The sequence below is a fragment of the Carcharhinus amblyrhynchos genome, unplaced genomic scaffold (assembly GCF_965287045.1).
Source record: "Carcharhinus amblyrhynchos unplaced genomic scaffold, sCarAmb.v2.hapA scaffold_40, whole genome shotgun sequence".
Lineage (NCBI taxonomy): Eukaryota > Metazoa > Chordata > Chondrichthyes > Carcharhiniformes > Carcharhinidae > Carcharhinus > Carcharhinus amblyrhynchos.
In genome coordinates this window covers 2,345,071-2,417,159 of record NW_027649781.1, presented here as the reverse complement: position 1 = coordinate 2,417,159, position 72,089 = coordinate 2,345,071, and positions in this window count along the sequence as shown.

Sequence of the window (72,089 nt, the reverse complement as noted above, 5' to 3'; positions counted from 1 at the left end):
CTCTGCCCCCTGATTCTCCTGAAGCTCTGGCATCCCACTGGTGTCTCCCACCGTGAAGACTGATGCAAAGGAACTATTCAGTTCTTCTGCCATTTCTTTGTTTCCTATTATTACGACTCCAGCCTCATTCCCACTGGTCCAATGTCTATTTATGCCTCTCTCTTACCTTTTATATGTTGAAAAAGAAAGCTTCCTATTTTCTTTTATATTCCTAGTTAGCTTACACTCATATTTCTTTGTCTCCCCTCTTATTGCTTTTTTTAGCTGTCCTCTGCTCACTTTAAAGTCTTCCCAAACATCTGGCTTCCCACTAACCCTCACCACTTTGTTTACTTTTCCTTTTGCTTTCATATTTCCCTTGAGTTCCCTCATCAGCCATGGATCCCTCATCCTCCCCGGACCATGTTTCCACTTCCTTGGGATGAATTTCTCTTGTGCCTCCCGAATAACTCCCAAAAACTCCTGCCATTGCTGTTCCACTGCCTTCCCTGCTGGGTTCACCTTTCCAATCAACTCTGGCCAGCTCCTCCCTCATGTCTTTGTAGTTGCCTTTATTTAATTGTAATTCCATTCCATCTGATTCCAGCTTCTCCCTCTCAAACTGCAGGGTGAATTCTATCATATTGTGATCACTGCTCCCTAAGGGTTCCTCCACCTTCCGTTCCCTAATCCAGTCTGCCTCATTACACATCACCAAATCCAGAATTGCCTGTTCCCTCACAGGCTCTGCCACAAGCTGCTCCGAAAAACCATCCCTGAGACATTCCACAAATTCCTTTTCTCAGGATCTAATACTGACCTGATTTTCCCAGTCCTCCTGTAGCTTGGAGTTCCCCCATGATAATTCATTTATTGCCTTTTTTATGTGCCTTTTCTGTCTCCTAATTTATTTGCTACTCCCATCCTGACGACTGCGAGGGGCCAACACATAATTCCCATCAGGATCTTTTTTTGATTCCTCAAATCCACCCACAGAGATGTTATGCCTTCTGATCCTCGATCGCTTCTTCCTATTACAGAGTCAGAGAGTCAGAGAGTCAGAGAGTCAGAGGGTCAGAGGGTCAGAGTGTCAGAGGGTCAGAGAGTCAGAGAGTCAGAGGGTCAGAGACTCAGAGAGGTTTGCAGCATGGAAACAAGCCCTTCAGCCCCTTTTTAAACTCCTAAGATAGACACAATTTCCCACTTTTGTCCCATATTCCTCTCTACCATCTTACCCAGAAAGTTTATTTATTAATCTCAAGTAGGCTTACATTCACACTGCAATGAAGTTACTGTGAAAATCCCCTAGTCGCTACACTCTGCACCTGTTTGGAGGCACTGAGGGAGAATTTAACATGGCCAATGCACCCTAACCAGCACGTCAGTCAGAAAGCGGAACATTCAAAGGAAACCCAGACTGACATGGGGAGAAAGTGCACACTCCGCACAGACAGTGACCCAAGCCAGGAACCGGACCTATATCCCTGGCGCTGTGAAGCATCAGTGCCACGCACTGTGCCACTGTGCCAATTGTTGAGTGTTTTCTTTAAACTCACAGGCAAAGAAAAATACAAAAACCTGTAGAGCCGGTTACCAAGGCAACCCTGCTGCTATTGGTACTTTTGAAACAAATGTTGTAACCTGGAGTCTGTGTGTAATCTGCATTTTAACATGAAAGTCAAAACAAGATTTAAAGGGACCACATACTGTTTTCTGTCACTCTAACTTTATTAAGTAATCTTTTTAGTTCTTATATTTTTACAAAGTTAACTTCACAACATGACTGCTCCTTTAAGGGCAGCACAGGAGATGAGGGTCAGCTGACTTGAGGGACCAATCGGGACAGAGAGTGTGGAATCAGCCCCAGGAGTGGAGTCCTCTCTCGGGCAGGAGATATCTAGAAGGCCCAGAGAAGACATGTAGGAACTGGAGCAGAGGGTGGGCTGCTGCCAGAGCTGCTGGAGGGGGAGGGGGAGAGGCTGCAAGCTTCTCCTTGTTAATAAATGCTGGTGTGGTACAGTCTGAGCTTGCATCATTACACATCTCTTATCCAGAGGAGGGACTAAACAATAATATAGGAGAAAGAGCAGCAAGATGGGGTCTAATGTGGGTGGGGCCTAGGGCTGATTGGTGTGGGTGGGGGGGGGTCCCTGTACCATTCTGTAGATAGGATTGGTCGGGGCTGGGGGTGGACAGTGATTGGGATGGGCTGGGATGTTGGTCTGCAGGGGGGACTCTGCCTCCCGGGGGGGTGTCTGCCTCTGGTGGGGTGGTCAGGGGCTGGGTCTGCCGGAGGGGGATGGAGGTGTATCGTCACTGCTGGGGGTGGGGGTGCTGGAGACCAGGGCACTGCAGGATGGGAGGGGGGGTTGGGACTGCCTCGGGAATGGACAGCGGGGCTGTGATTGGGCTGTGGGGAGGTCTGGAGGGGCAGCAGTGTGGGGGTCCCGGGGTGGTCAGCGATCGAGCGAGTGGGATGCTGACAGTTCGGGGCCACTGCACGTGTGCAGAGTTCTGGAACTGGTGACTCTGTCCTGAATAGGCCCCCCCGAGCTTTGAATGATATTCACAACTGTGACCTCTGCCTTGCACAGTGGGAGATTCCAGTCTGAACTCCCACGGCAAAAAACAACAGTGATTTACAGCATTTTTCAAACCAATTCAGCACTTAGAATTTTTTTGGGAGGATCGGGCCCCAAATTCTAACTTGACAACTGGGGGCAGACTGGAACGGCGAACCCACACCCTCACTTTTCTCAGTAACCAATCTGTACCTGCCCTCCCCGGCACCAATCAGCCTTACACAGCATCAGTTTCACACTTGCTGGCTTCGTGGTCACTTCTGGGCCCATTGGCTGCCCAACAGGTGAAAAAGCCACCCATTTGTTTCAATGGGTTTCTGTAGTGACAGATTCAACAGAGTGAGTCTCAATACATTATTGTAAATCTCCCAGTGTAGTGGTCACAGCCGGCAAAATAATATTGTTATTTCTTGAAAGTAATCGGAGAATACTACAGTATCCGATCATAAGAAATAGGAGCAGGAGTAGACTATATGTCCCCCACCAGCCTGCTGCCCCACCATTCAATACAATCAGCAGGATCTCCTTCCTCTACTCTACTTCTCATCTCATTCCCCAATATCCACTGACTCTCTAAAAATCCAGAGATCCGTCTCTCTCAGCTTTGGATTTATTCCAAGGTGGATAATTGACCAGGACACCATGGTACAGGAAGTAATTAAAGCAGTTCAGTGGAATGTAGTATTAGCAGAGAGCTGTAGATCGGAGGCTGGATGCAGTTTGATTTCATGTGATTTTGATTTGATTTATTAATGTCACACATATTGGGATACAGTGACCGGAATTTTCCCAGACACATGTCACAGGGATCAGTGTGGGTGAGGTGCAGGCTATGGAAAGGTCCGTTGACCTCGGGTGGGATTTTCTGTGTTTGGGACAAGCGAGGCCATGAAATCCCACCCAGCAAAAAACATTGTTTCCTGAGCATTATACAGACAAAACATACAGTACATAGAGTACATGGTGGTGGAGGAAAGGAGAGGGTACAGACTAAAGTGTTACAGTTACAGTGAGTGTGGAGAGAAAGATCAATTTAATATATGGAGATCCATTCAAAAGTCTGATGGCAGTGGGGAAGAAGCTGTCCTTGAGTCGGTTGGAACATGTCCTCAGACATTTCTATCTTTTTCCTGACGGAAGAGCGTACAAGAGTATATGTCCGGGGTACGTGGATTCCTTTTTTATGTTGGCTGCTTTTCTGAAGCAATAGTAAGTATCGACAGAGTCAATGGATGGGAAGCTGGTTTGCAGGATTGACTGGGCTATATTCATGACCTTTTGTAGTTTCTTGCAGTCTTGGGCAGAGTGGGAGCCCATACCCAAGCTGTGATACATCCGGAAAGGATGCTTTCATTGGTACATCTGTAAAAGTTGGTGAGATTCATAATGTTCAGGCCAAATTTGCTTCGCCTCCTGGGATATTCTTCCTGAATTTTCTCCAAATCCCTCATTCCGAAACTTGCCCCAACTAATTTACCAAATTGAAACCTCACACTGGCAGAGCAAATCCCCTCAGTCCCTGGTCAGAATGTGGTGGGTTCCAGTCCCAGGACAGGACGTGAAGTCAATAATGAAGGCTGTCACTCCATTCCAGCACTGAGAGGGTGCTACACTCCCACCGGTGCTGTCTTTCAGAGTAAACATTAAATTGAGATCTCTACTGTCCTCTCAGACACCGGTTAGTCCTCACCTGGAGCATTGTGCGCAGTTCTGGGCGGCAAAGTTTGAATTAATGTCGCCATAGTCCCAGGCGACCATGGGCTGTTCTGTACTTTGAGTGGGGAGCGGTGACTGGTGGTGATTTAACCTGAGGGTCACCACACCTCAGGCACGGGGCAAGGTGGGACCTTCATGGATAACCTCAGCCAGTGTGGGAATTGAACCCTCGCTGTTAGCATTGCTCTGCATCACTAACCATCCAGCCAGCCCCTGAGCTAAGTGGCTAACACCAGGAGTGGGACTGACAGGCTGTTCAAGTCAATGGAGAAGACTTCAGCATTGGGGACGTGGGTTCACTTCAACTCTGGGGAAAGCTGGACACCGGATATGGAATTGGCCCCCCACGGTGACTGATTTTCCTCTCTGTTGATGGGGAAGGTAATTGGATTTGGAGGCCAGCTCTCCGACACAGCCGAAAGTTAAAATTAACATCGGGTCCCCGCCCACAGCAGTTGTGAAACAGCTGAAGAGGCTGGATTGCTGCTTTCTCACACGGACACATTTCTCCTTCCAGGAAAACCCTGTGATTCCGTTCCATGAAAAAAAATCCACTTTAACTCTGATCCAATCTGCATATTTTATCAGTTAAACTATTTTTAAGTTTTTTCAGTCAGTGTCACAAGTAGGCTGACATTAACACTGCAATGAAGTTACTGTGAAAATCCCCTAGTGGCCACACTCTGGAGAAGTTTGCATGGTCAATGCATGCAATACCCATATCCCACAAATGATTTTTTAAAAAAATGTGCCTCGCTGGCTGGCCAGCATTTATTGACCATCCCTTGTTGTCCTTGAGAAGGTGGTGGTGAGCCCCCTTGTTTAATCGCTGCAGTCCCTGTGTTGTGTGTTCACCCACAATGCCGTTAGGGAGGGAATTCCAGGATTTTAAGGCAGTAACTGTGAAGGGATAGCGATATATTTCCAAGTCAGGACGGTGAGTGGCTTGGAGGGGAACTTGCAGGTATTGGTGTTCCCGTGTATCTGCTCCCCTTGTCCTTCGAGGTGGAAGTGGTCATGGGTTTGGAAGGTGCTGTCTAAGGATCCTTGGTGAAAAGCTGCAGTGTATCTTGTCGATGGTACACACTGCTGCTTCTGAGCATCGATGGTGGAGGGAGTGGTCGCTTGTGGATGTGGTGCCAAAAAAACAGGCTGCTTTATCCTGGATGGTGTTGAGCTTCTTGAGTGTTGTTGGACCTGTAACCATCCAGGCGAGTGGGGAGTATTCCATCACACTCCTGACTTGTACCTTGCAGATGGTGGACAGGATTTCGGGAGACAGGAGGTGAGTTACTCGCTGCGGTATTCAGTCTCTGACCTGCTTTGTCAGCCAATGTGTTTATGTGGTGAGTCCTGTTGAGTTTCTTGTCAGTGGTAACCCCATGTGTCTGGGACAACAAAATTAGTCCAATCACCTTCAGTGAAATAAAACCCCTGATTTTGTGAGAGATTGAGAAGCCGTGAACAGCGAGACTTGCCTCGAACTATTGGTCACTTGATGATGTCCAATTGAAATATCAAACACCAGTTAGTTCTGCCAACCTCCATTCCCACCTCCCAATATTAAAGACCAGATGATAAAGGAACAGGATTGGGTAATTCAGCCCATCTAGTCTACTCCACCATTGGATCATGGCTGATATATTTCTCACCCTCATTTTCCCACCTTCTCCCCGTAACCTTTGATGTCCTTACCAATCAAAAACCTCCATTGCCTTCTGTGGCAATGAATTCCACAGGTTCAGCACCCTCTGGCAGCAGGAATTCCTCCTCATTTTGTAAGGAAATTTGTACTCAGTATGTAAGCATGTTTGTACTCAGAGAATTTGTACTGAATAATTGTACCTAAACTGGGTATGAAGTATGGAATCATGGATAGTATTAGAGTGTCTTCCTTGAAGTAGAATTAGGATGGGTAATCAAGTATAGCTGATGAAATCAGTGCATGCGACCCAATGAAAGTAAACAGCAGTCACTTGGGGAGACAATGGGTACTATACAGCTGTCCAGCTTAATATATGATTGTAACAAGCAAGAAAGAATAAAGTGAGCATGTTTTTCTTCACATTTGGCCTAAGTCAGCTAAACCACTATTGTTGTACAAGCAGAGTCGTAAAGATAAGGGCAAAGGATGTAACTACCATGGTTTCGAGAGGAAAAGAGATGTAACAATGGGTGACCAATCTCAAGCAAGGTAAATAAGGGGTCAGTACAGAAACAATGGTGGCTAAACGAGGTCGCATTGTAAAAGCGAGATAAGAATCTTGAGATATGGAGCTGAAATGTGCATAAAAAGACTGTAAGCCGAGGGCTCTGTGGAGTGTTCCGGACCTCCCGGCTTTATTTCTCTTGTACTGGAAATAAAGCCTATTGCTTGGAAGATTACAACTCAGACTCTCTGTTTTAATCGGGTTAAATAAGTTGTCGTCTTGGGGAACCACGACAAAATTGGCGCTGCGAGCAGGGTGTTGTGGGAAATCGCCCAGAAAATAGCATCTGGAAGGAGTAGCAGAGACAGTGGTCCGACTGGGGCTGGACATCCCAAAGCCGGCATTCTGACGGCAAGGTGAGCAGACTTATATTGCATGTAAATCCTTGTTGTCGGAAAAAGGGATCTCGAGGCTCAGCGCACCCGGCTCTCTGCTGGTCCTGGATCTCCCCAACCCAAAGAATATCCTGCATAGGTAAAATTAAATTGGGGAAAAACATTTTGAGAGACTGAGTCTGATCTGAAGGGTAGAGTTTTGCATGCAAAGCGCGCTGCGAATACTGTATTGTCTGTGAATGGGTAAAAAGTGCGACGAAAAAAGAACCGAACGCTAATCGATGCAACTAGGTTAAGTCAAGCGGTTTGGAGCGGGATTCCAGGTTACGACTTGCCCAAGGAGAGTAAGTGTAGGAAGGCCTGCCAGTCCGAACCTACCCAGGACCTCGGGGAAAAGACGTCAACCGAGAGGGAGAGAGATCTGTGAGAGATTGCTCTCTTACCTAATACGGTAGTTAAAACTAAGGGGAGGTTATGTGATGAGGGAGCAGAAAGAGTAGAGAGAAGTATGTCAATGGAACTGGGAACCCTGACATCGGCTTTTACTGAGGTGCGGGGTGAACGCTAATAGCAGTTATGTATTTGGAATTGTGCATGACTATATGACTGTTTGAGAGAGAAGGGGATTTGTCATGACATGAGACACCCATCAAATTTATTAGAGGCCAGTGAGCTCCCACCAGTAAAGGGTTAAAAAAAGAGACAAGCAGGCTGACTCTGTATGGTACAGAGAGAGAGAGAGAGAGAGAGAGGGGGTGGAACTGTGTAATTGAGACCCTCAGGTGATGTAATAGGTATAGCCAATCAAAGTGAATTGCTTTAAGTTTACTAAATTATGCAGGGATCGGACAGAGATTTGAATTCTGCCAAGTGGGAAAGGTGGCATTACATTGCATCTTAAAGTTGTAAGGAGAGTTAACCATTTAGGCACACAGTAGATTTGATTTTGTACTTGCCTGTGTTGGTTACAAAGGCAGAGCTGTAGAAATAATTAAACATGTAAATTGCACATTAGAATGCTTTCAGTATTTCTTCGTGCATCTGTGTTCCAAGTGATGTTTTGTTTTATTGTACCAGAATTGTAAGAAGGTGCAAGGGTCTTGATTTAGTGAGGATATTTAATGGTGATAAAAATAAATCTTATTTTGGATTTTCTGAATCAGGCTTTAGTTAATTAAACTGCTGTACTTTGACTCACAATTAGTCTCAGAGGTATCTTTACCTACAAGAATTGGTGCTGAAACCTGGGATCTGTTTATGGGTCCGGTTGAATGGCCACAACCGGAGCTCCGGAATAGATTACCGAATTTAAGGGAGTGAATCAAAGTACAGTAGGTGCTCATCTGTGATGAAAGAGTGTGAGAGTGTGTGAGAGGTCTGAGCTGAGCACGTGCAAATAAGGAGGTGTCTGTCTTTACACCCAGCCTTAGACCAGTTGTTAAGAGGGGTAGCCCCCTATGCGAAGCTCAGAAGTTTGAAGTGAGTGTAAAGGCTAGAAAAGGATGCCTGGGATGTGATGTTCAGATGAGAGTAAGAAAGAATCTGTCTGAGAGATCGCCGGAGTAAAGAAAGATAGTGCCAGGACAGGGGGCTACGGGGAAGTGGATATCGGAACCCCGGTTAGAGTTACAAATACTGGCAGGGGAATCACAGGGGAAAAGTGAACAGGGGACTGACCATGGAAAGGCAATACATCGGGTAATAATCACTGTGATACCAAACTCTGACAAATTAAGTGATAAAAATTGCGATACCAATCTGAAAAGACGAATAATGGCAAACAAAGCTAAAACACCAGTGGAGATGTTAGAGGATAAGTTCCCAGCCCTCAGAGGGGATATAGCACATATCTCTAAAAAGTGGGCTAAAAGAACAAGTAAGACAAATACACCGTGGCCGGAGGAAGGCACATGGTGCATAGAGAGGTGTGAGGATCAGAAGGGAATGATAAAGAACTATAAAATCAAGGATAGATCGAGCAAAAGAAGGGAGAAGCGAGAAAAAGAGTTAGAGATATTAGCGTTGTTCGAAGAAGAAGGGAGAGAGAGAAGAAGGGCATGGGGGAGGGGTAGGATGCTAATGCCAGTCCAGACTCAGGAGAAGAAGGAACTGGAGGACCCAAACGTAGCCCCACCCCCATACCTGGAAGGGTCAAATCCTGTAGGACTGTACCCAGTTATATCAGGTACAATGAATTTTGAGGGAGAGTTTGACGTGAAGCAAATGACAAAGGAACAGTGGGCACAGGAGGAGGAAGAAAGGAGACAAGGTATTGAGGAAGAGACTAAGAGGATGGAAGAAAGCCTGGATGGGTTAATTCAAAGGAGGAGGCAGTTAGAGGCAGAAGTAAACGCGGTAGATCTTTTGGAATGGGCAAAAAAGATAACAGAAGGAGAAGGAGACAAGAGGTACGAAAGAGAAGGGACTGGGGCCAGAAAAGAATGCGAGCAGAAAATGAGAGAGGATCTCCACGAATGTGAAAGTGAGATATCACAAGAAAAGATAGAAGGAAAGAGAGTCGGAGTGAGGAAAGAGGAAAAAGAGACAGAAAGCAGCACAGAGGAAAAATGCTGGGAAGTACAAAGAGGGGGTGACAGACGAAAGTTTGGGAGAGCATGGACATGGAAGCACCCAGAGAGAGAAAGAATAGAAGAAAGAATGGAAGAAGGGACAGAAGAAAGTAGTGAAGAGGAGGAGAGACAGTCAGTGTTAGGGGGACGAAGAAAATCAATGCGGAAAAGATATCAAACTGTAAAATATCCAGCCGAGGAACGAAGGCAGAAAGGGATGTTCCCGGTGATTCTGAAGGGTGGCAGACTGCAATATATTCCTTGGTCAGGTCAGGACTTGCCTAACTTGATTAACGAATTACCCAATATTTTGGACGGAGCTGGGAGGTGGATTGGACAGCTGGAGGCTGGAATGATGGGAAAGAGGATGGCGCTGGGTGACATCAAAGCCCTCCTGACAAAAGTGCTGGGAATGGACCAAATGGCTGAAGTAATGAGACGTGCTGGCATCCCGACTGCAGCCTATGACCCGGATGTGGATGGAACACTAATGGACCCATACCGCCACGACATTTGGCAAGCACTACGGGATATGTACCCCAATCGGATGGATATAAAAACTCTGAGAGGGGAACCGTTGGGTGAGGAAGAGAATGCGGCCGTGTACATAGAAAACCAATTAAGAAGGTGGATAAGGGACACGGAGAGGGACATTCTAACAGATCCACTAACCAACTCCCTGTTCCGAGCCGCAATCCTAGAGGGCTTGCCAGCTTCAGCTAAGGCAAGACTGGAAGAAGTGGTGGGCCTGGATTCGAAAAACTACTGAGAGTTTGTGGATTATGTTGCCCATGCAGTGGAGAGACACCGCAGGGAGGAAAAAATGCAGACAAACAGTTGAAGGAGATACAACGCAAACTCCTGCAAGCCCAGCTGGAAGAAATTAAAAGTAAGGAAAAGCTGAAAGTGAAAGAAGACCCCACACTCAAGAAAATAGCACCGATGGTGGTGAACCAAAAGACAGAGGAAATACCTGCACCGATGCTAGGGAGAAACAGAGATGGAGGCCAGCCCATCATAACCTACAACATTTCTGCCTTCCTGCTGTCCATGAACCCAGGAGGCTATGGCTTAAATTATCAAAACCCTTATGCTCCACAAAATCAGACTGACTGGAATAGAAATGGGAAAGGACAAGGAGGTGGTAGACCACCCTATCAGAATCAGAGAGGACAGGGACAGGGAAATCAGCAGCTTCTAAGGCAGGGACCGCCGCCTGGCCCTCCAGGCGTATGCTGTGGGTGCGGGGAAGCAGGACATATAAAAAGAAATTGCCCACAGAACTCTTACAGGCAGGGAGAAAACCAGCAGCAGATAGGCCAGCAAATGGCGCAAATGCCGTTGAGTAACACCCCCGTGTTGCAGGGACCTGTGAATTTTCAGAGCTCCCTATAGGGGGGCCCTGAGAACCCTGAAATGGCAGGACAATACGTACAAATAACAGATACAGCAGATCAGGAACCCATAATTGGGGTTAGAGTAGGAGGGGTTGAGGTCCCCATGATGATAGACACCGGCGCCACGTGTACGTGCATACAAACAAAATATGCGAATCACCTATCATTGTCAAACCAGTTTGTGAAAACTGTGGGGTTCTCGGGGAAAGTAACGTTAACTCAGATGACAACGCCGGTACCTGTCACCATTGGAAGCAAAACTACTCATGTACCTATATTAGTGTGTGATAGAATGCCATTAAATTTATTAGGAAGAGATGCAATCCTAGGTTTAGGACTAAAATTAGAATGTACAGAACAAGGAATTGATTTGATGGGAGTGTATTTACTTGGAGTACCAGGAAAGGAAGGGGTTAATGTGTACTGGTTGGGAGACATAGAGGAACAAGTTAAAAAACAGGTATGGGAAGTTTGGGGGGAGCTGATAGACACTTGGGTTCCACAGGCCGAATGGCCAAGGACAGAGCTACACAGCACAATGATATTTGATGAAGAACAGAAACCCGAGATACAGGAGAAGTGGGAAAAGGAGGCAGGACGAGAACAGGAAATAAGGTCAAAAAGTATTTTAGTTGGCCCAGAGGGAGCGGCCCTCGCGGTTGTTAGAGATGAATGGGTTAACAAATGGTTCTCTGTACCTGGAGCAGAACCACATGTTACACTGAAAGTGAATCTGGGATATAGATCAAAGGACCTAGGACCAATGGTGCTGAGAGCACAAGAATTAGAATTTGTTCGGACAGAAAACGTAGATATTTGGATGTCCAGTAATGGACAAATGTTGAAGATAATCTTGGATGTTAAAATGATCGGGAAGCCAAAACAGGTAAAAATAGAGGCAGAGACAAGAGAGCAATGCAGGAAGGACAGTTTAAAACTATTGGAAAGATTAGCAGAAGGGGGTCACAAAGTATCCAGGAAAAAGCTGCAGTTGTGCCAGGAAAAAGTAGAATATTTGGGGAGAGAGATATCAGCAGGGCAAAAGGGGATAGCTTCACAGCAAATAGAAGCAGTACTGAAAGTTCCGAAACCACAGACGGTGGGGCAAATGATGACATTTTTGGGAATGACAGGATTCAGTTCAGAATGGGTGGAAAGCTATGCAGAAAAAACACAGGCACTACGGAAAATAATGAAAGAGGCGGGATGTGAAGAGTTAAAAGCTAAACTAAAATGGGATAAAGATGCTTCAGACGCATTTGAGAATATAAAGAAGGAAATGGCACAGGCACCAGCATTGGCTTTACCAACCTATGACAAACCTTTTGACTTATTTGTGAGTAACAGAGAAGCAGGGTTTGCTACAGCAGTGTTAATGCAGGAGAATTGCAAGGGCAGACGAAGGCAGGCTGTAGCATATTACAGCACCAAGCTAGACGACGTAGCAATGGGGTATCCTCCTTGCTATCAAGGTCTGGCAGCAGCTTGGTGGGCATACGAAAAGGCAGCCACAGTCACAATGGGATATGGAATTGGCTGGACAATATGTTAGGAAGATGGGGGGCCTGGTTTGCTAAAGCTGGAGTTGTGGCAGCCATGACAATAACCATCCTGGGATTAATATTTTGCTGTTTTTTACCTGTCTTGAGATCCCTCCTTGCTAGATTGGCAGTGCGACAAATGGTGACACAAGTGACAAGCAACCCACGTTTTGGAGGGACAACTAAGGAATGGGGAAACATTGAACTGCCCCCGCTGGATGAATTCACAATGACCCTGGTTGAAATTGAAACCTGTCAGTTTGCGAAATAGCTGCACTAGTGGAGGATTGTTCTACAACCTCACCGATGCCTACGGAGACCAAGAGACTTAGTCTGTACACAGGAATCAGTCTTTTTCCCTTCCCCAGACAAGGGTGGGAAGGTTTTTGGCTGATGACTGTTAGGAGCAGGCAATCTGGGGGAGCAACCTAAAAATCAGGACTTTTGCTAAACAAGCCATGATAAGACTAGAATGGGGACATTGATCCCTGACCAAAGTACTTGGCTCCCCCACGTTGCCTACAAGTGTGATTAAATATGTGCATGTGAACAGGGCCAAACAAGGGGGACTATCTGAGCTGGCCTTGGTAATTGGGATGAGACTAGGGGATAGTCTCAAAGGGGGGATATGTAAGGAAATTTGTACTCAGTATGTAAGCATGTTTGTACTCAGAGAATTTGTACTGAATAATTGTACCTAAACTGGGTATGAAGTATGGAATCATGGATAGTATTAGAGTGTCTTCCTTGAAGTAGAATTAGGATGGGTAATCAAGTATAGCTGATGAAATCAGTGCATGCGACCCAATGAAAGTAAACAGCAGTCACTTGGGGAGACAATGGGTACTATACAGCTGTCCAGCTTAATATATGATTGTAACAAGCAAGAAAGAATAAAGTGAGCATGTTTTTCTTCACATTTGGCCTAAGTCAGCTAAACCACTATTGTTGTACAAGCAGAGTCGTAAAGATAAGGGCAAAGGATGTAACTACCATGGTTTCGAGAGGAAAAGAGATGTAACAATGGGTGACCAATCTCAAGCAAGGTAACTAAGGGGTCAGTACAGAAACAATGGTGGCTAAACGAGGTCGCATTGTAAAAGCGAGATAAGAATCTTGAGATATGGAGCTGAAATGTGCATAAAAAGACTGTAAGCCGAGGGCTCTGTGGAGTGTTCCGGACCTCCCGGCTTTATTTCTCTTGTACTGGAAATAAAGCCTATTGCTTGGAAGATTACAACTCAGACTCTCTGTTTTAATCGGGTTAAATAAGTTGTCGTCTTGGGGAACCACGACAATTTCTGTCCTAAAAGGTCGTTCTTTCACTCTGAGACTGTGCTCTCAGAACTAATCTCTCCTAACAATGGATGTCTACCACATCCACTCGATCCAAGCTCTTCATTATTCTAAAATTACTTAAGGAATTTGAACAGGAGAATGAATGGAAATTTCACGATGTTCAGAATCTCTTCCCGGAACCTCCTCTGGGTCAATATATAAATGCATGTGTTCGTACAGGTGCTGGAATACATCATCAGGAATGAGATTCTCATTGTCAAATGAAGAAAACTGACATCTTCCGAGGTAGGCATCTCGGTGAGTTCGAGCAAGAGGTCAAGTATTACGACTGGTGTCCACAGAACCATAAAACCCCCGGAGACAGTGAAGAGCAGGACGATAGTCGTTCTTCTGCTCTTCAACACGGGGTCACTGCTGCCCTCCCCAGGGCCGTGAGCCTTTAGGGCCCTGCGAGACCTACTGGCCACCAAGATGTGACGGACAGTGAGAATATTCAACAGCAGCAACAAGGGGAATGGCACTAACGGGACTGAGAGATTAGCGACCCACCTGTAAACTCTCCATGCTGGTGAAGAAACGTACTCTTTCACTGTGCGGCAGCCCCACTGCACATTGCCAACAAGAGAGTAGGGTTCATAACGGAAATAGACCGGAATGTTCATGAGAAAACTGAGTACACTCACGGCCGTTAGAATCACAGTGGCAGTTCTCCTGGTGCAGTATTTTAATTTGAGTTTTGGACAACAAATGGCCACAAAACGGTCAAGAGTAAATAATGTTGTGGACCAGACGGACATTTGGACACTGGATACTTGCATGATGACATTGAGGCGGCAGACACTGGTGTATCTCAGGAATGAATGTGGGAAATGATAGCTAAAGATTCCTTCCAGAATGACGTTAAAAATGCAGACCAGGAGATCGGCTATCGCCATGGTGATCATATAACAGGTGATCCCTTTGGAGAGGCCGCACCTTCCCCGGGACAGGACCACAATCGCCATCAGGTTCGCTGTAAGAAATTGGAAAAAATAATTACTCCCCTTCTCGCCACACTCTGATGCCTGTTCGGGTTCACTGAGGGAGAAATTAGCATTACCCATGCAACTAACCAGTACGTGTTTCAGACCGTATGAGGAAAGTGGAGCACCCGGAGGAAACCCATGCAGACAGGGGACAACGTGTAGTTTCCACACAGACATTCACCCGAGCCGGGAATGGAACCCCTGTCCCTGCCGCTGTGAGGCAGCAGTGGTAAACACGGTGCCATTGTGCCACCATCACATTAACATAATTAACATGAGATGCGTGTGAGTTTCCAGGCAAACTCTGATCAAACAAACCACAATGCACATTAAATGGCAAATGCTGCCACGACAGATTCCATGGATTTCTCAGCAATCCACCCATATATTAGTGTCCACTGTGAATCACAGTATCCTGTCAAAAATCTGTCTCAGATCCACACATCTATGCAAATAAGGAAAAATACAATTATTTTCTTGCCTAAACTGGAGCAGCAATGGTCAACATGGATTCAGCAACAATCAGCAAGGGGGAAGAAAAAGACAACACATCGAAACCAGGGCTTTCTAAAATAAATAGTTGTTTACTGTAACTCACCAGGGATACTGATAATGACAAGAATTGGATATCCAATCACAGCGATGTCGATAGGTTTGGTTGCTCCCATTTTACACGGAGATTATTGAAACTTCCCGAGATCAAGCCTCCAACTGGCGCTCTGCGTAATGCATTGGAAGCAGCACACAGATTTATACCTGAACCAATCCTCCAATGACTCGGTGAAGTTATCTAACAGCTGCCAGCGGGGACACAGACAATCCAGCAAAACATCATGAATGAAATGATTTTCGGATCGGGGATAATTTCATCACCAGTAACAGTAATTTGGAGAGTTGCAGGTTCACTATTCCCCTGGCTTTTAGATTGTTTCTCGTCACAGCGTCTCTACACCATCAGGGTGTTTTTGAGAATTACGTTCTCTTGGTCTTCCTACCAACCAATTGGCCTTTTAGACCATACGACCACAAGGAGCAGAATGAGGTCATTCTGCCCATCGAATCTGCTTCACCATTCAATCATGGCTGATAAGCCTCTCACCCCATTCTCCCATAATCTTTGCTCCCCTTACCAATCAAGAAACTATCAATCTCTGTCTTAAATGCGCTCAACGACCTTGCCTCCACAATCTTCTGTGGCAATGACTTCCTCAGATTCACCAACCTCTGGCTGAAGAAATTCCTCCTCATCTCGGTTCTGAAGGGTCGTCCCTGTATTCTGAGGCCATGTCCTTGGATCTGAGTCTCTCCGACTAATGGAAACATCTTTCCCCACGTCCACTCTATCCAGTCCTTTCAGTATTCTGTTACTCACTGTATTTCCAATAGGACAGGCATTGACTTGACTCTCCCCCTCGGTACTGGCTCTGTTCACATCAGTTGCTTCTTATTTGTGTTGTTCCTGTCCATGGAAGAACTCCCGACCTGATTTCCTTAGGATCCATTAGTGATCAGTAACGTTGTGTTTAGAGGAGGCAAAAGTTTGAAATGCCAGTTACCCGCTCGGAGAATAAACAATGATTTGGAACAATGTATGTAAAATTCATCTCCAAAGTCCGCAAAGTCAAACAATCTATAACATCTAACTTATACTCCAATATTCATTTTTAACACGAGATACATGCACATTAGCAGGGAAGTTGTGGCCAAGTCCACCACACAGCACTTTAAATGGCAGATGCCACCAAGATAGATTCCATGGATTTCTCAGCAGTCCACCCAGATATCAGTGACCATTGTGAGTTAGAACATGTCATTAAATCAATGTTCCCCTCCAGACAGGTTTCAATTCATAACGTTTGAAATTTGAGTTCGAATCCTCTGGCCATTTACACCAGCGACTAAGTCACCCAGTTTATCACGTAAACCGGCCTCCCATCCATTGACTCTGTCTACACTCCCCCGCTGCCTCAGAAAAGCAGCCAGCATAATCAATCCCACATCAACCCGGACACTCTCTCTTCCACCTTCTTCCATCAGGAGAAAGATGCAAAAGTCTGAGGTCATGTACCAACCGACTCAAAAAAGCTTCTTTCCTGCTGCCATCAGAGTTTTGAAAGGACCAACCTTATATTAAGTTGATCTTTCTCTACGCCAGAGCTGTGACTGCAGCACTACATCCTGGACCCTCTCCTTTCCTTCTCCCCATGTACTCTATGAATGGTATGCTTTGTCTGTATAGCGCAAAGAAACAATACTTTTCACTGTACCATGTGACAAAAATTAACCAAGTCAAATCAATAAATTCAACAAATCAAAATGTATATTTTTATGGAATTCTTTACGTGTTTCAAGCCTGTCCACCCCAGTAATCTCCTGTTGATTTATCACCTCCAGCCTCAGAAATCTTGGTGTGTCTCTCTCCCTGCTTCCGTGTGTGTGTCCCTTCTTATTTCTCAACCGTGGCAGCCATGGCTAAACTCACGAGAAATCCTTCCCTGAATCACTCTGCCTTTCACCCTCATTTCCTCCCAGAAGGTGATCTTGAAATGTGTTTTCTTCACTCGTCAAACCATCGGAAGGCTGCGACAGTACGATTCAGAGTGGCTTTTCTTGGAACTCAGAGGCGAGATCTTCAAAAGTAAAGGATCAAATCCTGTCCTGAGGGAGACAGAGATTGAAGGAGATGTTGTGACTCACAGCGGTCACTGATATCTGGATGGCTTGCTGAGAAATCCATGGAATTTGTTTTGGTCGCGTCTGCCATTTAATGTGCATTGTGGTGAGCTTGGCCCTTTGCCTCAGAGCCTGTTATCACACAGAGTCACGATCTTCCATGGGGTATTTTTGGATGTGAACAGTGATATATCAATGACAGGTTCTGTACTGCATTCACCAGTGGGGTCGATCCAAGTTAGTCAGAGGAGGTGGCCTATATTTTAACTGTGTTGGTTTTAGTCGATGGAATGTGGTTGGAGTCCCTAATTTGTTGGTGGAATTACTCCTGGAGTGAAGCACACAATCCTCACATTAATGCCAAAACTGAAAAGTTGCTGGGGTCTAATCTGTCTTCCTGATGGAATTTGGGATTCTGCTACAGGGCACGAACACATGATCAGACACAGAGCTCAGTCCCCAGACACATTGGTGAATTGATTTGAAGCCTCACCTTTCACCCTGCCCTGGATCCAGGATGCAGTTTAACCGTAAAAGCTGCCTTGTCAATCGGAACATCTGCCCATTGCAAAGACAGAAGGACAATGTAAAATTCTGGGCCATTGGTGGCTAATTAATTTAAATTGTCTTCTTGATTGCTGGTTGGTGCACGTCTGCCTCTCATACACACTGTCTGATCAAAATATTGCACAAAGACATTGCTTCAAGTTTTATTTATTTATTAGCATTACATTTCGGCTTACATTAACGCTCGATTGAAGTTACTGTGAAAATCCCTGAGACGCCACACTCTGGCGCCTGTTTGGGGGCACTGAGGAAGAACTTAGCATGGCCAATGCACCTAACCGGACTGTGGGAGGAAACTGGTGCACCTGGAGAAAACCCACGCAGACATGGTTAGAACGTGCAAACTCTCCACAGACAGTGACCCAAGCCAGGGATCGAACCGGGTTCCTGACGCAGTGAGGTAACAATGCTAACCACTGTGCTCCCGTACTGTATACCAAATGTTTCCTTTTGTAATTTCACACCTTTATGAGTCAGGCGCATGTCTGAATTTAGAACGTAAAGCTCTGGCAGTTTTGGGGTAATGACATCTTGTGCTGATTGTTCTGACTCAGAGTTTAATCCCCTTTACCTCGAGTCATAATCTGCTACAATTGTTTGGTAAATTGTTATCTGTTCTCAATTAAAGTTTTTGAGGTTCATTAATATAATGGTTTGACACTCGCTTTCAGTGAATAATTAACAATGTGTTTTATTTAAATAACCAGGAACTTCAACAAAACTAATAACATATTAACTTCCATAAATTTTGACTGAAATGCTGTTTGAATAATACAAGGAACATTCATGACCCAAAACAGTAATAATAGACATTTAGTCACTCTCAAAATATATATTTCCCCAGGTCTGATAGTGGTGGGAAGTGTTGAAGTCTTCGGTAGTTGTCCACTGTCTGTAAGGTTTTCTGATTGAGTATCCATCAGTTAGATAGCTGGATAATTCTCTGAAGGGATATTAAACTGGCAGAGTGAAGTGCTGCTCTAGAGAGGAATATTTGCTGTTCCATTGGCTGCTCTGGTCTCTGGAGATGTTCTTCCAAGATGTTCTCCCTTGTAATAGCTGTTACTTTGGCCGTTATTCCTGTGATGACCTCACAATTTTCGAACTCCGTGATTGGTTTGATGTTGTCAACATGATCAAACTCAAATCTGATAGGCTCTTCATAGAGGTTTCCAGCATGGAGACAGGCCCTTCGGCCCAACTTGTCCATGCCACCCAATTTTTTAAGCTCCTAAGATACTCCCAATTTCCTGCTTTTGGCCCATATCCCTCCCTAAACATCTTACCTAGAAAGCTGATTTATTAGTCACAAGCAGGCTTACATTAACACTGCAATGAAGTTACTGTGAAAATCCCCTAGTCGCCACACCCTGGTGCCTGTTCGGGTACACTGAGGGAGAATTTTGCACGGCCAAATGCAACTAATCAGTTCGTCATTCGGACTCTGGGAGGAAACCGCATCATCCGAAGGAAACCCATGCAGACATGGGGAGAAAGTGCAGACTGCGCACAGACAGTGACCCAAGCTGGGAATCGGACCTTTGTCCCTGGCACTGTGAGGCAGCAGTGCCACCCACTGTGCCACCGTGCCAATTGTTGAATGTTTTCTGTAAACTCATAGTCTGTTAGCTGAGTATCTTCTTTAAACTCATGGGCGAGCAAAAACCTGCAGAGCCGGTTACCAAGGCAACCCTGATGCTTGGTCCTTTTGAAACAAATGTTGTAACCTGGAATCTGGGTGCACTCTGCATTTTAACACAGAGCTCAAAACAATTATTAAAGGGGCCACGCACTGTTTTCTTTCACTCGAACATTTTTTTTACAATCCGTTTATATCTTTTCAAACATTTATTTTAGATCTTTACAAACTCAACTTGATAACAGGATTGTTCCTTTAAGAGCAGCAGAGCAGAAGAGGGTCATGTGTCTTGAGGGACCAATTGGGACAGAGAGTGTCCAATCACTCCAGGAAGTGGAGTCCTCTCTCGGGCAGAAGATATCTGGAAGGCCCATGGAAGACGTGTAGGAACTGGAGCAGTGGGTAGGCTGCTGCCAGAGCTGCTGAGATGGAGGGGGAGAGGGCCACATGCATCTGTGCAAGCTTCTCCTTGTTAATCAATGCTGGTGTGATGCAGTCTGAGCTTGCATCATTCCACATCTCTTATCCAGAGGAGGCACGAAACAATAATATAGGAGAAAGAGCAGCAAGATGGGGCCTAATGTGGGTGGGGCTTTGGTAATGATTTGTGGGGGTGGGGGGTCCCGCTGCCACTCTGTAGATAGGATCAGTTGGAGCTGGAGAGAGTGCGGCGATTGGAGTCGGCGGGGGGGGGGGTTGTCTGCCAGGAGGCGGGGGGAGACTCTGCCTGCCAGGGTGAGTAGTGGGGGGTGGTCAGGGATGGGGTCTGACATCTGCGCCTCCAGTTGGGGGTTGAGGGTGGTCAGGGAGACGTGACTGGGCAGTGGGGGAGATTGTCACTCTGGGGGTGGGGGCCTGGAGACCAGGGTGCTCGGGGACAGGAGGGGAGTTGAGCCTGGCCCGGGAATAGACAGCAGGGCCCCGATTGGGACAGTGGGGGTGATGGTGGGCTCTGGATGGGCAGCAGTGCGGGGTTCCCGGGCTGGCCAGTGATCGAGCTGACCAGCAAGTGGGAGGCTGACAGTTCGGGCCCACTGCACAGGGTCAGAGTTCCAGAACTGACAGATTCTGGCACGAATAAGCCCCACACCCTCCCCCGAGCTTTTAATGGTATTCCCGATTGTGACCTCTGTGTTGCAGAGTGGGGAGATTCCAGTCGAACTCCCACTGAAAAAAATAAGCATCATTTCCAGCAGTTTTCCTGCCAGTTCAGCCCTCAGAGTGTTTTTGGAGAATCGAGCCCCAAATTCTGACTTTGTAACAGGGAGCACATTGGTAAGGCCACCCCACACCCTCCCTTTCCTCAGCACCCACCCTCTACCTGCCCCTCCCCCAGCACCAATCAGCTTTATACAACGCCATGTTCACATTCACTGACTTGGTCACCACTTCTGGAACCGTTGACTGCCCGACAAGCAAAAAAATTCAGGCCATTGTTATCCGTTTGTTATTGTTATCGCTCCGAGAGGACACAGGGTTAAGGTGCTGGGGAGTAGGTACAGAGGAGATGTCAGGGGTAAGTTTTTCACTCAGAGGGTGGTGAGTGAGTGGAATCGGCAGCCGCTGGTGGTGGTGGAGGCGAACTCATTGGGGTCTTTTAAGAAACTTCTACATGGGATTTAATGGGATTGAGGGTGATAGATAGGCCTGGTAGGTAGGGATATGATCGGCACAACTTGTGGGCCGAAGGGCCTGTTTGTGCTGTAGTTTTCTACGTTCTATGTTCTATGTTTGTTTCAATGGGTTTCTGTAGTGACAGATTCAACAGAGTGAGTCTTAATACATTATTGTAAATCTCCCAGTGTCGTGGTCACAGCCGACTGAATAGTATTGTTATTGCCTTGAAAATAAGAGAACATGAAAGCATCAGATCATTAGAAATAGGAGCAGGAGTAGACTATATGGCCCCCACCAGCCTGCTGCCCCACCATTCAATACAATCAGCAGGATCTCCTTCCTCTACTCTACTTCCCATCTCATTCCCCAATATCCACTGACTCTCTAAAAACCCAGGAATCCATCGATCTCAGCCCAGGATTTATTCAATAATGGATAATTGACCAGAGCACATTGATGCAGGAAGATATTAAAGCAGTGGGGCGAGCAGAGGGCCGGAGAGTCAGAGGATAGAAGCAGTTTGATTTGATTTGATTCTGATTTGATTTATTCATGTCACACGTATTGGGATACAGTGACCGGAATTTTACCAGACGCCCGTCACAGGAATCGGAGCGGGCGAGGGGCCGGCCATGGAAAGTTCTATTGGCCCCGGGTGGGATTTTCTGGGTTTGGGACAAATGAGGCCATGTAATCCCACCCAGTGAAAAGTCTTCTTTCTTGTGCGCTATACTGAGAAATCATATCTAACATCGAGTACATCGAGGTGGAGGAAAGGAGAGGGTGCAGAATATAGTGTTACAGTCACAGCGAGGGTGTGGAGAGAGATCAGCTTAATATCTGGTAGGTCCATTCAAAAGTCTGATGGCAGCAAGGAAGAAGCTGTTCTAGAGTTGGTTGGTGTGTGATCGCAGGCTGTTGTATCTTTTTTCTGATGGAAGAAGTAGGAAGAGAGTATGTCCGGGGCACACGGCACACTGGCTGCTTTTCCGAGGCAACGGTAAGTATAGACAGAGCCAATGGATGGGAGGCTGGCTTGTGTGATGGACTGGGATACGTTCACCACCCTTTATAGTTTCTTGTGGACTTGGACAAGCAGGAGGCAGACCGAACTGTGATACAACCAGAAAGGATGCTTTCCATTGTGTGTCTGTAAAAGTTGGTGAGAATCGAAGCAGACATGCCAAATTTCCTCAGCTTCCTGGGATATTCTTCCTGATTTTTTTCCAAGTTTTTCACTCCTAAATTTTCCATTAATTTACCGAATGTCAAACTGCAGACGGCAGAGCAAATCCTCTCAGCTCCTGGTCAGAATGTGATGGGTCCCAGGCCAGGACTTGACATCAGTAATGAAGGCTGGAACTCCATTCCAGCACTGAGGGGGTGCTGCACTCCCACTGGTGCTGTTTTTCAGAGAAAACATTAAATTGAGAACCCTTCTGTCCCCCAGACACCGGTGAGACCTCAGCTGGAGTGTTGTGTACAATTCTGGGTACCACACTATAAAATAACATCACCATAGTCCCAGGTGACCATAAGCTCCTCAGACCTTTGAGGGGGAAAGGTAACTGGTGCTGATTCAGATCAAATCTGCATGTTTTATTCAGTTCAACTATTTTTGTAGTTTATTTATCAATCTCACATGCAGGCTAACATTAACACTGCAATGAAGTTGCTGTGAAAATCCCATATTGGCCACACTCTGGAGAATTTAACATGGCCAATGCAAGCAACACTCATGTCCCACAAATTAATTTTTTTTAAATAATCATCGCTGGCTGGCAGACATTTATTGTCCATCCTTATTTTGTTCATGAGAAGGTGGTGGTGAGCAGCCTTCTTGAATCGCTGCAGTCCACGTGCTGTGGGTTCACCCACAATGCCATTAGGGAGGGAATTCCAGGATTTTGATCCAGCGACAGTGAAGGAACGGTGATATATTTCCAAGTCAGGATGGTGAGAGTGGTTTGGAGGGGAACTTGCAGGCAGTGATGTTCCCATGTATCTGCTGCCCTCGTCCTTCTAGATGGAAGAGGCCGTGTGTTTGGAAGGTGCTGTCTAAGGGTCTTTGGTGGATTGCTGCAGTGTATCTTGTAGATAATACACGCTGCTGCTACTGAGCGTCGATGGTGGAGGGAGTGGATTTTTGTGGGTGTGGTTCCAGTCAAGCGGGGCTGCTTTGTCCTGGATGGTGTCAAGTTTTTTGAGTGTTGTTGGAGCTGTGCCCATCCAGGCAAGTGGGGAATATTCCATCACACTCCTGACTGGTGCCTTGTAGATGGTGGACAGGATTTGGGGAGACAGGAGGTGAGTTACTCACTGCAGTATTCGGAGTCTCTGACCTGCTCTTTGAGTCAATGTGTTCATGTGGCAAGTCCAGTTGAGTTTCTCGTCAATGGTAACCCCATGTGTCAAGGATAACAAAATAAATCCAGACATCTTCAGCTGAACAAAAACCCTGATTTTGTGAGAGATTGAGAAGCCGTGAACAGTGAGCCTTGCCTCGATCTACTGGTCACTTGCTGAGGTCCAATTGAGATATCAAACAACAATTAGATCCCCAACCTCCATTCCCACCTCCCAATATTTAAGACCAGATGATAAAGGAGCAGGATTGGGTAATTCAGCCCATCTAGTCTACTCCACCATTGGATCATGGCTGATATATTTCTCACCCTCATTTTCCCACCTTCTCCCCGTAACCTTTGATGTCCTTACCAATCAAAAACCTCCATTGCCTTCTGTGGCAATGAATTCCACAGGTTCAGCACCCTCTGGCAGCAGGGATTCCTCCTCATTTCTGTCCTAAAAGGTCGTTCTTTCACTCTGAGACTGTGCTCTCAGGACTAATCTCTCCTAACAATGGATGTCTACCACATCCACTCGATCCAAGCTTTTCATTATTCTAAAATTACTTAAGGAATTTGAACAGGAGAATCAATGGATATTTCACCATGTTCAGAATCTCTTCCCGGAACCTCCTCTGGGTCAATATATAAATGCATGTGTTCATACAGGTGCTGGAATACATCATCAGGAGTGAGATTGTCATTGTCAAATGAAGCAAACTGGCACCTTTCAATGTAGATATCTCAGTGAAGTCGAACAGGAGGTCAAGTATTACAATTGGTGTCCACAGAACCATAAAACTCCCGGAGACAGTGAAGAGCAGGATGATAGTCGTTCTTCTGCTCTTCAACACGGGGTCACTGCTGCCCTCCCCAGGGCCGTGAGCTTTCAGGGCCCTGCGAGACCTACTGGCCACCAAGATGTGACGGACGGTGAGAGAGTTTAACAGCAGCAACAAGGGGAATGGCAAAAATGGGACTGAGAGATTTGCGACCCACCTGTAAACTCTCCATGCTGGTGAAGAAACGTACTCTTTCACTGTGCGGCAGCCCCACTGCACATTGCCAACAACAGAATAGGGTTCATAACGGAAATAGCCCGGAATATTCATGACAAAACTGAGTACACTCACGGCCGTTAGAATCACAGTGGCAGTTCTCCTGGTGCAGTATTTTAATTTTAGTTTTGGGCAACAAATGGCCACGAAACGGTCAAGAGTAAATAATGTTGTGGACCAGACGGATATTTGGACACTGGATACTTGCAGGACGGCGTTGATACTACAGACACTGGTGTACAGCAACAATGAATACGGGAAATGATAGCTGAAGATTCCTTCCAGAGTGACGTTAAAAATGCAGACCAGGAGATCGGCTATCGCCATGGTGATCATATAACAGGTGATCCCTTTGGAGAGGCCGCACCTTCCCCGGGACAGGACCACAATCGCCATCAGATTAGCTGTAAGAAATTGGAAAGAAAATTACTCCCCGAGTTGCCACACTCCAGCTCCTGTTCGGGTAAACTGAGAGAGAAGTCAGCGTGGCCAATGCACCGAACCATTACGTATTATGGACTGTAGCAGGAAACCGGAGCACCCGGAAGAAACACAGGCAGACAGAGAGGAAATTACAGAGTCCGAACACACAGTCATACAAGCCGTGAATGGTGCACAGGCCCTGGCACTGAGAGGCAGCAGTGCTAAAAACTGTGCCATTGTGCCACCAGTTTAACATAATTAACATGAGGTACATGTGAGTTAACAGGCAAACTGTGCTCACTCTCACCACACTGTACATTAAATGACAGATGTGACCAAGACAGATTCCATGGATTTCTCACCAACCCACCCAGATATCAATGTTCACTGTGAATCACAGCAGCTTGCTAAAACGCTGTCTCAGATATGCTGATCCATGCAAATAAGGAAAAACATGATTATATTCTTGCCAGAACTGTTCGCAGAAACTACAGCAGCAATGGTTAATGTGGAGTCTGTGACAGACAGGAAGGGGAAAGTAAAAGACAACACATCGAAACCAGGGCTTTCTAAAATAAATAGTTGTTTACTGTTACTCACCAGGGATGCTGATAATGACAAGAATTGGATAACCAATCGCATTGATGTCTACAGATTTGGTTTTTCCCATTTTACGTGGAGATTATTGAAACTTCCCGAGATCAAGCCTCCAACTGGCGCTCTGCGTAATGCATTGGAAGCAGCACACAGATTTATACCTGAACCAATCCTCCAATGGCTCGGTGAAGTTACCTAACAGCTGCCAGTGGGGACACAGACAATCCAGCAAAACATCAGGAATGAAATGATTTTCAGATCAGGGGCTAATTTCATCACCAGTAACAGTAATTTGGAGAGTTGCAGGTTCACTATTCCCCTGGCTTTTAGACTGTTGCTCGTCACAGCGTCTCTACACCATCAGGGTGTTTTTGAGAATTCTGTTCTTTCGGTGTTCCTCCTAATCTAATGGCATTTTTGACCATCAGACCACAAGGAGCAGAATTAGGCCATTCGATGCTTCACCATTGCATCATGGCTGATAAGTTTCTCAACCCCATTCTCCAGTAAACTTTGGTCCCTTTACCAATCAAGAAACTATCTATCTCTGTACTAAATGTACTCAATGACCCAGCCTTCACAGCCTTCTCTGGGAATGAATTCCTCAGATTCACCACCCTCTGCTGGATGAAATTCCTCCTCATCTCCGCTCTGAAGTGTCGTCTCTTTATTCTGAGGCTGTGCCCTCAGATCTTCGTCTCTCCTCCGAATGGAAATATCTTTCCCCATGTCCACTGTATCTGGGCCTTTCAGTATTCTGTTCCTCCCTTTAGTTCCAACAGGACAGGCATTGAGTTGACTCTCCCACTCGGTACTGGCTGTGTCCAGCTCAATCGCTCTTTTTTGGCATCGAGCCTGTCCACAAAAGAACTCCAGACCCGATTATCTGATGGTTCATTTCCTGACCAGTAACATTGTACTTCGGATAGACAAAAATTACCCGCGAAGAGGATAGACAACGGTTTGGAACAAACAATGTAAAACTCACTCTACAAAGACAGCAAATTCAAACAATCTAAAATATCTAACTTATATTCCAAAATTCAGATTTAACACAAGATACATGCAAATTAGCAGGGACGGAGGGGGCAAGAAAGCCACACTGCACATTAAATGGTAGATGCGACCAAGATAGATTCCATGGATTTCTCAGCAACGCAGCTAGAGGTCAGTGACTACAAGGGGTCTCACCGGCATCGCACCCCCACCTGTCGTTCCCAGCCAGCATACGGTGATGTCAATGTGAATTCTCATTGACAGTGCTGGCATGGACAAGTTGGGAATAAATGCTGGTGTGGTACAGTCTGAGCTTGCATCATGACACATCTCTTATCCAGAGGAGGGACTAAACAATAATATAGGAGAAAGAGCAGCAAGGTGGGGCCTAATGTGGGTGGGTCCTAGGGCTGATTGGTGTGGGTGGCGGGGGGTCCCTGTACCATTCTGTAGATAGGATTGGTCAGGGCTGGGGGTGGACAGTGATTGGGATGGGCTGGGATGTTGGTCTGCAGGGGGGACTCTGCCTCCCGAGGGGGAGTGTCTGCCTCTGGTGGGGTGGTCAGGGGCTGGGTCTGCCGGAGGGGGATGGAGGTGTATCGTCACTGCTGGGGTTGGGGGTGCTGGAGACCAGGGCACTGCAGGATGGGAGGGGGGGTTGGGACTGCCTCGGGAATGGACAGCGGGGCTGTGATTGGGCTGTGGGGAGGTCTGGAGGGGCAGCAGTGTGGGGGTCCCGGGGTGGTCAGCGATCGAGCGAGTGGGATGCTGACAGTTCGGGGCCACTGCACGTGTGCAGAGTTCTGGAACTGGTGACTCTGTCCTGAATAGGCCCCCCCGAGCTTTTAATGATATTCACAACTGTGACCTCTGCATTGCACAGTGGGAGATTCCAGTCTGAACTCCCACGGCAATAAACAACAGTGATTTACAGCATTTTTCAAACCAATTCAGCACTTAGAATTTTTTTGGGAGGATCGGGCCCCAAATTCTAACTTGACAACTGGGAGCAGACTGGAACGGCGAACCCACACCCTCACTTTTCTCAGTAACCAATCTGTACCTGCCGTCCCCGGCACCAATCAGCCTTACACAGCATCAGTTTCACACTTGCTGGCTTCGTGGTCACTTCTGGGCCCATTGGCTGCCCAACAGGTGAAAAAGCCACCCATTTGTTTCAATGGGTTTCTGTAGTGACAGATTCAACAGAGTGAGTCTCAATACATTATTGTAAATCTCCCAGTGTCGTGGTCACAGCCGACTGAATAATGTGGTTATTTCTTGAAAGTAATCGGAGAATACAATAGTATCAGATGATTAGAAATAGGAGCAGGAGTAGACTATATGGCCCCCACCAGCCTGCTGCCCCACCATTCAATACAATCAGCAGGATCTCCTTCCTCTACTCTACTTCCCATCTCATTCCCCAATATCCATTGGCTCTCTAAAAATCCAGAGATCCGTCTCTCTCAGCTTTGGATTTATTCCAAGGTGGATAATTGACCAGGACCCCATGGTACAGGAAGTAATTAAAGCAGTTCAGTGGAATGTAGTATTAGCAGAGAGCTGTAGATCGGAGGCTGGATGCAGTTTGATTTCATTTGATTTTGATTTGATTTATTAATGTCACACATATTGGGATACAGTGACCAGAATTTTCCCAGACACATGTCACAGGGATCAGTGTGGGTGAGGTGCAGGCTATGGAAAGGTCCGTTGACCTCGGGTGGGATTTTCTGGGTTTGGGACAAGCGAGGCCATGAAATCCCAACCATCAAAAAACATTTTTTCCTGAGCATTATACAGGCAAAACATACAGTACAGAGAGTACATGGTGCTGGAGGAAAGGAGAGGGTACAGACTATAGTGTTACAGTTATAGTGAGTGTGTGGAGAAAGATCAATTTAATATATGATAGTTCCATTCAAAAGTCTGATGGCAGTAGGGAAGATGTTGCCCTTGGGTCGGTTGGAACGTGTCCTCAGACTTTTGTATCTTTTTCCCGATGGAAGAACATGGAAGAACGTATGTCCATGATGCATGGAGTCCTTGTTTATACTGGCTGCCTTTCTGAGGCAACGGTAAGTATCGACACAGTCAGCGGATGGGAGGCTGGTTTGTGTGATGGACTGGGCTTCATTCACCATCTTTTGTAGTTTCCTGCAGTCTTGGGCAGAGTGGGAGCCCATACCCAAGCTGGGAGACATCTGGAAAGAATGCTTTCATTGGTACATCTGTAAACGTTGGTGAGATTCATAATATTCAGGCCAAATTTGCATCGCTCCCTGGGATATTCTTCCTGAATTTCCTCCAAATCCCTCATTCCGAAACTTGCCCCCACTAATTTACCAAATTGAAACCACACACTGGCAGAGCAAATCCCCTCAGTCCCTGGTCAGAATGTGGTGGGTTCCAGTCCCAGGCCAGGACTTGAAGTCAATAATGAAGGCTGTCACTCCATTCCAGCACTGAGGGGGTGCTGCACTCCCACCGGTGCTGTCTTTCAGAGTAAACATTAAATCGAGACCTCTGTCGTCCTCTCAGGCACTGGTTAGTCCTCACCTGGAATATTGTGTGCAGTTCTGTGTGTCACATGATAAAGTAACATCGCCATAGTCCCAGGTGACCATGGGCTGTTCTGTACTTTGAGTGGGGAGCGGTGACTGGTGGTGATTTAACCTGAGGGTCACCACACCTCAGGCACGGGGCAAGGTGGGACCTTCATGGATAACCTCAGCTGGTGGGAATTGAACCCTCGCTGTTAGCATCGCTCTGCATGAGTAACCATCCAGCCAGCCCCTGAGCTAAGTGGCTAACACCAGGAGTGGGACTGACAGGCTGTTCAAGTCAATGGAGGAGACTTCAGCATTGGGGACGTGGGTTCACTTCAACTCTGGGGAAAGCTGGACACCGGATATGGAATTGGCCCCCCACGGTGACTGATTTTCCTCTCTGTTGATGGGGAAGGTCATTGGATTTGGAGGCCAGCTCTCCGACACAGCCGAAAGTTAAAATTAACATCGGGTCCCCCCCCCCAGCAGTTGTGAAACAGCTGAAGAGGCTGGATTGCTGCTTTCTCACACGGACACATTTCTCCTTCCAGGAAAACCCTGTGATTCAGTTCTGAAAAATCCACTTTAACTCTAATTGATTTTGTGGATGGTATTCAGTTAAAATACATTTACAGTTTATTTATTAGTGTCACAAGCGGCCTTACATTAACACTGCAATGAAGTTGCTGTTATAATCCCCAATTTGCTGCACTCCGGAGAATTTAGCATTGACAATGCATGTCCCACAAATGGATTTGTAAAATTGGGTGTCACTGGCTGGGCCAGAATTTATTTCCCATTCCTAGTTGCCCTCGAGAAGGTGGTGGTGAGCCGCCTTCTTGAATCGCTGCAGTCCACGTGCTGTGGGTTCACCCACAATGCCATTAGGGAGGGAATTCCAGGATTTTGACCCAGCGACAGTGAAGGGACGGTGATATATTTCCAAGTCAGGATGCTGAGTGACTTGGAGGGGAACTTGCAGGTGGTGGTGTTCCCGTGTATCTGCTGCCCTTGTCCTTCCAGCTGGAAGTGGTCGTGGATTTGGAAGGTGCTGTTTAAGGATTTTTTGGTGAATTGTTGCAGTGCATCTTGTAATGGTAGAGACTTCTGCTGCTGAGCGTCGATGGTGGAGGGAGTGAATGCTTTTAGATATGATGCAAATCCAGCGGGCTGATTTGTCCTGGATGGTGTGAAGCTTCTTGAGTGTTGTTGGAGCTGCACCCATCCAGGCAAGTGGGGAATATTCCATCACACTCCTGACCTCTGCCTTGTAGATGGTGGACAGGCTTTCGGAAGTCGGGGGTAAGTTTCTCACTGCAGTATTCCGAGCCTTTTACCTGCTCTTGTAACCACTGTGTTTATGTAGCGAGTGCAGTTGAGTTTCTGGTCAATGGTAACCACATGTGCCCAGGATAACAATATTAGTCCCAACTCCTTCAGCTAAAAGAAAACCCTGATTTTGTGAGAGATTGAGAAGCTGTGAACAGCAAGACTTGCCTCGATCTACTGGTCACTTGGTGAGGTCCAATTGAGATATCAAATAACAACCAATTCCCCAACTCCCTCATCTTAACCTTCCAATACTTAAGACCATCAGATAAAGGAGCAGGATCAGGCTATTCGGCCCATCGTGCCTTCCCTGCCATTCGATCATGGCTGATATGTTTCTCAACCCCATTCTCCCACCTTCTCCCTGTAACCTTTGATCCCCTTACTAATCAATACCGATCTATTTCTGTATTAAAAACACACAATGACCCAGCCTCCACAGCCATCCACAGAGTTCCACAGATTCACCACCCTCTGGCTGAAGAAATCCCACCTGATCTCAGTTCTAAATTGTCACCCCTTTACTCTGAGGTTGTGTCCTCGGATCTCAATCTCTCTGACTAATGAAATCATCTTTCCTTCGTCCACCCTATCCAGCTTTTCATTATTCTAAAATTACTTAAGGAATTTGAACAGGAGAATCAATGGATATTTCACCATGTTCAGAATCTCTTCCCGGAACCTCCTCTGGGTCAATATATAAATGCATGTGTTCGTACAGGTGCTGGAATACATCATCAGGAATGAGATTCTCATTGTCAAATGAAGAAAACTGGCACCTTTCAAGGTAGATATCTCAGTGAAGTCAAATAGAATGTCAAGTATTACGATTGGTGTCCACAGAACCATAAAGCTCCCGGAGACAGTGAAGAGCAGGACGATTGTCGTTCTTCTGCTCTTCAACACGGGGTCGCTGCTGCCCTCCCCAGGGCCGTGAGCCTTCAGGGCCCTGCGAGACCTACTGGCCACCAAGATGTGATGGACAGTGAGAATATTCAACAGCAGCAACAAGGGGAATGGCAAAAATGGGACTGAGAGACTTGCGACCCACCTGTAAACTCTCCATGCTGGTGAAGAAACGTACTCTTTCACTGTGCGGCAGCCCCACTGCACATTGGCAACAACAGAATAGGGTTCATAACGGAAATAGATCGGAATATTCATAACAAAACTGAGTACACTCACGGCCGTTAGAATCACAGTGGCAGTTCTCCTGGTGCAGTATTTTAATTTTAGCTTTGGACAACAAATGGCCACAAAACGGTCAAGAGTAAATAATGTTGTGGTCCAGATGGACATTTGGACACTGGATACTTGCAAGACAGCAGTGAGACAACAAACACTGGTGTACACCAGGAATGAATGTGGGAAGTGATAGCGAACGATGCCGACCAGGGAGACGTTAAAAATACAGACCAGGAGATCGGCTATCGCCATGGTGATCATATAACAGGTGATCCCTTTGGAGAGGCCGCACCTTCCCCGGGACAGGACCACAATCGCCATCAGATTAGCTGTAAGAAATTGGAAAAAATATTACTCCCCGAGTTGCCACACTCCAGCTCATGTTCGGGTACACTGAGGGAGAAGTCAGCATGGCCAATGCACCGAACCACTACGTATTATGGACTGTAGCAGGAAACCGGAGCACCTGGAGGAAACACAGGCAGACAGGGAGGAAATTACAGAGTCGAAACACACAGTCATACAAAGCCGTGAATGGCGCACAGGCCCTGGCGCTGTGAGGCAGCAGTGTTAAAAACTGTGCCATTGCGCCACCAGTTTAACATAATTAACATGAGGTACATGTGAGTTAACAGACAAACTGTGCTCACGCTCACCACAATGCACATTAAATGGCAGATGCGACCAAGAGAGATTCCATGGATTTCTCACCAACCCACCCAGATATCAATGTTCACTGTGAATCACAGCAGCTTGCTAAAGCACTGTTTCTCATATGCTGATCCATGCAAATAAGGAAAAACATGATTATATTCTTGCCAGAACTGTTCGCAGAAACTACAGCAGCAATGGTTAATGTGGAGTCTGTGACAGACAGCAAGGGGGAAGAAAAAGACAACACATCGAAACCAGGGCTTTCTAAAATAAATAGTTGTTTATTGTTACTCACCAGGGATACTGATAATGACAAGAATTGGATAACCAATCACAGTGATGTCTACAGATTTGGTTGTTCCCATTTTACACGGAGATTATTGAAACTTCCCGAGATCAAGCCTCCAACTGGCGCTCTGTGTAATGTATTGGAAGCAGCACACAGATTTATACCTGAACCAATCCTCCAATGGCTCGGTGAAGTTACCTAACAGCTGCCAGTGGGGACACAGACAATCCAGCAAAACATCATTAATGAAATGATTTTCAGATCGGGGATAATTTCATCACCAGTAACAGTAATTTGGAGAGTTGCAGGTTCACTATTCCCCTGGCTTTTAGGCTGTTGCTCGTCACAGCGACTCTACACCATCAGGGTGTTTTTGAGAATTCTGTTCTTTCGGTGTTCCCCCGAATCTAATGGCATTTTTGACCATCAGACCACAAGGAGCAGAATTAGGCCATTCGATGTTTCACCATTGCATCATGGCTGATAAGTTTCTCAACCCCATTCTCCAGTAAACTTTGGTCCCTTTACCAATCAAGAAACTATCTATCTCTGTATTAAATGTACTCAACGACCCAGCCTTCACAGCCTTCTCTGGGAATGAATTCCCCAGATTGACCACCCTCTGCTGGATGAAATTCCTCCTCACCTCCGCTCTGAAGTGTCGTCTCTTTATTCTGAGGCTGTGCCCTCAGGTCTTAGTCTCTCCTCCAAATGGAAATATCTTTCCCCATGCCCACTGTATCTGGGCCTTTCAGTATTCTGTTCCTCCCTTTAGTTCCAATAGGACAGGCATTGACTTGACTCTCCCACTCGGTACTGGCTGTGTCCAGCTCAATCGCTCTTTTTTGGCATCGAGCCTGTCCACAAAAGAACTCCAGACCCGATTATCTGATGGTTCATTTCCTGACCAGTAACATTGTACTTCGGATAGACAAAAGTTACCCACGAGGAGGGTAGACAACGGCTTGGAACAAACAATGTAAAACTCACTCTACAAAGACAACAAATTCAAACAATCTAAAACATCTAACTTATATTCCAATATTCAGATTTAACACAAGATACATGTGAATTAGCAGGGACGGAGGGGGCAAGAAAACCACACTGCACATTAAATGGTAGATGCAACCAAGATAGATTCCATGGATTTCTCAGCAACCCAGCCAGAGGTCAGTGACTACAAGGAGTCCCACCGGCATCGCACCCCCGCCTGTAGTTCCCCGTCGGCATACGGTGATGTCAGTGTGAATTCTCACTGGCAGTGCTGGCATGGACAAGTTGGGAATAAATGCTGGTGTGGTACAGTCTGAGCTTGCATCATTACACATCTCTTATCCAGAGGAGGGACTAAACAATAATATAGGAGAAAGAGCAGCAAGGTGGGGTCTAATGTGGGTGGGGCCTGGGGCTGATTGGTGTGGGTGGTGGGGGGTCCCGCTATCATTCTGTAGATAGGATTGGTCGGGGCTGGGGGTGGACAGTGATTGGGATGGGCTGGAATGTTGGTCTGCAGGGGGGACTCTGCCTCCCGGGGGGGTGTCTGCCTCTGGTGGGGTGGTCAGGGGCTGGGTCTGCCGGAGGGGGATGGAGATGTATCGTCACTGCTGGGGGTGGGGGTGCTGGAGACCAGGACACTGCAGGATGGGAGGGGGGGTTGGGACTGCCTTGGGAATGAACAGTCGGGCTGTGATTGGGCTGTGGGGAGGTCTGGAGGGGCAGCAGTGTGGGGGTCCCGGGGTGGTCAGCGATCGAGCGAGTGGGATGCTGACAGTTCGGGGCCACTGCACGTGTGCAGAGTTCTGGAACTGGTGACTCTGTCCTGAATAGGCCCCCCCGAGCTTTTAATGATATTCACAACTGTGACCTCTGCATTGCACAGTGGGAGATTCCAGTCTGAACTCCCACGGCAATAAACAACAGTGATTTACAGCATTTTTCAAACCAATTCAGCACTTAGAATTTTTTTGGGAGGATCGGGCCCCAAATTCGAACTTGACAACTGGGAGCAGACTGGAACGGCGAACCAACACCCTCACTTTTCTCAGTAACCAATCTGTACCTGCCCTCCCCGGCACCAATCAGCCTTACACAGCATCAGTTTCACACTTGCTGGCTTCGTGGTCACTTCTGGGCCCATTGGCTGCCCAACAGGTGAAAAAGCCACCCATTTGTTTCAATGGGTTTCTGTAGTGACAGATTCAACAGAGTGAGTCTCAATACATTATTGTAAATCTCCCAGTGTAGTGGTCACAGCCGGCAAAATAATATTGTTATTTCTTGAAAGTAATCAGAGAATACAACAGTATCCGATCATAAGAAATAGGAGCAGGAGTAGACTATATGTCCCCCACCAGCCTGCTGCCCCACCATTCAATACAATCAGCAGGATCTCCTTCCTCTACTCTACTTCCCATCTCATTCCCCAATATCCATTGACTCTCTAAAAATCCAGAGATCCATCTCTCTCAGCTTTGGAGTTATTCCAAGGTGGATAATTGAGCAGGACCCCATGGTACAGGAAGTAATTAAAGCAGTTCAGTGGAATGTAGTATTAGCAGAGAGCTGTAGATCGGAGGCTGGATGCAGTTTGATTTCATTTGATTTTGATTTGATTTATTAATGTCACACATATTGGGATACAGTGACCGGAATTTTCCCAGACACATGTCACAGGGATCAGTGTGGGTGAGGTGCAGGCTATGGAAAGGTCCGTTGACCTCGGGTGGGATTTTCTGGGTTTGGGACAAGCGAGGTCTTGAAATCCCAACCAGTAAAAAACATTGTTTCCTGAGCATTATACAGGCAAAACATACAGTACATAGAGTACATGGTGGTGGAGGAAAGGAGAGGGTACAGACTCTCGTATTACAGTTATCGTGAATGTGTAGAGAAAGATCAATTTAATATATACTAGATCTATTCAAAAGTCTGATGGCAGTAGGGAAGAATCTGTCCTTGGGTCGGTTGGAACGTGTCCTCAGACATTTCTATCTTTTTCCTGACGGAAGAGCGTAGAAGAGTATATGTCTGGGGTACGTGGAGTCCTTTTTTATTTTGGCTGCTTTTCCGAAGCAATAGTAAGTATCGACAGAGTCAATGGAAGCTGGTTTGCAAGATTGACTGGGCTATATTCATGACCTTTTGTAGTTTCTTGCAGTCTTGGGCAGAGTGGGAGCCCATACCCAAGCTGTGATACATCCGGAAAGGATGCTTTGATTGGTACATCTGTAAAAGTTGGTGAGATTCATCGTGTTCAGGCCAAATTTGCTTAGCCCCCTGGGATATTCTTCCTGAATTTTCTCCAAATTCCTCATTCTGAAACTTGCTGCCACTAATTTGTCAAATTGAAACCACACACTGGCAGAGCAAATCCCCTCAGTCCCTGGTCAGAATGTGGTGGGTTCCAGTCCCAGGACAGGACTTGAAGTCAATAATGAAGGCTGTCACTCCATTCCAGCACTGAGGGAGTGCTGCACTCCCACCGGTGCTGTCTTTCGGAGTAAACATTAAATTAAGATCTCAGCTGTCCTCTCAGACACCGGTTAGACCTCACCTGGAGTATTGTGCGCAGTTCTAGGCGGCAAAGTTTTAATTAATGTCGCCGTAGTCCCAGGTGACCATGGGCTGTTCTACACTTTGAGTGGGGAGCGGTGACTTAACCTGAGGGTCGCCACACCTCAGGCACGGGGCAAGGTGGGACCTTCATGGATAACCTCAGCTGGTGGGAATTGAACCCACACTGATGGTGTCACTCTGCATCAGTAACCATCCAGCCAGCCCCTGAGCTAAGTGGCTAACACCAGGAGTGGGACTGACAGGCTGTTCAAGTCAATGGAGAAGACTTCAGCATTGGGGACGTGGGTTCCAAACCTTGGGATTCAGTTCCAAACAAAATATCCACCTTAACCCTGATCGAATCTGCATATTTTATGCAGTTAATGTATTTTTGTAGTTTATTTATCAGTGTCACATGCAGGCTAACATTAACACTGCAATGAAGTTACTGTGAAAATCCCAGATTGGCCACACTCTGGAGAATTTAACATGGCCAATGCAAGCAACACTCATGTCCCACAAATTAATTTTTTAAAAAGATAATCATCGCTGGCTGGCCTGCATTTATTGTCAATCCTTATTTTTTTCATGAGAAGGTGGTGGTGAGCCGCCTTCTTGAATCGCTGCAGTCCACGTGCTGTGGGTTCACCCACAATGCCGTGAGGGAGGGAATTCCAGGATTTTGATCCAGTGACAGTGAAGGAACGGCGATATATTTCCAAGTCAGGATGGTGAGAGTGGTTTGGAGGGGAACTTGCAGGCAGTGATGTTCCCATGTATCTGCTGCCCTTGTCCTTCTAGATGGAAGAGGCTGTGTGTTTGGAAGGTGCTGTGTATGGGTTTTTGGTGGATTGCCGCAGTGTATCTTGTAGATAATACATGCTGCTGCTACTGAGAGTCGATGGTGGAGGGAGTGGATTTTTGTGGGTGTGGTTCCAGTAAAGCTGGGCTCGCAATTCTGCTCCTGACACTTCTCCAGAAGTTGGCGCACAGCAAAAATCTTGTCAATCGTCCCGCAACCTTTGCAGAAGCCACACTGTGACTCTGGAAGCAGGCCCAGCTCCAGATGGGTGACCAGACGATTTAGCAGGATTCTTGAGAGGGTTTTTCCTGTGATGGAGAGCAGGGAGATTCCCCGGTGGTTGTCGCACACTTGCCGATTGCCCTTCCTCTTGTAGAGGTGTACGATGGAAGAATCTTTAAGTTCCTGAAGAATGGATCCTTGCCTCCAAAAGGACTGGAACAACTCGGTGAGCTTCTCGATAAGTACAGGACCAGCAGCTTTATAGACCTCTGTGGGTATGGCATCTCCTGCGGGGGTTTGTCACTGGATAACTGGCTGACAGCTTTCGTGACTTCGCCTTCTACCGGTGGGTCATCCATGGTGCTGCTGATATTGACCTGAGGAATCCTGTCTACTGCCTCATCGTTAATAGATGACGGTTGGTTGAGGACGGTTTCAAAGTGTTCAGCCCATCTCTGCAGGATCTGAGCCCTCTCTGTTATGAGAGTTGTGCCATCTGTACTCAGGAGCGGGGAGCTCCCGAGAGATTGAGGTCCGTAGGGAGTGTTGAGGGCTTCACAGAACCATTTCAAGTCGTTTCTGTCAGCGTATCCCTGTATTTCATCTGCCTTGGCACTCAGCCAGGCATCCTGCATTTTACACAGTTTATTCTGGACTATCCTGCGAGCACAGGTAAAAACATTTTTCTTGGCAGTTGAAGCTGGGTCGTTCTGACAGGCCCAATGAAGACAGTGCTTTTCAACAAGTACAGCCTGTGTCACCTCATCATTCTCATCGAACCAATCATGCTGCTTGTGGGTAGAGGGCCTGAGCATCTTCAGCGCAGATATATGGACAGCATCCCTGAAGTGTTCCCAGTCATCCTCAGTGCTGCCTGCAAGGTGTAGGTCAGCAAGCTTGATTTCTAAGTCTTCAGCCAGTGCTGAAGCTATACTGGGTTTCTTTAGCTTGGCTGCATTGATTCTTTTCATAACTTTGCTTCCTTGTGGTCGCCTCTTGGGTCTGATGTGGAGCCTCATATTGGAGACAATGAGCCTGTGATCTGTCCAGCAGTCAGCACCACACATGGCCTTGGTCACTCTGATATCCTGCCTGTCTTTTCTCCTGACAATCACATAGTCGATAAGATGTCAATGCTGGGTCTCATCGTATAAAAGGCTATTGAATCAGGAGGAATACTGAGAGAACATAATTCTCAAAAACACCCTGATGGTGTAGAGACCCTGTAACGAGAAACAACCTCAAAGCCAGGGGAATAGTGAACCTGCAACTTTCCAAATTCCTATTACTGGTGATGAAATTATCCCCTGATCTGAAAATCATTTCATTAATGATGTTTTGCTGGATTGTCAGTGTCCCCACTGGCAGCTGTTAGGTAACTTCACCGAGCCATTGGAGGATTGGTTCAGGTATAAATCTGTGTGCTGCTTCCAATGCATTACGCAGAGCGCCAGTTGGAGGCTTGATCTCGGGAAGTTTCAATAATCTCCGTGTAAAATGGGAGCAACCAAATTTGCAGACATCACTGTGATTGGTTATCCAATTCTTGTCATTATCAGTATCCCTGGTAAGTAACAGTAAACAACTATTTATTTTAGAAAGCCCTGGTTTCGATGTGTTGTCTTTTCCTTCCCCCTTGCTGTCTGTTGCTGAATCCACGTTGACCATTGCTGCTCCAGTTTCTACTAACAGACCTGCTGGGAATAGAATCGTGTTTTTCCTCATTTACATGGATCTGTAGATCCGGGACAGAGTTTTAACAGGACGCTGTGATTCATAGAGGACATTGATACCTGGGTGGGTCGGTGAGAAATCCATGGAATCTGTCTTGGTCACATCTGCCATTTAATGTGCAGTGTGGTGAGCTTGAGCACAGTTTGCCTGTTAACTCACATGTACCTCATGTTAATTATGTTAAGGTGATGGCACAGTGGCACAGTTTTTGGCACTGCTGCTTCACAGTGCCAGAGACCGTGTGCCATTTATGGCGAATATGTCTGTATGTTTGGACTCTGTAAGTTGTTCCCTGTCTGCCTGCATTTCCTCCGGGTGCTCCGGTTTCCTGCTACAGTCCATAATACGTAATGGTTCGGTGCATTGGCCATGCTGACTTCTCCCTCAGTGTACCCGAACAGGAGCTGGAGTGTGGCAACTCGGGGAGTAATATTTTTCCAATTTCTTACAGCTAACCTGATGGCGATTGTGGTCCTGTCCCAGGGAAGGTGCAGCCTCTCCAAAGGGATCACCTGTTATATGATCACCATGGCGATAGCCGATCTCCTGGTCTGTATTTTTAACGTCACCCTGGTCGGCATCTTTCGCGATCATTTCCCATATTCATTCCTGATGTACACCAGTGTCTGCCGAGTCACGATTGTCTTGCAAGTATCCAGTGTCCAAATGTCCGTCTGGTCCACAACATTATTTACTCTTGACCGTTTCGTGGCCATTTGTTGTCCAAAACTAAAATTAAAATACTGCACCAGGAGAACTGCCACTGTGATTCTAACGGCCGTGAGTGTTCTCAGTTTTGTCATGAATATTCCAGCCTATTTCCGTTATGAGCCCTACTCTCTTGTTGGCAATGTGCAGTGGGGCTGCCGTACGGTCAAAAATTATAATTCCTCTCCAGCATGGCTAGCTTACAAGTGGATCTCTAGCCTCAAAGTGCCAATATTGCCATTCTCCTTGTTGTTGCTGTTGAATTCTCTCACCGTCCGCCACGTCTTGGTGGCCAGTAGGTCTCGCAGGGCCCTGAAGGCTCACGGCCCTGGGGAGGGCAGCAGTGACCCCGTGTTGAAGAGCAGAAGAACGACTATCGTCCTGCTCTTCACTGTCTCCGGGAGCTTTATGGTCCTGTGGACACCAGTCGTAATAATTGACCTCCTGTTCGACGTCACCGAGATGCCTCCCTTGGAAGATGTCAGTTCGTTTCACTTAGTAATGAGAATCACACTCCTGATGATGTATTCCAGCACCTGTACGAACACATGCATTTATATATTGACCCAGAGGAGGTTCCGGGAAGAGATTCTGAACATGGTGAAATTTCCATTGACTCTCCTGTTCAAATTCCCTAAGTAATTTGAGAATAATGAAAAACTGGACAGGGTGGACGTAGGAAAGACGTTTCCATTAGTCGGAGAGACTGAGATCCGAGGGCACAACCTCAGAGTAAAGGGACCAACCTTTAGAATCGAGATCAGGAGGAATTTCTGGGAAAATTCCGGTCACTGTATCCCAATATGTGTGACATTAATAAATCAAATCAAAATCAAATGATATCAAACTGCATCCAGCCTCCGATCTACAGTTAACTGCTCATACTACATTCCACTGAACTGCTTTAATTACTTCCTGTACCATGGTGTCCTGGTCAATTATCCACCTTGGAATAAATCCAAAGCTGAGAGAGACGGATCTCTGGATTTTTAGAGAGTCAATGGATATTGGGGAATGAGATGGGAAGTAGAGTAGAGGAAGGAGATCCTGCTGATTGTATTGAATGGTGGAGCAGCAGGCTGGTGGGTGCCATATAGTCTACTCCTGCTCCTATTTCTTATCATCTGATACTGTCGTATTCTCCGATGGCTTTCAAGAAATAACAATATTATTTCGCCGGCTGTGACCACTACACTGGGAGATTTAGAATAATGTATTGAGACTCACTCTGTTGAATCTGTCACTACAGAAACCCATTGAAACAAATGGGTGGCTTTTTCACCTGTTGGGCAGCCAATGGGCCCAGAAGTGACCACAAAGCCAGCAAGTGTGAAACTGATGCTGTGTAAGGCTGATTGGTGCCGGGAAGGGCAGGTACAGATTGGTTACTGAGAAAAGTGAGGGTGTGGGTTCGCCGTTCCAGTCTGCTCCCAGTTGTCAAGTTAGAATTTGGGGCCCGATCCTCCCAAGAAAATTCTAAGTGCTGAATTGGTTTGAAAAATGCTGTAAATCTCTGTTGTTTTTTTCAGTGGGAGTTCAGACTGGAATCTCCCACTGTGCAATGCAGAGGTCACAGTTGTGAATATCATTCAAAGCTCGGGGGGGCCTATTCAGGACAGAGTCACCAGTTCCAGAACTCTGCACACGTGCAGTGGCCCCGAACTGTCAGCATCCCACTCGCTCGATCGCTGACCACCCCGGGACCCCCACACTGCTGCCCCTCCAAACCTCCCCACAGCCCAATCACAGCCCCGCTGTCCATTCCCGAGGCAGTCCCAACTCCCCCTCCCATCCTGCAGTGCCCTGGTCTCCAGCACCCCCACCCCCAGCAGTGACGATACACCTCCATCCCCCTCCGGCAGTCCCAGCCCCTGACCACCCCACCAGAGGCAGACACCCCCCCGGGAGGCAGAGTCCCCCCTGCAGACCAACATCCCAGCCCATCCCAATCACTGTCCACCCCCAGCCCCGACCAATCCTATCTACAGAATGGTACCGGGACCCCCCGCCACCCACACCAATCACCCCTAGGCCCCACCCACATTAGACCCCACCTTGCTGCTCTTTCTCCTATATTATTGTTTAGTCCCTCCTCTGGATAAGAGATGTGTAATGATGCAAGCTCAGACTGTACCACACCAGCATTTATTAACAAGGAGAAGCTTGCAGCCTCTCCCCCTCCCCCTCCAGCAGCTCTGGCAGCAGCCCACCCTCTGCTCCAGTTCCTACATGTCTTCTCTGGGCCTTCTAGATATCTCCTGCCCGAGAGAGGACTCCACTCCTGGGGCTGATTCCGCACTCTCTGTCCCGATTGGTCCCTCAGGTCAGCTGACCCTCATCTCCTGTGCTGCCCTTAAAGGAGCAGTCATGTTGTGAAGTTAACTTTGTAAAATCATAAAAAGTGTTCAAAAAGAACTAAAAAGATTATTAAAAAAAAGTTAGAGTGAAAGATAACAGTGTGTGGTCCCTTTAAATATTGTTTTGAGTTTCATGTTAAAATGCAGATTACACACGGACTCCAGGTTACAACATTTGTTTCAAAAGCACCAAGCATCAGGGTTGCCTTGGTAACCGGCTCTACAGGTTTTTGTATTTTTGACAGCCGATGAGTTGAAAGAAAACACTCAACAATTGGCACAGTGGCACAATGGGTGGCACTGCTGCTTCACAGCACCAGGGATACAGGTCCAGTTCCTGGCTGGAGTCACTGCCTGTGTGGAGTGTGCACTTTCTCCCCATGTCATTCTGGGTTTCCTTTGGATGTTCCGCTTTCTGACTGACGTGCTGGTTAGGGTGCATTGGCCATGTTAAATTCTCCCTCAGTGCCTCCAAACAGGTGCAGAATGTAGCGACTAGGGGATTTTCACAGTAACTTCATTGCAGTGTTAATGCAAGCCTACTTGAGATTAATAAATAAACTTTCTGGGTAAGATGGGTAGAGAGGGATATGGGCCAAAAGTGGGAAATTGTGACTATCTTAAGAGTTTAAAAAGGGGCGGAAGGGCCTGTCTCCATGCTGGAAACCTCTATGAAGAGCCTATCAGGTTTGAGTTTGATCGTGTTGACAACATCAAACCAATCGCGGTGTGAGAAAATTGTGAGGTCATCACAGGAATAACGCCCAAAGTAACAGCAATTACAAGGGAGAACACCTTGGAAGAACATCTCCAGAGACCAGAGCAGCCAATGGAACAGCAAATATTCCTCTCTAGAGCAGCACTTCACTCTGCCAGTTTAATATCCCTTCAGAGAATTATCCAGCTATCTAACCGATGGATCCCCAGTCAGAAAACCTTATAGACAGTGGACAACTACCGAAGACTTCAACACTTCCCACCACGATCAGACCTGGGGAAATATATATTTTGAGAGTGACTAAACGTCTATTATTACTGTTTTGGGTAATGAATGTTCCTTGTATTGTTCAAACAGCATTTCAGTCAAAATTAATTTGGTTCACATGTTACTTGTTAAGTTGAAGTTCCTGGTTACTTAAATAAAACATCTTGTTAATTATTCACTGAAAGCAAGTGTCAGGCCTTTATATTAATGAACCTCTAAACTGAAGAACAGGTACAACCTTTCCAAAAAATTGTAGCAGATTATGACGCAAGATAAAGGGGATTAACCTCTGTGTCGTAAAAATCAGCACAAGATATTATCACAGAACTGCCAGAGCTTTACGCTCGAACTTCAGATATGGTCCCGACTCATAAATATATGAAATTACAAAAGGAACTGTCTGGAATGCTGCAGAGTGACACAGTGGTTAGTACGGCTGCCTCACAGTGACAGGGACCCGGGTTTGATTCCCAGCTTTGGTCACTGTCTGTGTGGAGTTTGCACATTCTCCCCGTGTCTGCGTGGGTTTCCTCTGGGTGGACCAGTTTCCTCCCACAGTCCGAAAGTCTGGTTTGGTGCATTGACCGTGATAAATTCTCCCCCAGTGTAACCGAACAGGCGCTGGAGTGTGGCGACTAGGGGATTTTCACAGGAACTTCAATCCAGTGTGAATGTCAGCCTTACTTGTGACACTAATAAATAAGGAAAGCCTGAAGCAATGTCTTAAAGCAAAATTTTTGATTGGTGGGTGAGTGTGAGTGTCAGACATGCACCAACCAACATTAAAAAGACAATTTAAATTAATTAGCCACCAATGGCCCAGAATTTTACATTGACCTTCTGTCTTTGCAATGGGCAGATGTTCCGATTGACAAGGCAGCTTTTACGGTGAAACTGCATCCTGGATCCAGGGCAGGGTGAAAGGTGAGGCTTCAAATCAATTCACCAATGTGTCTGGGGACTGAGCTCTGTGTCTGATCATGCGTTCGTGCCCTGGTGCAGAATCCCAAATTCCATCAGGAAGACAGATTAGACCCCAGCAACTTTTCTGTTTTGGCATTAATGTGAGGATTGTGTCCTTCACTCCAGGAGTAATTCCACCAACAAATTAGGGATCCAACCACATTCCATCAACTAAAACCAACACAGTTAAAATATGAACCACCTCCTCCGACTAACTTGGTGCGAGCCCACTGGTGAATGCATTACAGAACCTGTCAATCATATATCACTGTTCACATCCAAAAATACCCCATGGAAGATCGTGACTCTGTGTGATAACAGACTCTGAGGCAAAGGGTCAAACACACCACACTGCACATTAAATGGCAGGCGCGACCAAGACAAATTCCATGGATTTCTCAGCAAACCACCCTGATATCAGTGACTGCTGTGAGTCACAACATTTCCTTCAATCTCTGTCTCGCTCAGGATGGGATTGAGATCTCTGAGTTCCCACAAAAGCCTCTCCGACTGGGAGTGTCTCAGCATTCCGTTAGTTTGATGGATGTGATGGGTGGAGAAAATACATTTCAAGATGACCTGGGAGGAAAGAGGCAGAGTGATTCAGGGAAGGATTCCCCAGGAGTTAAGTGACGGCCGCCAAGGTTGAGAAATAAGCCGGGATACACACCAGGAAGCAGAGAGAGAGCGGGCGATTCTCCCAAAATTCCCAATGCTGTATTGGCAGGAAAACATGTGTAAATCACAATTGCTTTTTATTCAGTGGGAGTTCAGACTGGAATCTCCCACACTCTGCAATACAGAGGTCACAATTGTGAATGTCATTAAAAGCTCGGGGAGGGGCCTATTCACACCACAGTCTGATAGTTCCGGACCTCTGCACATGCGCAGCAGCCCCGTACTGTCAGACTGCATTTTGCTGGCCAGCTCGATCACTGCCACAACGAGCGTTCCCCAGCCCAGCCCCGACCCCTCCCGCAATCTCCAGCAGCTGCCCCCAGCACTGATGATCCCTGCCTATCCCAACAGACCCAACCCCCGCCAAGGAGACAGACCCCACCGCAGACCAACCCCCCCACCAGCGCCCCCCCAGCCCATCCCAATCGCTGGCCTCCCTCCAGCCCTGACCTATCCCCATGCAGGTTGGCAGCGGGACCCCCTACCACCACTGATCATCCCTAAGCCCACCCACAGTTGGCTCCGTCCAATGGCACTGGCTCATGCCCAGTGGGCAGTGTCAAGCTGCTGTGTGGCATGGGCACTTTGCCCCTTGGCTGCCAGGATGCCCATGGGGCACGACCCCCTCCCCACTGCCCAACCACCCCAGGGGGCTCCACCTAACTCCCCTTCCCTCCAGCAGGGTCTCCGATTGGTTCCCCGAAAGTTGGGAGTTACTCGGCGCCTCACTTGAATGAAATTGTCCTGGTGGGGTGGGAGATGCTATCGGGCCTGGTGAATTCAGTCCTGAGCCTGAAAATGAGATTTCAATGACGTTCAGACCAGATTAAAATCGCTTCCCGGGTCTTCCCGCAGGTTTCCAGTGTGACTGCGCCTGCTGTCCAGCTGTGAGAGCCACACACATCAGGAATGGGAGAATTATCCCCAGAAACACCAAGATTCCCAGAGGCTGGGGGTGGGAAGCCAGCGGGAGATTCCTGGGAAGGACAGGCTGGAAACAACGGATAGAATTCCAGAAGAATTTAAATGCTGGTTTATTGATTTGATTTGATTTATTTTTGTCACATGATACAGTTAAAAGTATTGTTTCTTGTGCACTGTACAGACAAAGGCCTGATTTTACCATCACGTTGCCCCCATGTTGGGACGGGAAAACTTGGTAAAGTCGGACGGTGAGGTGAGTAGTGCGACCCGTGCCCGACTCCGCGCCGGTTCCCCCTTTCCCAAGGCCCGGAAATGGCCAGGATCGGGGCCTTGATGCAGGTATTTAAATGGATTGAGTGGGCTGCACTCCCAACCTTCCCAGCACTTCCCCCTTTACCATCACGTTCACCCATCTGGATTCAGTCCAAAAAAACACCCTCCAAAAACTCCAATTTGGGCCCTCCAGTTAATGGGGAGGAAAGTGTCGAGTGTCCGATGGCTCCCTGTCCAAGATCAGTGAGGGGGAGGGAGGGGTCCGCTGGAACTCTGTCTGTGATCAGTGAGGGGGAGGGGGGGGGTCCGCTGGAATTCTGCCTGGTGATTAATGGGGGAGGGGGAGGGGCTGTGTTTGGTCTGGGTGGTGGGGGAGGTGAAGGGGGTCAGTAATGTTGTGTGGGGTGGGGTAATATCTGTGGGTCCAGGGGGAGGCTCTATCCGGCCTGGGAGTGAGGGGGACCTGCATTCCATCATTATTCTGCGCCTGCACAGTTAGAGGCTCTGGTCAGAGCTGCAGGATTTCGGGGGTGATAAACCCCACCCACAGGCTGGTGCAGCACCATACAGAATCACTGATATTTTTTCAGGCAGAGTCCGTATGGGGGTGTCTCAAAACGGGTCGAAAAGTCAGACCTGAAACTCTCCCAGTTTGAAGTGTGTCCAGCAATTACAATTCAAACGGTAAAATAGGGCCCAAAGCATACCGTTCATAGAGTAGAGAGGGGAGAAGCAATGCAGAGGATGCAGAATACAGCTTTACAGCCACAGCGAGGGTGGACAGAAAGACCAACTTAATATAAGGCACGTCCATTCATAAATCTGATGACAGCAGGGAAGAAGCTGTTCTTGAGTCGGTCGGTTTGTAACCTCAGACTTTTGCATCTTTTTAGTTCTTGGACAGACAAAGTTGAATTCTAGGAAATGAGAAAGTGGCACGGTCGCACAATGGTTCACACTGCTCCCTCACAGCGCCACGGACCCAGGTTCGATTCCGGCTTGGATCACTGTCTGTGTGGAGTTTGCATGTTCTCCCCATGTCTGCGTGGGTTTACTCTGGGTGATCCAGTTTCCCCCAACACAGTCCAAAAAACACACTGGTTAAATTGTTTGGATAGTTTGCCCCTTAGTGTCAGGGGATTAGCAGAATAAATATGTAGGTTTATGGGGATAAGGCCTGGATGGGTGACTGTTGGTGAAGGCTTGATGGGCCAAATGGCCTCCTTCTGTGCTGTCGGGATTCTATGATTTTATAATACTAGAATTCTATGATTCCAGAGCGAAAGCACCTTAGAGTCTATTACAGTTAAAAGGTTGGAGTTATATTGATGTAAAGGGATAGCAGATTTAATGCTCAGACCCTAAAACAGGAGATGGGTTAACAAAACTGAAGAACTGGGAACACGGTGTCTCCAATGAATATTTATATTTTAGCATTACTTTTTAAAAGTTTATTTGTTGGGGTCACAAGTACGCTTCCATTAACACTGCAATGAAGTTACTTTGAAAATCCCAGAGTCGCAAATCCCACACTCCGGTGCTTGTTTGGGTCCACTGAGGGAGAATTTTACCGTGGCCACTACACCCTAACCAGCCCGGCTTCCAGACTGTGGGAGGGAACTGGAGCACCCGGAGGAAACCCACGCAGATGGCGGGGAGAGCGTGTGTAGGCTCCACACAGACAGTGACCCAAGCCGTGAATTGAACCCCAGTCCCTGGCACTGTGAGGCAGCAGTGCTGTCCACTGTGCCACCGTGAGCTAATTGAGGGGAAAAGCAATCAGTGAATCCTGAAAGGCCATGTTGTTATGGAGAGGGGTGGAGGATAAGAAACTTCTCTGGTTTCAGTTTATCTGTGTGTTGGCTGGAGAGGTGTCGGTTTCCGTTTGGACCTCATGTTGTTTGCAGATCACAGAGAAACGCTGGAACCCTTTACAGCTCAGTGCAGCTGCAAGACTGGAGTTGGGAGAAACCCGGGACAATGTTAGTTTAATGAAACTAGTGATTTGTGAGAAAGAGCTGGAATTGTGGCAGTAGTTAGAGGTGGGAGTGCATTTGTGTGAATCCCAGAGAACACAGGCCCAGGAGAAACAATGGAACCATCGGAAGGCTGAGACAGTCCGAGTCGGAGTGGTTTATGTGGGAATTCAGAGTCTAAGGGTGAGATACTCCAGCCTCCCAGCCACCTGATTCCCACCAGCGGGACGAGGCATGTTGTTTGCCAGCGGCAGTATTCTCTGGTCCCTCCACTCTCAATGGGAACTCCCATTGATGTCACCCCATGCACCTACGGACAGGGGTGCGCTGCCGGTGGGACTCCCAATGGTCACTGACATCTGGGTGGGCTGCTGAGATCATGGAATCTATCTTGGTCACATCTGCCATTTAATATACAGTGCGGTGTGCTTCCCCACCACTAACTGCTAATTCTCATGTACCTGGTGTTAAATCTGAATATGGGAGTGTCAGTTAGATATTGTAGATTGTTTGACTTTGCTGACTTTGTAGAGTGAATTTTACATTGTTTGTTCCAAACCGTTGTCTATTCCCTTAGCGGTTAACTGGCATTTCCAACTTTTGTCTCCTCTCAGCACAATGTTTCTGGTCACTATCTGGACAATAAGAGAATCAAGTGTGGGGCTCTTTCATGGGCAGGCTCGGTGCAAAAAAGAGTGATTGTTCTGAACACAGAGAGTGCCGAGCGGGAGAGTCAAGTCAATGCCTGTCCTAATGGAAACACAGTGAGTAACAGAATACTGAAAGGCCTGGATAGAGTGGACGTGGGGAAGGTGTTTCCATTAGGAAGAGAGACTCGGATCTGAGATCACGGCCTCAGAGTTAAGGGGCGGCCATTAAGAATCGGGATGAGGAGAAATTTATTCAGACAGAGGGTGATGAATCTGTGGAAATCATTGCCACAGAAGGCCGGGGAGGCTGGGTCATTGAGTGTATTTAAAACAGAGATAGATATGTTCTCAATTGGGAAGGAGATCAAAGGTTACGTGAGAATGGGATTGAGAAACATGTCAGCCATGATGGAATGGTGAAGAATGCTCGATGGGCCGAATGGTTTAATTCTGCTCCTTGTGGTCTCATGGTCTAAAAGACCATTGGATTGGGAGGAATACAGAGAGAAAATAATTCTCAAAAACACCCTGATGGTGTAGAGACGCTGTGACGAGCAACAGTCTAAAAGCCAGGGGAATAGTGAACCTGCGACTCTCCAAATTCCTGTTACTGGTGATGAAATTATCCCCGATCTGAAAATCATTTCATTAATGATGTTTTGCTGGATTGTCTGTGTCCCCGCTGGCAGCTGTTAGGTAACTTCACCGAGCCATTGGAGGATTGGTTCAGGTATAAATCTGTGTGCTGCTTCCAATGCATCACGCAGAGCGCCAGTTGGAGGCTTGATCTCGGGAAGTTTCAATAATCTCCGTGTAAAATGGGAACAACCAAATCTGCAGACATCACTGTGATTGGTTATCCAATTCTTGTCATTATCAGTATCCCTGGTGAGTTACAGTAAACAACTATTTATTTTAGAAAGTCCTGGTTTCGATGTGTTGTCTTTTTCTTCCCCCTTGCTGTCTGTCACAGACTCCAAATTAACCATTGCTGCTGTAGTTTCTGCGAACAGTTCTGGCAAGAATATAATCATGTTTTTCCTTATTTGCACAGATCAGCATACCTGAGACAGTGCTTTAGCAAGCTGCTGTGATTCACAGTGAACATTGATATCTGGGTGGGTTGGTGAGAAATCCATGGAATCTGTCTTGGTCGCATCTGCCATTTAATGTGCAGTATGGTGATCGTGAGCACAGTTTGCCTGTTAACTCACGTGTACCTCATGTTAGTTATGTTAAACTGGTGGCACAATGGCACAGATTTTAGCACTGCTGCCTCTCAGTGCCAGGGCCTGTGTGCCATTCACGGCTTTGTATGACTGTGTGTTCGGACTCTGTAATTTCCTCCCTGTCTGCCTGTGTTTCCTCCGGGTGCTCCGGTTTCCAGCTACAGTCCATAATACGGAGTGGTTCGGTGCATTGGCAATGCTGACTTCTCTCTCAGTTTACCCAAACAGGAGCTGGAGTGTGGCAACACGGGGAGTAATTTTCTTTCCAATTTCTTACAGCTAACCTGATGGCGATTGTGGTCCTGTCCCGGGGAAGGTGCGGCCTCTCCAAAGGGATCACCTGTTATATGATCACCATGGCGATAGCCGATCTCCTGGTCTGCATTTTTAACGTCACTCTGGGCAGCATCTTTCGCTCTCATTTCCCACATTCATTCCTGATGTACACCAGTGTCTGCCGTCTCACTACCGTCTTGCAAGCATCCAGTGTCCAAATGTCCGTCTGGTCCACAACATTATTTACTCTTGACCGTTTCGTAGCCATTTCCTGTCCAAAACTAAAATTAAAATACTGCACCAGGAGAACTGCCACTGTGATTCTAACGGCCGTGAGTGTACTCAGTTTTGTCATGAATATTCCAGCCTATTTCCGTTATGAACCCTATTCTGTTGTTGGCAATGTGCAGTGGGGCTGCCGCACAGTGAAAGAGTACTTTTCTTCACCAGCATGGAGAGTTTACAAGTGGGTCACTCGCCTCTCAGTCCCATTTTTGCCATTCCCATTGTTGCTGCTGTTGAATATTCTCACCGTCCATCACATCTTGGTGGCCAGTAGGTCTCGCAGGGCCCTGAAGGCTCACGGCCCTGGGGAGGGCAGCAGTGACCCCGTGTTGAAGAGCAGAAGAACGACTATCGTCCTGCTCTTCACTGTCTCCGGGAGTTTTATGGTTCTGTGGACACCAATTGTAATACTTGACATTCTGTTTGACCTCACCGAGATATTGACCTGGAAAGGTGCCAGTTTGCTTCATTTGACAATGAGAATCTCACTCCTGATGATGTTTTCCAGCACCTGTACGAACACATGCATTTATATATTGACCCAGAGGAGGTTCCGGGAAGAGATTCTGAACATGGTGAAATATCCATTGATTCTCCTGTTCAAATTCCTTAAGTAATTTTAGAATAATGAAAAGCTTAGATCGAGTGGATGTGGTAGACATCCATTGTAAGGAGAGATTAGTTCTGAGAGCACAGTCTCAGAGTGAAAGAACGACCTTTTAGCAGAGAAATGAGGAATTCCTGCTGCCAGAGGGTGCTGAACCTGTGGAATTCATTGCCACAGAAGGCAATGGAGGTTTTTGATTGGTAAGGACATCAAAGGTTACGGGGAGAAGGTGGGAAAATGAGGGTGAGAAATATATCAGCCATGATCCAATGGTGGAGTAGACTAGATGGGCTGAATTACCCAATCCTGCTCCTTTATCATCTGGTCTTAAATATTGCGAGTTGGGAATGGAGGTTGGGGATCTAATTGTTGTTTGATAGCTCAATTGGACCTCAGCAAGTGACCAGTAGATCGAGGCAAGTCTCGCTGTTCACGGCTTCTCAATCTCTCACAAAATCAGGGCTTTTGTTCAGCTGAAGATGTCTGGATTTATTTTGTTGCCCTTGACACATGGGGTTACCATTGACGAGAAACTCAACTGGACTTGCCACATGAACACATTGACTCAAAGAGCAGGTCAGAGACTCTGAATACTGCAGTGAGTAACTCACCTCCTGTCTCCCCAAATCCTGTCCACCATCTACAAGGCACCAGTCAGGAGTGTGATGGAATATTCCCCACTTGCCTGGATGGGCACAGCTCCAACAATACTCAAAAAACTTGACACCATCCAGAACAAAGCAGCCCCGCTTGACTGGAACCAAACCCACAAAAATCCACTCCCTCCACCATCGACGCTCAGTAGCAGCAGCGTGTATTATCTACAAGATACACTGCAGCAATCCACCAAAGACCCTTAGACAGAACCTTCCAAACACACGGCCTCTACCATCTAGAAGGACAAGGGCAGCAGATACATGGGAACATCACTGCCTGCAAGTTCCCCTCCAAACCACTCTCACCATCCTGACTTGGAAATATATCACCGTTCCTTCACTGTCACTGGATCAAAACCCTGGAATTCCCTCCCTAATGGCATTGTGGGTGAACCCACAGCACATGGACTGCAGCGATTCAAGAAGGCGGCTCACCACCACCTTCTCAAGGGCAAAATAGGGATGGACAATAGATGCTTGTCCAGCCAACGCCACCCATTTTTAAACATTCATCTGTGGGACATCTATGCATGGGCCTTGATAAATTCTCCGGAGTGCAGCCAATGGTTGATTTTCACTGTAACTTCAATTCAGTTTTAATATAAGTCTACTTGTGAAATAATAAATAAACGAGTAAAATAGTTTGACCAAATACAATACGCAGATTGATCAGTGTAAATGTGGATATTCCGTTTGGAACGAATCAGAAGGTTTTCCTGGAAGGAGAAATGTGTCCGTGTGAGAAAGCAGCAATCCAGCCTCTTCAGCCGTTTCACAACTGCTGGCGGGGGGACCCGATGTTAATTTTAACTTTTGGCTGTGTCGGAGAGCTGGCCTCCAAATCCAATGACCTTCCCCATCAACAGAGAGGAAAATTAGTCACCGTGGGGGGCCAATTCCATATCCGGTGTCCAGCTTTCCCCAGAGTTGAAGTGAACCCACGTCCCCAATGCTGAAGTCTTCTCCATTGACTTGAACAGCCTGTCAGTCCCACTCCTGGTGTTAGCCACTTAGCTCAGGGGCTGGCTGGATGGTTAGTGACACAGAGCGATGCTAACAGCGAGGGTTCAATTCCCACCAGCTGAGGTTATCCATGAAGGCCCCACCTTGCCCCGTGCCTGAGGTGTGGTGACCCTCAGGTTAAATCATCATCAGTCACCGCTCCCCACTCAAAGTACAGATCAGCCCATGGTCACCTGGGACCATGGCGACATTAATTAAGAGTGTGCCACTCAGAACTGCGCACAATACTCCAGGTGAGGTCTAACCAGTGTCTGAGAGGACAGAAGAGATCTCAATTTAATGTTTACTCTGAAAGACAGCACCGGTGGGAGTGCAGCACCCCTTCAGTGCTGGAATGGAGTGACAGCCTTCATTATTGACTTCACGTCCTGGCCTGGGACCGGACCCCACCACATTCTGACCAGGAACTGAGGGGATTTGCTATGCAAGTGTGTGGTTTCAATTTGGCAAATTAGTAGCAGCAAGTTTCGGAATGAAGGATTTGGAGAAAATTCGGGAAGAATATCCCAGGGGGCGAAGCAAATTTGGCCTGAACACCATGAATCTCACCAACTTTTGCAGATGTACCATAGAAAGCATCCTTCCGGATGTATCACAGCTTGGGTATGGCTCCTGCTCTGCTCAAGACTGCAAGAAACTACAAAAGGTCATGAATATAGCCCAGTCAATCTTGCAAACCAGCTTCCCATCCATTGACTCTGTCTATACCTACTATTGCTTCGGAAAAGCAGCCAACATAAAAGAGGACTCCACGTACCCCGGACATATACTCTTCTACGCTCTTCCGTCAGGAAAAAGACAGAAATGCCTGAGGACATGTTCCAACCGACTCAAGGACAGCTTCTTCCCCACTGCCATCAGACTTTTGAATGGATCTCCATATATTAAGTTGATCTTTCTCTACACACTCACTATAACTGTAACACTATAGTCTGTACCCTCTCCTTTCCTCCACCACTATGTACTCTATGTACTGTATGTTTTGCCTGTATAATGCTCAGGAAACAATGTTTTTTACTGGTTGGGATTTCATGGCCTCGCTTGTCCCAAACCCAGAAAATCCCACCCGAGGTCAACGGACCTTTCCATAGCCTGCACCTCACCCACACTGATCCCTGTGACATGTGTCTGGGAAAATTCCGGTCACTGTATCCCAATATGTGTGACATTAATAAGTCAAATCAAATCAAACGAAGTCAAACTGCATCCAGCCTCCGATCTACAGCTCTCTGCTAATACTACATTCCATTTAACTGCTTTAATTACTTCCTGTACCATGGTGTCCTGGTCAATTATCCACCTTGGAATAAATCCAAAGCTGAGAGAGATGGATCTCTGGATTTTTAGAGAGTCAGTGGATATTGGGGAATGAGATGGGAAGTAGAGTAGAGGAAGGAGATCCTGCTGATTGTATTGAATGGTGGGGCAGCAGGCTGGTGGGGAACATATAGTCTACTCCTGCTCCTATTTCTTATCATCTGATACTGTCGTATTCTCCGATTACTTTCAAGAAATAACAATATTATTTTGCCAGCTGTGACCACTACACTGGGAGATTTACAATAATGTATTGAGACTCACTCTGTTGAATCTGTCACTACAGAAACCCATTGAAACAAATGGGTGGCTTTTTCACCTGTTGGGCAGCCAATGGGCCCAGAAGTGACCACGAAGCCAGCAAGTGTGAAACTGATGCTGTGTAAGGCTGATTGGTGCCGGGGAGGGCAGGTACAGATTGGTTACTGAGAAAAGTGAGGGTGTGGGTTCGCCGTTCCAGTCTGCTCCCAGTTGTCAAGTTAAAATTTGGGGCCCGATCCTCCCAAAAAAATTCTAAGTGCTGAATTGGTTTGAAAAATGCTGTAAATCACTGTTGTTTTTTGCCGTGGGAGTTCAGACTGGAATCTCCCACTGTGCAATGCAGAGGTCACAGTTGTGAATATCATTAAAAGCTCGGGGGGGCCTATTCAGGACAGAGTCACCAGTTCCAGAACTCTGCACACGTGCAGTGGCCCCGAACTGTCAGCATCCCACTCGCTCGATCGCTGACCACCCCGGGACCCCCACACTGCTGCCCCTCCAGACCTCCCCACAGCCCAATCACAGCCCCGCTGTCCATTCCCGAGGCAGTCCCAACCCCCCCTCCCATCCTGCAGTGCCCTGGTCTCCAGCACCCCCACCCCCAGCAGTGACGATACACCTCCATCCCCCTCCGGCAGACCCAGCCCCTGACCACCCCACCAGAGGCAGACACCCCCCCGGGAGGCAGAGTCCCCCCTGCAGACCAACATCCCAGCCCATCCCAATCACTGTCCACCCCCAGCCCCGACCAATCCTATCTACAGAATGGTACCGGGACCCCCCCCCACCCACACCAATCAGCCCTAGGCCCCACCCACATTAGGCCCCACCTTGCTGCTCTTTCTCCTATATTATTGTTTAGTCCCTCCTCTGGATAAGAGATGTGTAATGATGCAAGCTCAGACTGCATCACACCAGCATTTATTAACAAGGAGAAGCTTGCAGCCTCTCCCCCTCCCCCTCCAGCAGCTCTGGCAGCAGCCCACCCTCTGCTCCAGTTCCTACATGTCTTCTCTGGGCCTTCTAGATATCTCCTGCCCGAGAGAGGACTCCACTCCTGGGGCTGATTCCGCACTCTCTGTCCCGATTGGTCCCTCAAGTCAGCTGACCCTCATCTCCTGTGCTGCCCTTAAAGGAGCAGTCATGTTGTGAAGTTAACTTTGTAAAATTATAAAAAGTGCTCAAAAAGAACTAAAAGGATGATTTAAAAAAAGTTAGAGTGAAAGAAAACAGTGTGTGGTCCCTTTAAATCTTGTTTTGAGTTTCATGTTAAAATGTAGATTACACACAGACTCCAGGTTACAACATTTGTTTCAAAAGTACCAACAGCAGCGAGGTTGCCTTGGTAACCGGCTCTACAAGTTTTAGTATTTTTGTTAACCGGTGAGTTTAAAGAAAACACTCAACAATTGGCACAGTGGCACAGTGGGTGGCACTGCTGCTTCACAGCGCCAGGGATATAGGTCCGGTTCCTGGCTTGGGTCACTGTCTGTGCGGAGTGTGCACTTTCTCCCCATGTCAGTCTGGGTTTCCTTTGGATGTTCCGCTTTCTGACTGACGTGCTGGTTAGGGTGCATTGGCCATGTTAAATTCTCCCTCAGTGCCTCCAAACAGGTGCAGAGTGTAGTGACTAGGGGATTTTCACAGTAACTTCATTGCAGTGTTAATGTAAGCCTACTTGAGATTAATAAATAAACTTTCTGGGTAAGATGGGTAGGGAGGGATATGGGCCAAAAGTGGGAAATTGTGTCTATCTTAGGAGTTTAAAAAGGGGCTGAAGGGCCTGTCTCCATGCTGGAAACCTCTATGAAGAGCCTATCAGATTTGAGTTTGATCGTGTTGACAACATCAAACCAATCGCGGTGGAAGAAAATTGTGAGGTCATCACAGGAATAACGGCCAAAGTAACAGCTATTACAAGGGAGAACATCTTGGAAGAACATCTCCAGAGACCAGAGCAGCCAATGGAACAGCAAATATTCCTCTCTGGAGCAGCACTTCACTCTGCCAGTTTAATATCCCTTCAGAGAATTATCCAGCTATCTAACCGATGGATACCCAATCAGAAAACCTTATAGACAGTGGGCAACTACTGAAGACTTCAACACTTCCCACCACTATCAGACCTGGGGAAATATATATTTTGAGAGTGACTAAACGTCTATTATTACTGTTCTGGGTCATGAATGTTCCTTGTATTATTCAAACAGCATTTCAGTCAAAATTTGTGTTCGTTCATATGTTATTTGTTCAGTTGAAGTTCCTGGTTATTGAAATAAAACGCCTTGTTAATTATTCACTGAAAGCGAGTGTCAAACCATTATATTAATGAACCCCAAAAACTTTTATTGAGAACAGATAACACTTTACCAAATAATTGGAGCAGATTATGACTCGAGGTAAAGGGGATTAACCTCTGTGTCAGAACAATCAGCACAAGATGTCATTACCCCAAAACTGCCAGAGCTTTACGTTCTAAGTTCAGACATGCGCCTGACTCATAAATGTGTGAAATTACAAAAGGAAACATTTGGCCTATGGTATGGGAGCACAGTGGTTAGCATTGTTCCCTCACTGTGCCAGGAACCCGGTTCGATCCCTGGATTGGGTCACTGTCTGTGTGGAGTTTGCACGTTCTACCCATGTCTGCGTGGGTTTCCTCCGGGCGCACCAGTTTCCTCCCACTGTCCAGTTCGGTGCATTGGCCAAGCTAAGTTCTCCCTCAGTGCACCCGAACAGGTGCCAGAGTGTGGCGACTCAGGGATTTTCACCGTAACTTCAATCGAGCGTTCATGTAAGCCGACATGTAATGCTAATAAATAAATAAAACTTGAAGCAATGTCTTTGTGCAATATTTTGATCAGACAGAGCGTATGAGAGTCAGACGTGCACCAACCAGCAATCAAGAAGACAATTTAAATTAATTAGCCACCAATGGCCCAGAATTTTACATTGTCCTTCTGTCTTTGCAATGGGCAGATGTTCCGATTGACAAGGCAGCTTTTACGGTGAAACTGCATCCTGGATCCAGGGCAGGGTGAAAGGTGAGGCTTCAAATCAATTCACCAATGTGTCTGGGGACTGAGCTCTGTGTCTGATCATGTGTTCGTGCCCTGGAGCAGAATCCCAAATTCCATCAGGAAGGCAGATTAGACCCCAGCAACTTTTCTGTTTTGACATTAATGTGAGGATTGTGTGCTTCACTCCAGGAGTAATTCCACCAACAAATTCGGGATCCAACCACATTCCATCAACTAAAACCAACCCAGTTAAAATATCGGCTCCCTCCTCCGATTAACTTGGAGTGACCCACTGGTGAATGCATTACAGAACCTGTCACTCATATATCACTGTTCACATCCAAAAATACCCCGTGGAAGATCGTGACTCTGTGTGATAACAGACTCTGAGGCAAAGAGTCAAACACACCACACCGCACATTAAATGGCAGACACGACCAAAAGAAATTCCATGGATTTCTCAGCAATCCACCCAGACGTCAGTGACCGCTGTGAGTCACGACATCTCCTTCAATCTCTGTCTCCCTCAGGACAGGATTTGATCCTTTACTTTTGAAGATCTAGTCTCTGAGTCCCAAGAAAAGCCATTCTGAATTGGACTGTGTCAGCCTTCCGATGGTTTGATGGGTGAAGGAAATACATTTCAAGATGGCCTTCTGGGAGGAAATGAGGGTGAAAGGCAGAGTGATTCAGGGAAGGATTTCCTGTGAGTTAAGTCACGGCTGCCAAGGGTGAGCAATACGAAGGGACATACACAAGGAAGCAGAGAGAGACGCGGGTTGATAGGTTTTTGATAGGAGAGGGGATTAAGGGTTATGGGGAGAGGGCGCGAATGTGGAACTGAAACACAACACATCACCCATGATCTTATTGAATGGCAGGGCAGGCTCGAGGGGCTAGATGGCCTACTCCTGCTCCTATTTCTTATGTTCTTATGTTCTTATGAGACACACCAAGATTTCTGAGGTTGGAGGTGATAAGCCAACAGGAGATGACTGGGGTGGACAGGCTTGAAACACATAAAGAATTCCATAAAAATATACATGTTGATTTATTGAATTTATTGATTTGACTTGATTCATTTTTATCACATGGTACAGTGAAAAGGATTGTTTCTTTACGCGATACAGACAAAGCATACCATTCATAGAGTACAAGAGGAGAAGGAAAGGACAGGCTTCAGAATGTAGTGTTGCAGTCACAGCTCTCGTGTAGAGAAAGATCAACTTAATATAAGGTTGGTCCTTTCAAAACGCTGATGGCAGCGAGAAAGAAGCTTTCTTGAGTTGGTTGGTACATGACCTCAGACTTTGCATCTTTCTCCTGATGGAAGAAGATGGAAGAGAGAATGTCTCGGGTGATGTGGGATTGATTATGCTGGCTGCTTTTCTGAGGCAGTGGGGGAGTGTAGGCAGAGTCAATGGATGGGAGGCTGGTTTGCGTGATAAACTGGGTGACTTACTCGCCGGTGTAAATGGCCAGAGGATTCGAACTTAAATTTCAAACGTTATGAGTTGAAACCTGTCCCGAGAGGAACATTGATTTCGTGGCATGTTCTAACTCACAATGGTCACTGATATCTGGGTGGACTGCTGAGAACTCCATGGAATCTATCTTGGTGGCATCTGCCATTTAAAGTGCAGTGTGGTGGACTTGACCACAACTTCCCTGCTAATGTGCATGGATCTCGTGTTAAAAGTGAATATTGGAGGAGAAGTTAGATGTTATAGATTGTTTGGCTTTGCTGACTTTGTTGAGTGAATTTTACACATTTTGTTCCAAATCATTGTTTATTCTCCGAGTGGGTAACTGGCATTTCAAACTTTTGTCTCCTCTAAACACAACGTTACTGATCACTAACGGGATCGTAAGGAAATCAGGTCTGGAGTTCTTTCATGGACAGGAACGACACAAATAAGAAGCAACTGATGTGAACAGAGCCAGTACCCAGGGGGAGAGTCAAGTCAATGCCTGTCCGATTGGAAATACAGTGAGTAACAGAATACTGAAAGGACTGGATAGAGTGGACATGGGGAAAGATGTTTCCATTAGTCGGAGAGACTCAGATCTGAGGACACGGCCTCAGAATAAAGGGACGACCCTTCAGAACCCAGATGAGGAGGAATTTCTTCAGCCAAAGGGTGGTGAATCTGTGGAAGTCATTGCCATAGAAGATTGTGGAGGCAGGGTCGTTGAGTGCATTTAAGACAGAGATTGATAGTTTCATGATTGGGAAGGGGAGCAAAGATTATGGGAGAATGGGGTGAGAAGCTTATCAGCCATGATTGAATGGTGAAGCAGATTCGATGGGCAGAATGACCTCATTCTGCTCCTTGTGGTCGTATGGTCTAAAAGGCCAACTGGTTGGTAGGAAGACCAAGAGAACGTAATTCTCAAAAACACCCTGATGGTGTAGAGACGCTGTGACGAGAAACAGTCTAAAAGCCAGGGGAATAGTGAACCTGCAACTTTCCAAATTACTGTGACAGATGATGAAATTATCCCCTGATCTGAAAATCATTTCATTACAAGTGGGTCGCTAATCTCTCAGTCCCATTAGTGCCATTCCCCTCAATGCTCTTGTTTAATATTCTCACCATCCGTCACATCTTGGTGGCCAGTAGGACTCGCAGGGCCCTGAAGGCTCACGGCCCTGGGGAGGGCAGCAGTGACCCCGTGTTGAAGAGCAGAAGAACGACTATCATCCTGCTCTTCACTGTCTCCGGGAGTTTTATGGTTCTGTGGACACCAATCACAACAATTGACCTCTTGTTCGACTTCACCGAGATGCCTACCTCGGAAGATGTCAGTTCGTTTCACTTGGCAATGGGAATCTCACTCCTTTATTTCAGAAAGCCCTGGTTTCGATGTGTTGTCTTTTTCTTCCCCCTTGCTGTCTGTTGCTGAATCCACGTTGCCCGTTGCTGCTCCAGTTTAAGCAAGAAAATAATTGTACTTTTCCTTATTTGTATAGATGTGTGGATCTGAGACAGATTTTTGACATGATACTGTGATTCACAGTGGACACTAATATATGGGTGGATTGCTGAGAAATCCATGGAATCTGTCGTGGCAGCATTTGCCATTTAATGTGCATTGTGGTCCATTTGATCCCAGTTTGCCTGGAAAATCACACGCATCTCATGTTAATTATGTTAATGTGACGGCGGCACAATGGCACCGTGTTTAGCACTGCTGCCTCACAGCGGCAGGGACAGGGGTTCCATTCCCGACTCGGGTGAATGTCTGTGTGGAAACTGCACGTTGTCCCCTGTCTGCATGGGTTTCCTCCGGGTGCTCCGCTTTCCTCATACGGTCTGAAACACGTACTGGTTAGTTGCATGGGTAATGCTAATTTCTCCCTCAGTGAACCCGAACAAGCATCAGAGTGTGGCGAGAAGGGGAGTAATTATTTTTTCCAATTTCTTACAGCTAATCTGATGGCGATTGTGGTCCTGTCCCGGGGAAGGTGCGGCCTCTCCAAAGGGATGACCTGTTATATGATCACCATGGCGATAGCCGATCTCCTGGTTTGCATTTTTAACGTCACCCTGGAAGGAATCTTTCGTTATCATTTCCCGTATTCATTCTTGCTGTACACCAGTGTCTGCAGCATCAGCAGTTTCGTGCAAGTATCCAGTGTCCAAATGTCCGTCTGGTCAACATTATTTACTCTTGACCATTTTGTGGCCATTTCCTGTGCAAAACTAAAATTAAAATACTGCACCAGGAGAACTGCCACTGTGATTCTAACGGCCGTGAGTGTACTCAGTTTTGTCATGAATATTCCGGTCTATTTCCGTTATGAGCCCTACTCTGTTGTTGCCAATGTGCAGTGGGGCTGCTGCACAGTGAAAGAGTACATTTGTTCACCAGCATGGAGAGTTTACAGGTGGGTCGCTCGCCTCTCAGTCCCATTTTTGCCATTCCCCTTGTTGCTGCTGTTGAATATTCTCACTGTCCGTCACATCTTGGTGGCCAGTAGGTCTCGCAGGGCCCTGAAGGCTCACAGCCCTGGAGAGGGCAGCAGTGACCCCGTGTTGAAGAGCAGAAGAACGACTATCGCCCTGCTCTTCACTGTCTCCGGGAGTTTTATTGTTCTGTGGACACCAATTATCATACTTCACCTCCTCTTTGAATTCACTGAGACAGCTTCCCTAGGAGGTACCAGTTTGCTTCATTTGACAATGAGAATCTCACTCCTGATGATGTATTCCAGCACCTGTACGAACACATGTATTTATATATTGACCCAGAGGAGGTTCCGGGAAGAGATTCTGAACATGGTGAAATTTCCATTGATTCTCCTGTTCAAATTCCTTCAGTAATTTTAGAATATTGAAAACCTGGAACGAGTGAACATAGGAAAGATGTTTCCATTAGTTGGAGAGACTGAGATGCGAGGACACAACCTCAGAGTAAAGGGGTGACCATTTAGAACTGAGATCAGGTGGGATTTCTTCAGCCAGAGAGTGGTGAATCTGTGGAACTCTGTGGAAGGCTGTGGAGGCTGGGTCATTGTGTGTTTTTAATACAGAAATAGATCGGTATTGATTAGTAAGGGGATCAAAGGTTACAGGGAGAAGGTGGGAGAATGGGGTTGAGAAACATATCAGCCATGATCGAATGGCAGGGAAGGCACGATGGGCCGAATAGCCTGATCCTGTTCCTTTATCTGATGGTCTTAAGTATTGGAAGGTTAAGATGAGGGGGTTGGGGACCTAGTTGTTATTTGATATCTCAGTTGGACCTCACCAAGTGACCAGGAGATCGAGGCAAGTCTCGCTGTTCACAGCTTCTCAATCTCTCACAAAATCAGGGTTTTCTTTTAGCTGAAGGAGTTTGGACTAAAATTGTTATCCTGGGCACATGTGGTTACCATTGACCAGAAACTCAACTGCACTCGCTGCATAAACACAGTGGTTACAAGAGCAGGTCAAAGGCTCGGAATACTGCAGTGAGAAACTTACCCCCGACTTCCCAAAGCCTATCCACCATCTACAAGGCAGAGGTCAGGAGTGTGATGGAATATTCCCCACTTGCCTGGATGGGTGCGACTCCAACAACACTCAAGAAGCTTCACACCATCCAGGACAAATCAGCCCGCTAGATTTGCATCATATCGAAAAGCATTCACTCCCTCCACCATCGACGCTCAGCAGCAGAAGTCTCTACCATTACAAGATGCACTGCAACAATTCACCAAAAAATCCTTAAACAGCACCTTCCAAATCCACGACCACTTCCAGCTGGAAGGACAAGGGCAGCAGATACATGGGAACACCACCACCTGCAAGTTCCCCTCCAAGCCACTCAGCATCCTGACTTGGAAATATATCACCGTCTCTTCACTGTCGCTGGATCAAAATCCTGGAATTCCCTCCCTAATGGCATTGTGGGTGAACCCACAGCACGTGGACTGCAGCGATTCAAGAAGGCGGCTCACCACCACCTTCTTGAGGGCAACTAGGAATGGGAAATAAATTCTGGCCCAGCCAGTGACACCCAATTTTTCAAATTCATTTGTGGGACATGCATTGTCAATGCTAAATTCTCCGGAGTGCGGCAAATCGGGGATTAGAACAGTAACTTCATTGCAGTGTTAATGTAAGGCTACTTGTGACATGAATAAAGAAACTGTAAAAGTTTTTTTAACTGAATAATATATGCAGAATCAATTAGTGTTAAAGTGGATTTTTTTTCTCGGAATCAGAAGGTTTTCCTGGAAGGAGAAATGTGTCCGTGTGAGAAAGCAGCAATCCAGCCTCTTCAGCTGTTTCACAACTGCTGGGCTGGGGGACCCGAAGTTAATTTTAACTTTCGGCTGTGTCGGAGAGCTGGCCTCCAAATCCAATGACCTTCCCCATCAACAGAGAGGAAAATCAGTCACCGTGGGGGGCCAATTCCATATCCGGTGTCCAGCTTTCCCCAGAGTTGAAGTGAACCCACGTCCCCAATGCTGAAGTCTTCTCCATTGACTTGAACAGCCTGTCAATCCCACTCCTGGTGTTAGCCACTTAGCTCAGGGGCTGGCTGGATGGTTAGTGATACAGAGCGATGCTAACAGCGAGGGTTCAATTCCCACACTGGCTGAGGTTATCCATGATGGCCCTGCCTTGCCCCTCACATGAGGTGGGGCGACTTTCAGGTTAAATCACCACGAGTCTCCTCTTCCCCTCAGAGGGGAGAACAGCCTATGGTCACCTGGGGCTATGGTGAAGTTACTTTATAGTGTAGTGCCCAGAAATGTACACAGTACTCCAGCTGAGGACTAACCGGTCTCTGGGAGGATAGAACATGTCTTAATTTAGGGTTTTCTATGAAAGACAGCACCGGTGGGAGTGCAGCACCCCCTCAGTGCTGGAATGGAGTGACAGCCTTCATTATTGACTTCAAGTCCTGGCCTGGGACTGGAACCCACCACTTTCTGACCAGGAACTGAGGGGATTTGCTCTGCAAGTGTACGGTTTTAAATTTGGTAAATTAGTGACAAGTTTAGGAGTGCATGATTTGGGGAATATTTGGGAAGAATATCCCAGGAAGCTCAGGAAATTAGACATGTCTGCTACAATTCTCGCCAACTTTAGATAGCGTCCTTTTGAATGTATCACAGCTTGGCATGATTCCTGCTCTGACCAAGACCACAAGGAATTACAAAGGGTTCAAAAATAGCCCAGTCCATCACACAAACCAATCTCCCATCCACTGACTCCATCTCCACTTCCCAATGCCTTGGAAAAGCAGACAGCATCATCAAGAACCCCACACACTCCGGACATACTCTCTTCCACCTTACTCCGTTCGGGAAAAGTTATTAAAGTCTGAGGTGACGTATCGACTGACTCAAGGACAGCTTCTTCCCTGCTTCCTTCAGACTTTTGAATGGACCTGCCAGATATGAAGTTGACCTTTCCCTGCACCCTAGCTATGACTGTAACACTACATTCTGCACCCTCTGCTTTCCTTCTCTCCGATGTACTCTATATACTGTATACTTTCTGTACAGTGCACAAGAAACAATACTTTTCACCAGTGGGATTTTACAGCCTTGTTTGCCCCAAAACCGGAAAGTCTCGCCCGAGGTCAGTGGGTCTTTCGACGGCCTGTCTCTCGCTCTCCCTATTTCCCACGATGGACAGGCTGGTAAAATTCCAGCCTCTGTTTCCCAATACGTGTGACATCAATAAATCAAATCAAATCAAAATTCAATCCAACTGTGTCTATCCTCTGACTCTGCGGCCCTCTGCTAGCACTACATTCCTCTTAACTGCTTGAATGGTTCTTGTACCATGGTGTGCTGGTTAATCATTCATCATTGAATATTCACCGTGTTCAGCATGTGTCTGAATCAGAAGTGTGTGAAATGACAAAAGGAAACATCAGGCGTACATCCCGGTGGCACAGTGGATAGCACAGCTGCCTCACAGAGCCAGGGACCTGGGTTCGATTCCTGGCTCAGGTCACTGTCTGTGCGGAGTTTGTACAATCTCCGCGTGTCTGCGTGGGTTTCCTCCGAGTGCCCTGGTTTCCTCCCTGAAGGATACCATTCAACCCACTGAGATTGCATTGACTCTTACACACACTCTATCCCCATAACCCCACGAATCCCCTGGGGCAGCTCAGTGGTACAGCAGTGAGTGCTGCTGCATCAAAGCACCAGGGACCCGGTTTCAGTTCTTGGCTTGGATCCCTGTCTGTGCGGTGTCTGCACATTCTTCCCGTGTCTGCGTGGGCTTCCTCCCATAGTCTGGGGGACGAGCTAGTTAGGTGCATTTGCCATGCTAAGTTCTCACTCATTGTAACCAGCCTGGCACCGGAGTGTGGTCTCTAGGGGATTTTCAAAGTCACTCCATTGTCATGTTAATGTAAGCCTCCTTATGATGTATTAAATTAGTCAAACTTTGTCCAATGTTGAGATCAGTGAGAGTCAGACATGCCCCCACCAACAATCAAGGAGATAATTTAAATTAATTAACCACCAATGGCCCAGAATTTTACATTGTCCTTCTGTCTTTGCAATGGGCAGATGTTCCGATTGACAAGGCAGCTTTTACGGTGAAACTGCATCCTGGATCCAGGGCAGGGTGAAAGGTGAGGCTTCAAATCAATTCACCAATGTGTCTGGGGACTGAGCTCTGTGTCTGATCATGTGTTCGTGCCCTGGAGCAGAATCCCAAATTCCATCAGGAAGACAGATTAGACCCCAGCAACTTTTCTGTTTTGGCATTAATGTGAGGATTGTGTGCTTCACTCCAGGAGTAATTCCACCAACAAATTAGGGATCCAACCACATTCCATCACCTAAAACCAACACAGTTAAAATATAGGCCACCTCCTCCAACTAACTTGGAGCAACCCCACTGGTGAATGCATTACAGAACCTGTCATTCATATATCACTGTTCACATCCAAAAATACCCCGTGGAAGATCGTGACACTGTGTGATAACAGACTCTGAGGCAAAGTGTCAAACACACCACACTGCACATTAAATGGCAGACGCGACCAAGACAAAATCCATGGATTTCTCAGCAAACCACCCTGATATCAGTGTCCGCTGTGAGTCACAACATCTCCTTCAATCTCTGTCTCACTCAGGATGGGATTGAGATCTCTGAGTTCCCACAAAAGTCTCTCCGACTCGGACTGTCTCAGCATTCCGATAGTTTGGTGGATGTGATGGGTGGAGAAAATACATTTCAAGATGACCTGGGAGGAAAGAGGCAGAGTGATTCAGGGAAGGATTTCCCAGGAGTTAAGTGACGGCCGCCAAGGGTGGGAAATAAGCCGGGAGACACACCAGGAAGCAGAGAGAGAGCGGGCGATTCTCCCAAAATTCCCAATGCTGTATTGGCAGGAAAACATGTGAAAATCACAATTGCTTTTTGTTCAGTGGGAGTTCAGACTGGAATCTCCCACACTCTGCAATACAGAGGTCACAATTGTGAATATCATTAAAAGCTCGGGGAGGGGCCTATTCACACCACAGTCTGATAGTTCCGGACCTCTGCACATGCGCAGCAGCCCCGTACTGTCAGACTGCATTTTGCTGGCCAGCTCGATCACTGCCACAACGAGCGTTCCCCAGCCCAGCCCCAACCCCTCCCGCAATCTCCAGCAGCTGCCCCCAGCACTGATGATCCCTGCCTATCCCAACAGACCCAACCCCCCCGCAAGGAGGCAGACCCCACCGCAGACCAACCCCCACCCCCACACCCCCCCAGCCCATCCCAATCGCTGGCCTCCCTCCAGCCCTGACCTATCCCCATGCAGGTTGGCAGCGGGACCCCCTACCACCACTGATCACCCCTAAGCCCACCCACAATTGGCTCCGCCCAATGGCACTGGCTCATGCCCAGTGGGCAGTGCCAAGCTGCTGTGTGGCATGGGCACTTTGCCCCTTGGCTGCCAGGATGCCCATGCCCATGGGGCATGACCCCCTCCCCACTGCCCAACCACCCCGATGGCTCTCTGTCTGAGATCAGTGAGGGGGATGGGGGGGGTCCGCTGGAACTCTGTCTGTGATCAGTGAGGGGGAGGAGGGGACCGCTGGAACTCTGTCTGAGATCAGTGAGGGGGAGGGGGGGCGTCCGCTGGAACTCTGTCCGAGATCAGTGAGGGGGAGGGGGGGGTCCGCTGGAACTCTGTCTGTGATCAGTGAGGGGGAGGGGGGGTCCGCTGGAACTCTGTCTGTGATCAGTGAGGGGGAGGGGGGGTCCGCTGGAACTCTGTCTGTGATCAGTGAGTGGGAGGGGGGGGGGGTCCGCTGGAACTCTGTCTGTGATCAGTGAGGGGGAGGGGGTGGGTCCGCTGGAACTCTGTCTGTGATCAGTGACGGGGGGGGGGCGGTCCGCTGGAACTCTGTCTGAGGTCAGTGAGGGGGAGGGGGGGGGTCCGCTGGAACTCTGTCCGAGATCAGTGAGGGGGAGGGGGGGGGTCCGCTGGAACTCTGTCTGTGATCAGTGAGGGGGAGGGGGGGGGTCCGCTGGAACTCTGTCTGTGATCAGTGAGGGGGAGGGGGGGGGTCCGCTGGAACTCTGTCTGTGATCAGTGAGGGGGAGGGGGGGGGTCCGCTGGAACTCTGTCTGTGATCAGTGAGGGGGAGGGGGGGGGTCCGCTGGAACTCTGTCTGTGATCAGTGAGGGGGAGGGGGGGGTCCGCTGGAACTCTGTCTGTGATCAGTGAGGGGGAGGGGGGGGTCCGCTGGAATTCTGCCTGGTGATTAATGGGGGAGGGGGAGGGGCTGTGTTTGGTCTGGGTGGTGGGGGAGGTGAAGGGGGTCAGTAATGTTGTGTGGGGTGGGGTAATGTCTGTGGGTCCAGGGGGAGGCTCTATCCGGCCTGGGAGTGAGGGGGACCTGCATTCCATCATTATTCTGCGCCTGCACAGTTAGAGGCTCTGGTCAGAGCTGCAGGATTTCGGGGGTGATAAACCCCACCCACAGGCTGCTGCAGCACCATACAGAATCACTGATATTTTTTTCAGGCAGAGTCCGTATGGGGGTGTCTCAAAACGGGTCTAAAAGTCGGACCTGAAACTCTCCCAGTTTGAAGTCTGCCCAGCAATTACAATTCAAAGGGTAAAATAGGGCCCAAAGCATACCGTTCATAGAGTAGAGAGGGGAGATGCAATGCAGAGGATGCAGAATACAGCTTTACAGCCACAGCGAGGGTGGACAGAAAGACCAACTTAATATAAGGCACGTCCATTCATAAATCTGATGGCAGCAGGGAAGAAGCTGTTCTTGAGTCGGTTGGTTTGTAACCTCAGACTTTTGCATCTTTTCAGTTCTTGGACAGGCAAAGTTGAATTCTAGGAAATGAGAAAGTGGCACGGTGGCACAATGGTTCGCACTGCTCCCTCACAGCGCCAGGGACCCAGGTTCGATTCCGGCTTGGGTCACTGTCTGTGTGGAGTTTGCATGTTCTCCCCATGTCTGCGTGGGTTTACTCTGGGTGATCCAGTTTCCCCCCACACAGTCCAAAAAACACACTGGTTAAATTGTTTGGATAGTTTGCCCCTTAGTGTCAGGGGATTAGCAGAATTAATATGTAGGTTTATGGGGATAGGGCCTGGATGGGTGACTGTTGGTGAAGGCTTGATGGGCCAAATGGCCTCCTTGTGCGCTGTCGGGATTCTATGATTTTATAATACTAGAATTCTATGATTCCAGAGCGAAAGCACCTTAGAGTCTATTACAGTTAAAAGGTTGGAGTTATATTGATGTAAGGGGATAGCAGATTTAATGGTAAGACCCTAAAACAGGAGATGGGTTAACAAAACTGAAGAACTGGGAACACGATGTCTCCAATGAATATTTGTATTTTAGAATTATTTTTTAAGAGTTTATTTGTTGGGGTCACAAGTACGCTTCCATTAACACTGCAATGAAGTTACTTTGAAAATCCCAGAGTCGCAAATCCCACACTCCGGAGCTTGTTTGGGTCCACTGAGGGAGAATTTTACCGTGGCCACTACACCCTAACCAGCCCCTCTTCCAGACTGTGGGAGGGATCTGGACCACCCGGAGGAAACCCATGCAGATGGTGGGGAGAGCGTGTGTAGGCTCCACACAGACAGTGACCCAAGCCGGGAATTGAACCCCAATCCCTGGCACTGTGAGGCAGCGGTGCTATCCACTGTGCCACCGTGCCACCCTGAGCTAATTTAGGAGAAAAACAATCAGTGAATCCTGAAGATCGTCATGGACAGGCGTGGAGGATAAGAAACTTCTCTGGTTTCAGTTTATCTGTGTGTTGGCTGGAGAGGTGTCGGTTTCCGTTTGGACCTCATGTTGTTTGCAGATCACAGAGAAACGCTGGAACCCTTTACAGCTCAGTGCAGCTGCAAGACTGGAGTTGGGAGAAACCCGGGACAATGTTAGTTTAATGGAACGAGTGATTTGTGAGAAAGAGCTGGAATTGTGGCAGTAGTTAGAGGTGGGAGTGCATTTGTGTGAATCCCAGAGAACACAGGCCCAGGAGAAACAATGGAACCATCGGAAGGCTGAGACAGTCCGAGTCGGAGTGGTTTATGTGGGAATTCAGAGTCTAAGGATGAGATACTCCAGCCTCCCAGCCACCTGATTCCCACCAGCGGGATGAGGCATGTTGTTTGCCAGCGGCAGTATTCTCTGGTCCCTCCACTCTCAATGGGAACTCCCATTGATGTCACCCCATGCACCTACGGACAGGGGTGCGCTGCCGGTGGGACTCCCAATGGTCACTGACATCTGGGTGGGCTGCTGAGATCGTGGAATCTATCTTGGTCACATCTGCCATTTAATATACAGTGCGGTGTGCTTCCCCACCACTAACTGCTAATTCTCATGTACCTGGTGTTAAATCTGAATATGGGAGTGTCAGTTAGATATTGTAGATTGTTTGACTTTGCTGACTTTGTAGAGTGAATTTTACATTGTTTGTTCCAAACCGTTGTCTATTCCCTTAGCGGTTAACTGTCATTTCCAACTTTTGTCTCCTCTAAGCACAATGTTTCTGGTCACTATCTGGACAATAAGAGAATCAAGTGTGGGGCTCTTTCATGGGCAGGCTCGGTGTAAAAAAGAGTGATTGTTCTGAACACAGAGAGTGCCGAGCGGGAGAGTCAAGTCAATGCCTGTCCTAATGGAAACACAGTGAGTAACAGAATACTGAAAGGCCTGGATAGAGTGGACGTGGGGAAGGTGTTTCCATTAGGAAGAGAGACTCGGATCTGAGATCACGGCCTCAGAGTTAAGGGGCGGCCATTAAGAATCGGGAGGAGGAGAAATTTATTCAGACAGAGGGTGATGAATCTGTGGAAATCATTGCCACAGAAGGCCGGGGAGGCTGGGTCATTGAGTGTATTTAAAACAGAGATAGATAGGTTCTCAATTGGGAAGGAGATCAAAGGTTACGTGAGAATGGGATTGAGAAACATGTCAGCCATGATGGAATGGTGAAGAAGGCTCGATGGGCCGAATGGTTTAATTCTGCTCCTTGTTGTCTTATGGTCTAAAAGGCCATTGGATTGGGAGGAATACAGAGAGAAAATAATTCTCAAAAACACCCTGATGGTGTAGAGACGCTGTGACGAGCAACAGTCGAAAGTCAGGGGAATAGTGAACCTGCAACTCTCCAAATTCCTGTTACTGGTGATGAAATTATCCCCTGATCTGAAAATCATTTCATTCATGATGTTTTGCTGGATTGTCTGTGTCCCCACTGGCAGCTGTTAGGTAACTTCACCGAGCCATTGGAGGATTGGTTCAGGTATAAATCTGTGTGCTGCTTCCAATGCATTACGCAGAGCGACAGTTGGAGGCTTGATCTCGGGAAGTTTCAATAATCTCCGTGGAAAATGGGAGCAACCAAATCTGTAGACATCACTGTGATTGGTTATCCAATTCTTGTCATTATCAGTATCCCTGGTGAGTAACAGTAATGTGGAGATGCTGGTATTGGACTGGGGTAAGCACAGTTAGAAATCTCATAACAAATCTTTAACCTGGTGTTGTGAGTAACAGTAAATAACCATTAATTCTAGAAAGCCCTGGTTTCGATGTGTTATCTTTTCTCTTCCCCCTTGTTATCTGTCACTGACTCCACGTTGACCATTGCTGCCCCAGTTTCTACTAACAATCCTGGCAAAAATAGAATTGTAATTTTCCTCATTTGCATGGATTTGTGAAACTGAGACACACTTCTAACAGTTTGTTGTGATTCTCATTGGACACTGACATTTGGGTGGGTTGATGCAAAATCCATGGAATCTGTCTTGGTCACATCTGCCATTTAATGTGCAGTGTGGTGAGCTTGAGCACAGTTTGCCTGTTAACTCACATGTACCTCATGTTAATTATGTTCAGGCAGTGGCACGGTGGCACAGTTTTTAGCACTGCTGCCTCACAGCACCGGGGCCTTTGTGCCACTCACGGCTTGTCAGACTGCATGTGTGGAGTCTACAAGTAGTTCCCTGTCTGCATGTGTTTCCTCCGGGTGCTCCGGTTTCCTGCTACAGTCCATAATACGTAGTGGTTCGGTGCATTGGCCATGCTGACTTCTCTCTCAGTGTACCCGAACGGGAGCTGGAGTGTGGCAACTCGGGGAGTAATTTTCTTTCAAATTTCTTACAGCTAACCTGATGGCGATTGTGGTCCTGTCCCGGGGAAGGTGCGGCCTCTCCAAAGGGATCACCTGTTATATGATCACCATGGCGATAGCCGATCTCCTGGTCTGTATTTTTAACGTCACCCTGGTCGGCATCGTTCGCTATCATTTTCCACATTCATTCCTGATCTACACCAGTGTTTGTTGTCTCACTGCCGTCTTGCAAGTATCCAGTGTCCAAATGTCCGTCTGGTCCACAACATTATTTGCTCTTGACCGTTTTGTGGCCATTTCCTGTCCAAAACTAAAATTAAAATACTGCACCAGGAGAACTGCCACTGTGATTCTAACGGCCGTGAGTGTACTCAGTTTTGTCATGAATATTCCGGCCTATTTCCGTTATGAACCCTACTCTGTTGCTGGCAATGTGCAGTGGGGCTGCCGCACAGTGAAAGAGTACGTTTCTTCACCAGCATGGAGAGCTTACAAATGGGCTGCTCACCTCTCAGTCCCATTTTTGCCATTCCCCTTGTTGCTGCTGTTGAATATTCTCACCGTCCGGCACATCTTGGTGGCCAATAGGTCTCGCAGGGCCCTGAAGGCTCACGGCCCCGGGGAGGGCAGCAGTGACCCCGTGTTGAAGAGCAGAAGAACGACTATCGTCCTGCTCTTCACTGTCTCCGGGAGTTTTATGGTTCTGTGGACACCAATCGTAATAATTGACCTCCTGTTCGGCTTCACTGAGATATCTACCTTGAGCAGTACAAGTTTGTTTCACTTGGTTATGACAATCTCACTCCTGATGATGTATTCCAGCGCCTGTACGAACACATGCATTTATATATTGACCCAGAGGAGGTTCCGGGAAGAGATTCTGAACATGGTGAAATATCCATTGATTCTCCTGTTCAAATTCC